Source organism: Megalops cyprinoides, chromosome 1, assembly GCF_013368585.1.
Source record: "Megalops cyprinoides isolate fMegCyp1 chromosome 1, fMegCyp1.pri, whole genome shotgun sequence".
Lineage (NCBI taxonomy): Eukaryota > Metazoa > Chordata > Actinopteri > Elopiformes > Megalopidae > Megalops > Megalops cyprinoides.
The window spans coordinates 45,814,470-45,874,124 of record NC_050583.1 but is presented as its reverse complement, the minus strand read 5'-3'; the positions used below and the strand labels follow the sequence as shown (position 1 = coordinate 45,874,124).

Below are 59,655 nucleotides of genomic sequence, written 5' to 3'. Positions count from 1 at the left end.
TGTGCATTGTTAATTACAGTATCAGCTGTTTTATCAAACTGACATTTGATTGGTGTTCAGGCCAGATCCAATCCAATCATATCCTGGGTGGCATGCTAAGGGCATCTCTTCAGTTTACCCAAAAAGCATTGCAGCTTCATTGGTGGGGACCACACTGTTGTTGATTATGTGTGTTTTCATTTCTCATCTGTTAAAAAGATGTTCATTTAAGCAGCTTCAGTTGTATCTAAAAGTTGTTACTAAAGTTTGTGAAACCAGTGTTTGCCTCAGTCTGTGTTGAAGAAGCATTTGCTGGTATGTGTATGCTGTCTGTGAGGGTTTTATCACATATTCAGACAGGCAGGAAAGAAATGGATATACACCAGGTGGTATCATTATTACAACTATGATTATATTTTAAGATCATCAGAAGCCTTTGGAAACACTATCCCATGCACTTAAGTATTTTTTACATCATGATTGTGTCACTATCAAGGGTAGCCTATCTGATTGTATTAAGGCGAGACACTACAGGTGAATAGGGGAAAATTTTTAACTAAAAGGTATCACCATAAAACTTTGCCAGTTGATTACTTTCATTATTATAATTTTTTTTTGTATTGCAAGTTTTCCAGAAATTCACATTTCAATATGCAAATTAGGCAGTATCTCATTAAATATGCACTAATTTGCATATGTTCAAAAACCAGAAATCTAGATAATGAATAAAGCCAAACTTAAAATATTTATTTCATTTTGACAACATGGTGTAGACCAAAGTTTTTACAGAACAGATTTTGGATACATCCATTTTTCATTTTATAAATTGGAAAATACTATGTACAGATATTAAAAATGCATTTTCGGCACATTTTTAAGAACAAAATGTCTAATCAGAAAATAAATGTATAAACATGCCCTCTGTAATATCCTCAAGAATACTGTTATGAATGAATATGAAAAGTTTGGTTAATATAAGTGCTCTAGAAGTTGAGATTTTTGGTTCAGAGCATGGAAAATTTTTTTTGAGAAAATGGCCATTAAAGATATATATTGTGAATTCATATATTCAATAAGTAGTATTTAATGATTATAGCAACGACAAACCATTCAATGATACCCCCCAACTGCCCATCAAACAACTAAATATATCTAAATTGTATATACACTTATATTATATTAACTACAACTAAAGATCATAGGCACAGGACCTTCAAATTACTTCGCAGCCCTTTTGTGCTGGTCCTGTCTATCACATGTTCTCGTGCTGAACTGCGTTATCTTTGTTCTATCCCCTCAATTTGCCATGCCCGCCCCATATGTAAGACCCTCTTTTAATTCCTGCTGGTGTCTTTTGAGCTTTTTAATTGTATCAGAGGACTTTCTTTCATGCTTGGCACTTGCCGCAGTGACAGCATCGGCTTTTGCAATTCTCTGATCATCCTCGTCTGTAATTTCATCAACTGTGATGGCAGTGCTCTCAAGCCACAACTTCTCCATCACTGCTGCCATGAGGCACCCTCATTGAAAGTGGCAATAGGCATACTGGCTGCAGCCTCAACCCTGCCTTTGCCTACAAACTCAGTTTTTGGACATCTAGACCAGCGTTTCCCAACCCTGCTCCTGAAGGCACACCGTCCTGCATATCTTCTATCTATCCCTGCTCTACCTACCTGACTGAACTTATCAGTGGCACTTTTGATTAGCTGAGCACAACTGATTTTGTCAAGCAGCAAGGATACATAGAAGATATGCAGGACAGTGTGCCTCCAGGAGCAGGGTTGGGAAACACGGATCTAGACCATATAACTGAATTCAGACATTCATTTGCATTTTGGGTGCCCCCATGTTGCATTTTCTGCAACAGGCTATCACTTGACATTCTGTGGTAGATGGGCAAAAGTTTTTTGCCAACCTCACGAGATAAAAAAGGTCCCTGAATGTTCTTTGTGACTACCTGGATTTTCACCATTTTCTACATCTCTCAGGTACCAACACCAGGAGGATTTGCACCTCGTATGGAGTGGATTTTCATCAGTTGAAATTGAGTGGAGGAGACCAGCCCATATCGCTGCTTTCATTTGTTCAAGAAATTAAGTAGTAATAATTATTAATAATATAATATTAATAAAATAATAATTAAGGTAATATAACTATTGGAAACTGTTTACAGTTGATTTCCAGTCACCTGTTACACTGTTACTGTTGATCACTCCGTGTTAATATAAACTACGAGTATGAATAAGGAGTGGCATTGTGTTGAGGCGAAGCAGTTCAAGGGCAGTTTCTCTATGATTACTCGGAGCGTACCCACAGTAACCAGCGTGCGGTGTACTCGCTGTCACACTTGATGCAAAACACTTGAGCGTAAAACCCGGGACATAACAGCGAGGGCTGGTCCCCCTCCGATGGGCCGATCCTGAACGAGGAGAGGAACAAAACCGGAGCGCGCACACGGTCACGCCCGTTCCGTGCGGAAGTGAAAGGCGAGAGGAGTTTCACGCCGCAAACCTGTGAGGCTCTGGGAGGCGCAAGAGAGAGCACTGCGCCCCGGTCCCTGCTGCTGGTGTCTCCGGTCTGAACGCCCAGGAAAGAACGCGCACGGTGGGTAGCGGAACACATCTCCGGTGATCACGGTCAGGTGGCAAATGTTTCATTACACCGATCTGAGTGTTGCACACTGATTGGAAGATTGTTTTCAAGTTACCCAGTAACCGACGCCAAAAGTGATGGGGCAGTGATCGCAGATTGCTCAGGTAGTTTCGGAGTTTCTGTTAAATATTGAAACCGCAAAACAAAACATTTTCCAGTCTCCTAAGGAGATGTGGCACATAAATGCTTACCATAGGAATGTGAAAACGGGAGGCTATAGGCTACTAATTTTTCATTCCTGTAACGTCGCTGTAGGCTACAGCCTATTTGAGGGCACTTTCAGTTTTGTACGTTATTTCCGAAATTTAAATATTTAACACGGATAGTGTAATTCCTGATAGATGGAAATGACATATTAAACTCATGAATTTTAGGGAACTTTGATACTGAGGTATTAGCTTCTGGCAGTCGACATGGTGGCTGAACTGCGAGCAGGTTTAGTAACAATGACTCAAATGCAACTTTGCGCTGGGATTGTGAGTCGAGAATGTTGTTGGTAAAACAGATTGATCCATTCATCGCCTGCGACCGTGCGGCGGCGATGAAAAGGCTTCGCTGTCAGAATCCTTGATGAAATGTTAATCTCCTGCAGTTATGCGATTAATGATTTACTGGTTGGCAAGAGTACAAGTGGAGATATTGTGTGAAACATCTCAGGCGGAATAAAAGATCACGAATCTCGAAAAATTAATCATACAAATGTGTAGTTCAAGTACTGTGGGTACGCTCCAGTCAGTGTTGAGCAGCGAATGCAGCAGACGTTCATTCTTATTCAGTTTTGTTTTGCAAGGTGCAGAGTCCGTTAGAAACTGAGTCTGCAGCGAACCATTATTGCTCCCACACCGGCACGCCTTTAATGGATTTTTCTTAAACCGTGCGCTTGTAGTTATCTTCTGACATGTAAGTAGATAAGTCTTATAAATTAAAATAATTACAGTTAATGTGACACTGACATTGGTACATACAACCCGTGCATTGCTATTCTCATGCGGTGTGTTAGTACTCCTTCATAAATCTGCTTTATCTATAGAAACCATAATTATAAATATTACTGCTTAGATATTTCAATTGCGAGTCGTTGTCAGCGAGTCGCAGAGTTTAACATCATTTCCGCAGGCTCTGTTTACAAACATCCGCATATCCCTGCCAAAAGGGGCGATGTGTTTGAGGTGTCCCCGAGATGCCTGCCGAATGTTGCTAAACAACAGTGAAACGAATGCGCCTCAGTGAAAAAGGAGTTGTTCTGGGGAATATACATATATGAAACTAGTTTTTTTTTATGCTATAGCACTGTGCATATTTGCATATTGGGTTGATTTAGAATACAATTGTCTGTACGTAGCTGGAAAAGAAGTCATGCATATGTATATTGCATGTGTGTCTCCCAGAATACGGTAGAGGTTTGCTGGTAAACAGTGTGCCATGAGAGTTGTGATCTTCCCCTCCATATGACTGTGACCTCACACCTCACCTTGACCCAGCCTTGACCCCTCACATGGGCATCTTTGAGGGACTGCTGCAGCTGATGACTAATTTGAACCACCCTGTGGTCAAACCCCCCAAACAGAAGGAATACATTTGAAAAAAGTCAGCCTTCTGGAAGGTGCTCAAAAAGGTGTTCAGGACAGAGCATGCTTTTTCCTGTTAGGAGAGTGCCCTTAATTTGTGAGCATGTCTTTATGTCATGAAAGCAAAGAGGAAGATGCTCTCATGATCACAGTTATCTTTACTCTTTCAAGGTCAGACTGGTGATATTTCTTCCCAAAACTCAAGCCCGCGGGAAATGGAGTGTGCTCTTAAATTGCATACTTCGCATTGCGTGCATGTGTGCGGCGAGCTTCTGAAAGTACAGGTTTTTGATCACTGTCTGAGAGTGTGTGAAGTGTGTCCAAGGTGTTATTTTTTTGTGAAATGACTGTGGGCTGATGCAGCTTGAGACTCGCGCTTCCCTTCCTTTTCCTGTTTACTGTGGGAGAGATTCTCCCTCTGATGTTCCGCTTCTGGCAGCATTAAGTAAATTGCCGCGCTGAGATTTTGTTTGCACGCTGATCTCTTTCTTATGGTTTCAGCAGGTTTTTCAGGTAGTGTTTCAGTCTGGTTTTTCTCCTCTAGGTGAACTGTGTGTATGCCCGCAGACAACCATGTACATAGGGTGCACCAGCAGAGGCTTGCAGGCTACAGGGGGAACCAGCAGATTGCGTGTATGTGCCATTCACCTGTTTTTTTATCGTTGTACAGAGCCAGTAAGCATGGTAAATTAAAATAAGAATCTCCTGTTAGCAGTGGATTCCTTTCAACTGTATCATTTTTAATGGCAAGTAGCTTTCTTTGTTACTTTACTGGACAGTTGTAGTCCTTGGTTCATTGGTTCAGAGATGACAGGGAATTTGAGGTGGTTCATGAGGTAGGTGTGGATGGGATATTACTGCACATGAAGCCACTCCTGCCTTTGACCTGTATCTGTACTCCACCACTCCTGGAGCATCTTCCTGTAGCCATGGGTCTCCTCTTCCTGTACCCACAGCTGTCTTCTTCAGGTAGATGTGGGTCTCCTCTTCCTTTAAGTTATCATTTGCTCAGGGTCTAGAAATCAATGCTTCCATTTCTCAAATGCACCATGAGAGAGAGAGGGAGGGAGGAAGGGAGAGAGAGAAGGCGACTCTCCTACCCTTAATGAAATCTCTCAGCTGCTAAACGGTTCAGTGGTCAAATAAAGAGGACGGTGTGGTTCACTGATGGTTATCGCAAGGTGATCTGAAGGCGCGTCCATCTGAAAGCTGCGTGAGAGAGAGGGTTGTGTAGCACTGCCCCGGGTCTGGGGTGATTATCAGGGACAAAGGCCTCCCTCTCCTCAGCTCCCTGCTACAGGAGCCCAGCTTCTGTTACCCCAGGTTAGGCTTCTCTCTGGAAAAATACCTGAGATCTATATCGTCTTATCAAATTCATTAAATTCCATCTGTAGCCCTCATTCATAGAGGCTTGGCCTTCCCTGAGGTCCCTCTCCTCTGGAGAAACCTGGACCACCGGAAAGCGTCTCCATCCGGGAGAAACTGAGTCCATAACGAATCGCAGTTCAGCTGTGAGAAACTCAGATTCTGTAATGAATCTCTGTCACATTTCAGCTGTGAGAAACTCTGAGTCACAATCATCTCGGTTAGAATTTCCTTGTTTTGCTGTTGACTTGTGTAAGAATATTCAGTGATGTTTCAGATGAAAACAACATATTCTGAGAATAACACAGGTCTGTAAATGTTAAACTCTGTACTAGAATAGCATATGTTAGTATATAAATATTTGAAATAGAAAATATAAGCAATGCTTTGTTGATTTGGCAAAATATATAGTATTTACCAACTGACATGTTTATGGTGAAATTTTGTGCCTGTTTTACATACATTTGCATACATATTTACAATATACACATGTATTATAACATTAAGTCTTCATCAAAAATAATAAAGCCCATATGCAAATACAACCATTTAAATTGGTGGCTTGTAATTATGTATTAAAAGTGTACTATCCTAAATTCCTAATTAAACTACCAAACCCACCCAACCAAACATGGTATCAAGGTTTTTTTTTAACTGGAAAGGATACCAAAGGTCAATGCCAGTGTGGTGTTAGCATTGTGCAGAATGATGAAGCTTCACAGGGTTGTCTCCAGTGGGTTTGGGTAAATATGCAAACACAGAGACGACCATCAAAGACCATCATTGAAAACTCTTTACGGTTCAGTGTGCCATCTCCACAGTAAGCTCATAAATCCTCCTCAGATAATCGGCCTGACTAGACTCTGTGCAACACCTGGAAAGGCACCAGTCAGAAGTGGCAGCACAGACCAATCACAGGAGCAGAGCTAACACACATGCAGAGATGGGCTAGATGCTATCTTTTGGCATGGGACCAGACCTGTGACAGACTCCACAGGTAATCTCCTTTTGTTAAATGTGGAGACTAAACTAAAGCAGATAAGTGGATACAGCACTTTGAACATGAGCAATACTGGCAGTCTGGGAGGAAATGTCTGTCTTCTTGTCTGTTGTTCCATAAGGAGTGTCTGGTACTAAATATGGGAAAATGTTGGGGATCCTCCTCTTTGCTTTTGATCAAATGTACATAAATCTTTTGCAGGAATTCACAACTCTGTGAAGTCACATGTTTTGGTTAAGCTGTTTGAGCTACAGACTGTTGAAAGTTAAAAGGCTTTTGCAATTTTTTGGGGAAAAAAGAAAACGCACAACATCAATCATTTGCATAAAAAGCTTTTTAATTCAGCTTGGTCTCTTGAGTCTTTTTTTTCCTGTAACACGTCTTGTCCCAGTGGTGGGGTCAGTGCTGTTTTAGCGTGGGAGCGGCAATGGGCGCTAAGATTGAAGCCAGTTGCTCTGGACGGGAAATATTTGTCTAGTGGGATGCATGCAGTATCAACTGTCAGCATGCTCTTAATTTAATTCACAAGTCGGGCCCTTGAAGATGCGACCTCTGACCTCTGGCTGTGAGAATGTGCCACGGGAGAGGGCGGCTCATGCCGAGTGCCTGTTTTTGCCGAGTGGGAGCTTGGGGCCGGGAGGACACGCTTCACAACACGCTTTCTCATCCGGCTGCAGGGGTTACGTGTCTGTCTCCAACCCTCCCTGCCCCCAACACACACACACATATACACACACACATACACACATACATAGACGAGGATCTGTTTTCTTTCCTTTTCTAATTTTCTTATTTGGTCATTGGCTGTCTTGGCTTCCCGCTCACATCTCATCGCAGGGAAAGCTGTCGGAAGCCTGAGTTGGGCTGGTTTAACGTACGGAAGGCAACAAGGGTAACGGAACATAAGGTAGCTCTGGTTTAGCACATTAGCTAAACTGAGTTTTTCCTTCTGCTGGAAGGTGTAGTTTCTAAAATGGCTCTTTAACGTGACTGTGTAAAGTGTCATGTCTGAAAGGGTGCCCAGAGAGGGAATTTCAGCATGGTTCGCTGTAGTTTCTGCTTGTTTCTGCTGTAGATGAGGAATTGAATTGTTAAGTTGAATTTGATTTTGAGACTCCCGCCCCAGACGCAGTTGTTTCTTTTGATGGGTGGAGCCATTCAAACCTTCTCTTCCTGAGCTGAATATGCTGGAGTAATGGAAGCAGTACGGCTGAAATTGGGATGTGATCAGTGTTCTCTTCTCTGGAAGGCAGGTGTTGTACAGTAAAAGGGTTACACATTTACTTTACAGCTAAGGATAAAGCAGTAATAACGGTAAAAAGGTGGCAACACAGCACAGCCCCCCAGAGTGTGTAAAATAAAGCACAACCACAAAATTCCAAAGCTGGACTTTCTCAGTGTAACGGATTGGATTTGGCCAGGCAGGGTTAGAGAAGGATTGGGGGGCGGGTTAGAGTGTTCATGTGTTTGATTTGGGGAGCATTTGTGAAACACCAGTGATTCTCCCTTGCTCCATGTGACATCACCTTCTGTCTCCTGTCCCCTGGCCCCCCGGGGTGCACCCGCTGTACCGCCACTCTGTCGCCTGGCTTTAAAGTGTTTCCCCGGTCTCCATGGCAATGGTGCAGGCCTGCGGTAGGCCAGAAGCCACTGAGCACTCTATGGCCAGCACTCGGGATGTTTTTCAGTTTGAAATGGCCCCTGTCTTTACAGAGGGGGGGTCAGCGTGGTCTGTGCGGTGCTCTCTGTGTGGTCTGTGGCCAGTGTCACTGTGAACCCTGTCTCTCTCTCTCTCCCTTTGGGGTGGGAGGAGGGACTTGACACCATAATAATAATAATTCATTACTATAATGGCCTCCTGTTCATTTATCCTTTCAGATTTCCCATGATGCACCATGGCATCCAGCTCCCCTTCCTCCTGCTGCTTCTCGTTCAGGGTAAGTTGTTTTGGTCTCACATCCATAAATTTAATTTTTTTGTGCGACACCAGGGTTCAGATTTCTGTCTCCCCACTAGTGGAGTTTACTGGTTAGCTGTGTTAGCCAAGGTTACTGTGTGTAGTTGAGTGGGGATTGTTATGGCTACCGGGCTTCCCTCTGTTATGACCTGGACTGACATGCTGGGCACAGGTTGCTGCTGTCTCACTCCAGTTGCAGAAGTTAAATGATTTTCTCAGCGTGCTGAAATAAGAGATTAAGACAGCTGCCGTGTGGTGTTTTTGTGTCTGACCGGGAGTGAGAGTTGACCGCGTAGCATACCACACCAGCAGCAGGTGGTGAACACACAGGAGCTCTGCCTCTATGGCTGCCTCCAATCAAGGTTGCCTCTGTGTCTGCTGCATTCAATCAAGGCTGCCTCTAATTCTGCTGCCTCCAATCAGTGGCCAAGTTTCCTTGTTTTGGGTTGTGCTTCCACCTCATTGGCTGAAGTGAACACAGTAGTGAAGCTGCAGTGAATGAGATGGATGAGGTACAGCATTAGATACTAAGGTTACTGGGGTGTGCTGTAGTGGAGGTTACCAGGGTGCAGAGGGTTACAGGTTTGAGGGGCACTGCCATGGTATTCTTAAGCAAAGCGCTAAACCAGAGCTGCAAATGTGATGGGAGAGGGAGAAGAGGATAGGGGGAGGGAGAGAGAGAGAGAGATCCAGAGAGAGAGGGAAGGAGGGATAGGGATGCTGATTTATTATGTCGTCTGTCACCAAGGACACTGGCAGCTGCTTCCCTCAGAATTTGGGGTCTGTGCTCCTATAACCTTCTTGTCACACTGAGCACTATAAATAACTGAGGCTTTGCCTCAGCTACAAACTGCTGTGTGTGTGTGTGTGTGTGTGTGTGTGTGCACGCGCGCACATGCGTGCATGTGTGTTAAAGGGTGTGCTGTGTTAAAATGGAGAGTATAGGGAGTTTTACCTGAGCAGCAGGAGCAGGGCACCTCTATACTGCTCGCATTTTCACCTGTACCCCTTTATACAGCTGCGTCTTTACTGACACTCCCCGGGTGACACAGCAACATTGCATCTGGGAACCAAACCTAGAACCAGCTGGTTCAACTTCTCAAGCACTGTGCCACTTCCACTTGCTCCAGTGTCACATACGTCTACACACTCTCGCAGGGTGAGGGGTGTGGGACAGTTTTGTTCCCTGGCCTTGATGATAAGTGAAAATTCTGGTGAGCTAAAAACCTAAACCCTTAACTTGAATTTGATCACTTACTGAAACGTTCCCTAACCTGCAAAGCAAGCAAGGAGTCAGTTCAGCAGTGAGCCGGTCTGAATCCCTCCGTAGCGTAGCGGCTCTGATGTTTGTGTTAATTTTAGGGAACTGTGCTGGAGATGCTGTTTTCGGGAGGAGCGTAGGCTCTCTCAGACAGGTATTTGTGCCGTTTTAACGGCTCTGCTGCAATGACACGGTGTTTCCGTGGAGTGTTCAGGCCTCAGGGGGTGGGAGGACACGGCCAAACTAGCGTTTAATGTTTTTTAGAATAACAGCTGTGGAGGCTGTCCCAAAGTATTTACAATGCAGAGGAGGCAGCTTTGAACTGGGAGAGACCGCAGCTCTGTCTTTCATCTTGTATCTCCGCCCGCTCTCTCTCCTGAACGCTGCTGCAGGAATGCCAGCTATTCCAGCACTGGAACATTCTGCAGAACCTGCCGTGCCTCTGTCTGTCAGACACAGACCGCTCCTGTTCCCACATCCTCACCGAGATAGGCCTCTGTGTTTCAAACGTGGTCTCACCGATACCCCAATGCGCACAAGTTAGACACACGCACGCACACACTCACACACGCATTAGACACACACACGCACACTCACACACGCATTAGACACACACACACACACTCACACATGCATTAGACACACACACGCACACTCACACACGCATTAGACACACATGCACACAAACACGTTAGAGACGCACACAGGCCTCTGTGTTTCAAGCATGCGCTCCCCTGTACCCCAATTCACACACTCATTAGAGACACACTCACAGTTGTACCCATGCATTAGGCACACACGCACACATACACACACACACACACACACACACACACACAGGCATTAGGCAGTCATAGTAAATCTTTCTGTGGCAGAGGCAGTTGTTCTCTCTGTAGAATCTGATCTGTGACGGCAGATTTTCGAGAGGCCCCGGGTGCAGGTGATAATTCTGTGCAATTCGTCAGGGGGAAGTGATTTTAAAGCCTGGTTAACCCCCCCCCGTCTGCACACTCCTGCAGCTTTGTGCCTGTTTTACGCCCTGTCTGCCCTCCCTGGGGTGATCAGGCACCCCTGATAGCCCTGTAAAAGAAGGAGATACTGTACATGTACCCTCCATCATCCCCCATAACACAAGTACCCCATCCCTTCACTCCTATAACACAAAACTATTCCTTTTTCCATCACAGGGACATGTATGCATAGCTACCTAATGTCAACTGTATTTAAGCAACACATGGTAGAGCAGGTCTGCAATGCTTTAATATGTGCTGTAGTGTAAACTCAGGGGTGGGGGTTGCTGGGCGTTTGGAGTTGTGATGGGGAGCTTGCACAGAGAGGAACGCTCAGAGAAAGGAAGAGAACGGCTGTTTATGCTGTGCTCCAGTATCTGATGCAGACGTTGCTTTAATGATATGTTACCGGAGGCCTTGATATTCTCCCTCAGTGCCTTGCCGTGTTTGTGGAGAGGGATGGAGGCGTGGCAGAGAGCTGATTACATCACCAGGGTTTTCTTCCCAGACATGGAGGAAATATCTGCAAAGCCATATCTGCCGGCAGCCAGAGGATTACAGAGCATTAGTGTGGAGCAGCAGCATGGAGCAGTGATTAGTGTGGAGCAGCAGCATGGAGCAGTGATTAGTGTGGAGCAGCAGCATGGAGCAGTGATTAGTGTGGAGCAGCGGTCAGGGCAGCAGTGTGGAGCAGCGGTCAGGGCAGCAGTGTGGAGCAGCGGTCAGAGATACTGTGCTGCAAACACATGCCTCTTTCCTGTCTGATCAGATGCGTCTCTCTTTGAGCATTTGAACATTTGAGCTGCACCCTATGGTTGCCATGGTGTGTCTAAGGAAGAGGAAAATATGGTAAAGGATAAGGAGAGAGCTGGAGAGAGGGAGAGAGGGGGAGACAGGGGAAAGGGGGCGGAGGGTAGACAGAGGGAGAGGGTCAGTCAGTTGCTACAGAGACAGTGGGACAGAGAGGTAGGGGCTTTAACTCCATCTGAGTGGGAGGAGTGTGCAGGCACTGAGCTGCTGGCTTTTGGGAAATACACAGACACGGACATGGCTAGTTTATGGAGCAACTTGTAAGGGTGGGCGTTTCTGGAATTCCCCCCCGGCTCATAAATAAGGGGAGTTTAGCACTTGGGGGGGCGAGAATAAAGGTCAGAAGGAAGGAGTCTGAGCTCAGCTGATGCCCCCTCCACCCAGGGTCCTCCATTGCCGTAGTGAAACCGTCATTCGCTCCATGTCTGGTTGTGATGCAGCCGCCCCACGCATCTGTCTGTGCAGCTAGTTCAGGCCCTGGTCCTCTCATGGCTGGACTACTGTAACTCCCTCTTTGCTTGTCTTCCTGCCTGTGACATCAAACCCCTACAGCATGACTTCTGTACAATCTCCCTAAATGTAGTCAAGTTACTCCCCTCCCAACTGACTGTCTCATCCTGACGGGGTTGCACCTCTTAGACACGCTCTCAGTCTGTACTGGTCCCTCAGTTGTGGAATGAACACCTCATGGAGGTTAGGACAGTGGAATCACTGGCCATTTTCTGAAGCAGACTGAAGACTAACCTCTTCAGACTGCATGTCAGTTCCACCTCGATGGCAACCCCCTAACACCTGCTACTTCTAGTACTTGCAGTTTGTTTTATGTGGAGTATTGCAATGTGTTTTGGATTCTGTGATGTAGTGACTGATGTGTGGTAGTATGCTTGGTTTCCATTGTCTAGTCAGGTTGCACAAGTTAACTTGTAGTAGGGTTGAATGGTGTTATGCTCACACTCGCTGCTCTGGGAGTGTTGTTAGCCTGGTGTGACACTGTTCCTCATTCAGCTTGAATGGATACATTTCTGTTCCTTTGTGTTGGAAGTCACTCTTGATAAAAGTGTCTGCTAAATGAATGTAATGTAATGTTGAATGGGATAGAAGATATGATTGTGTTTGAGTTAGATTTGATTGTATGACTGATACGTGATTCTATATGTGAATGAACTGTGTGATTGTATGTATGGGGTATTGACTCTGTGACTCTGTGTGATTGTATGTATGGGGTATGACCCTGTGACTCTGTGTGATTGTATGTATGGGGTATGACCCTGTGACTCTGTGTGATTGTATGTATGGGGTATGACCCTGTGACTCTGTGTGATTGTATGTATGGGGTATTGACTCTGTGACTCTGTGCGATTGTATGTATGGGGTATTGACTCTGTGACTCTGTGTGATTGTATGTATGGGGTATTGACTCTGTGACCTCTCTCCTCAGTGTGGCCCTGTGACTCTGTCCAGGAGATTCAGACCAATCAGGAGACCATCATGAAGATCAATTCTGCAGGGCAGTGTAAGTATACTGGGGGGGGGGGGGGGGGGGGGGGGTGAGTATACTGAAGACGGAGGGGGGGCAAAGATTGAATAGGGTGAGGGGTAGCGTGAGGGAGGGGGACGTGGGGCGGTCTTTTGTAAGGAGGTGAATTTGTATCTTTGGACAGAAGCACTGTCTGTGAGTCGCACTGTTCAGTGCTGTAGCAGACTGCACTGTCTCTTCTAATCCAGCGCTGTATCTGCTGTGCTCTGTCTCCCACACATGAAACACTAAATGATCTATGTGACTGTCTGCGAAAGGGAGGAGAGGAATTTTTGGGTTGTAAAACACCAAATTGTGTTGTTTAAACAGAGATTATGATTACAGTGGCTGAGCCTTTTTTCCCTTTGTCTGCTCACTGGAGTGTATGCAGCTCTGAGAGCCCACACGTGGGTGTGTTTGAAGTTGGGGAGAGGCTTTGAAGTGTTATCTGCGCTCTTCTTACACAGTGGAGGTGCATGAAGGAGCCAAACACCCTTGATCACCTGCGAGAGGTGCACACTGAGAAACACACTCAGACTGCAACCCTTGTGTATGTGTATATGTTTGTGTGTGTGTCTATGCGTGTGTGTGTGAGCGTGTGTGTGTGTGTTTGTGTGTGTGTGTCTATGCGTGTGTGTGTGTGTGTGTGAGCGTGTGTGTGTGTGTGTCTCTTTAAAGAGCAGCAGACGGTATGCTCTCTCCCAGGTGTTGCCGTGGTTTCTCTGTGTAATTGTCGTTTTGTTAGTGTGAAATGGCGGGTTCTGACATGATGGCTACATGGATTATAATTACCCCCCCTGACAGGAGCAGACACACCTGTAAACCCCTCCCCTGCCCCACACCGCCCCCCTCAGTGCACGGCTGGTCATGTGACCAAATTGGGAGGGGTTACAGGCTCCTGCATTAAACATATTAGATTGTTATTATCTACAGATAATGTTATGACCCTGGCAACACAGAGGGTAAACCACCCATTAAGTCATGCAATTTCAGCATTAATTGCCTCTGAGGCAGTAGTATGTCTGATGGTTCTGAGGGTGGTGGAAGGCACTAATGACATCACTGATGACATCACAGACAGGGACATACACTGTCCTCTGGCAGGGGTCTGTCAGACTCAGTGTTTGGCATTACCAGTGGAGTTTATGCCTGATTAGAGCATGGTGATCTGGCATTCCCACAAATGGTGTAGCTCTGAGGTAAGTGGTCTGCTGTATATCATGTGCGGAACCTCGGGTACTTAGGAAGGTGCATAACTTGAATCAGTGAGCATAAAGAGGTGTAATTCAATAATACATTAAAACGTAAATCTGAGATGCTCTGGAAAGTAAGCATTATTGGTATTAATATCAGTATTATTATTACAGACTGGTTGGTATAAACTGTAAGGTGTTGAGTGTAAGGTGGTATTCAGTCAAAGACAGAGTAAGGTGTTAAAGCCCACATGTAGTTATCCATGTGATTAGCCTCTTACACACACTGCAGTGGCCAGTGCTTGCGGTTTGAGGAACGTGCTGGCGTAATCATATTTCAAACATCACAATTCAAACGTGTGTGAACACTGATCCAGGCTCACATTAATGCCACCATCTTATGTTTAAAGTGAAGGTTTGCAAAGGTTTTCTGGAACACAGAGCTATGTTAATCACTGTCTATGAAACAGAACTGCCACACCTAATCCCTGCAGGAGAATTGTACAGACAGCACATGGTGACCGGCCACTTGTGGACAAATTGAGCTTGCCTCAGCACAAACATGTTTCAGTGTCATACAAGCGGCTCTACGTGCCTCCCACACGCTGTTGTATCTTTGAAGAATTTCATTTAGCAGAGTGTTTCTGGAAGAATACTTTACAAGGACTGAGCTTTACTTTGTGTTTAATACCCATTTGCTTATTACACAGGGCCAGTCAAGAAGGGCCACCCACTTAAATATATGCCTTTGTCTGTGTGTCCTTTGTGTCTTTGCGTGTGTGGGTGTGGGTGTGTGTGTGTGTGTGCGTGTGTGGGTGTATGTGCATGTGTTGCGTGTGTGTGTTATGTGTTATGTGTGCGCGCGCATGTGTTGCGTGTGTGTGCGCGTGTGTGCGTGTGCGTGTGTGGGTGGGTGTGTGCGTTTGCAGTGATGCAGTGCTCTGCGGGTGTGGATCTCCTCCTGCTGATGGACAGCTCGTACAGTGTTGGGAAGGGCAGCTTTGAGAGGTCCAAGCACTTTGTGCTGAAGCTGTGTGAAGCCCTGGACGTGCAGCCCAGCAGGGTGAGAGAGCACTCCTCTGGCAGCATTTCCACTGTGGCACTCTGAGTCAGTGAGAGAACGTGCTCGCTCTGTCGCCCCCCGCAGGTGAGGGTCGGCGTGATTCAGTTCAGCTCCGTTGCTCACCTGGAGATCGCCCTCGACTCATACCAGACCAAGGAGGAGCTTAGGAAACGCGTCAAGAAGCTCTCCTTCAAGTACGTGATCCTCCCTGTTTGGAGGTGTGCATGTGTGTGTGTGTGTGTGAGAGAGAGAGAGATTAATCCCACAGTGGAAGAGCCGGGAAGAGAAGCAGAGTGCTGCTGTTTGGAGCCAAAATGCAGATACCCTCCTGACAGCAGTGGGGGCAGCTGGCCTACTCTGTCCTCCGCAGGACATGCCATTTCTCCCAGAATTAAGCGTGAAATATCCGCTCCAAATCGCACCGTAAAAATATCAACACTTGTCAATTCCACTGAACAACCGCGGAGACGGATTGGCTTACACGAGGCGACCCTCTGCACCAGGCCAGGATGGGGGTGGGGGGAGACTTGGGGGTTCACAGACATAACGCCTCCGTTTGTGGGGCTGAAGCGGTTAAACGTGAACAGTTGCTGCATAGTGCTCAGACTTCATGCTCTTGCTGAAACCCCTGTACTCACAATGAGCTGGAACTGGGTTTTGATGTTTGGCTCTACAGGCGTGTATTAACTCTGTGTCCCTATTCTCTCTCTCTTTCTCTCCATTCATAAAATGGTAATCTTTCTTAGTTCTGCAGCAAGTGGCCACTAGAGAGTGAGCAGTGCAAAGTAAATGAAATCAGAGGACTTGGAGTGACTCGCTAACCAAAGCTGACATTCTAACCTTGTTTGTTGCACGGTGTTTGTATGTGTTTGGTTTCATTGTGATTTCTGTTCGGGTTTGGTTTCACTCACCCCCCCCCCCCCCTTTCCCTCTGTCTCTCCCCCTCTCTCTTAAAGGGGCGGCAGCACGCAGACCAGCTCGGCTCTGAAGTATGTGCTGTGGAAAGGCTTTCCCGGGGGTCGAAACGGCACGGTGCCTCGGGTTCTGGTGCTCCTGTCTGATGGGAAGTCTCAGGGCAATGTGCAGCTGCCCGCCGCGGAGCTGAAGAAGGAGGGAGTCACCCTGTTCGCCGTGGGAATCCGATACCCCAGGTAGGAGCTGCCATGCAGGTAAACAAAGCTCTCTAACTATAATAATTCAAACAAGGTGGAAACACGCACATCTGCATCACATAGCTGGGCTCTGAGCCACCATGTTTTGTATATCCGGGTCAGTCTGCTGTGGAAACATCTACAGCTCAGGTATATCCCAAGCTGTTATCCCAGCACCCTGTCAAAGGTGCTGGGATAACAGGAGCTCAGTGGAGACGTGTCTGAGGTGTGTCTCACTGCAAAAGGGGGCTGGGGGGTTATGAGTGGGAGAGCAGCTGTGCAGATGGGCCCTGGCTCATGATGTCTTTGGGGGCCACAGGGGTGCATGATCTGGCAGGTTGGAGGGCGAGTCTGGGGCAGGTGGAATTTGCTTTTCTTTTCAACGGTTAGCAATTAAGGCCAGTGGCGATGGTTGCCTCTGCACGCATTCTTTGGGGAATTTCTGTGTAAAGTGAGTCCCCAGGGGAAACTCTCAATTTAGGAGAAACGCTGCCCGGTGTCTGCAGCCAAAGGTTACAGTGTATCACATACAGAGCTTTCTTTATGAGGACGATTAGCTCAGGGTGTTATCCAAGTTTACTGCTGGTTCCACAGGGGTCTGGATGGAGATGTTTCTGAGGTGTCCCATTGGTCAGGGTGAGGGGGAGGGTGGTTTATGAGTGAAGTAACTGCTGCACACACAGAAGCTTGTAAAGTCTGGGTGTGCTGTCCAGTGCTTGTTTCGCTCAGTGGATTAGCGTTTGAGACTGGGTGTTCTGGACGGGGGGGGGGGCATGTCGCACTGATCTTAGACCTTTATCTTGCTAAAGCTGCACGTTAATTTAAGAGGGAGGAGGCACAGAGGGGCTGCTTGGAGGAGGGGCGGGCTCTGCTCTTCCCCATGGGTAATGAAGCTGAGCTGGTTATTGGCTAATGGTTAATTTGGTACTCCAGGCTCCTGGAGGCCAGCAGGGTCTCAGTGTGATGTGTGTGAGAATGTGAAGTCCAGAGAAAACGCACCACTCATAAGGAGCCCTACAGAGACAGACAGGAGAGAGAGGGCAAGTAAATCTGAAGTCTTAAATATGAAGTCTTTTATTTGTGTTTTTCTCCCCCTCTGCTGTCTTCTTCTCTTCTCTTTATTCCTCTGGCCTCATTTCTTTTCTCTCTGTCCCTCTGCCCCCCCCCCCCCCCCCCCCCTTCATCCACAGGTGGGAGGAGCTACATGCTCTGGCCAGTATTCCCACGGAACGGCATGTTTTCTTCGCTGAGCACTTCTATGACGCGGTCAACGGCCTGTACAGCACACTCACCCACTCCTCTGTCTGCTCCGCTGTGCCCACAGGTGAAAAGGTCAAAGGTCACCTGACCGCTTCCCTAACTGCTGAACTGCCTGCAATGTGATGTTCAGCCTTTCTGAGAGGGAAGTTCACAGGGCAGTACTGTACCCAGGCTTTCCTGTAGCTGTAGTTGCCCCGTATTTTCAGAGTGGCCCTCTATGCTTTCTCAGGTAACTGAGCAGAGGGGTGTTTCAGTGGGTGAGCTAAACCCCGTCCTGGCCTCTGCCTGCCCTTTGACCTCTGGTCTCTTCAGGCTGCAGGATAGAACCTCACCCCTGCGAGCGGAAAACACTGGAAACCGTGAAGGAACTGCAGGGAAATTTCATGTGCTGGAAAGGATCCAAAGGTTACTCTCCCTCAACCTCCCTCTGCCCTTATTACAGGCAAGTGCACACTTACACACTCCCTCTGTGCTTATTACAGGCAAGCGCGCACTTACACACTCCCTCTGTGCTTATTACAGGCAAGCGCACACTTACACACTCCCTCTGCCCTTATTACAGGCAAGTGCACACTTACACACTCCCTCTGTGCTTATTATAGGCAAGCGCACACTTACACACTCCCTCTGTGCTTATTACAGGCAAGCGCGCACTTACACACTCCCTCTGTGCTTATTACAGGCAAGCGCGCACTTACACACTCCCTCTGCCCTTATTACAGGCAAGTGCACACTTACACACTCCCTCTGTGCTTATTACAGGCAAGCGCGCACTTACACACTCCCTCTGTGCTTATTACAGGCAAGCGCACACTTACACACTCCCTCTGTGCTTATTACAGGCAAGTGCACACTTACACACTCCCTCTGCCCTTATTACAGGCAAGTGCACACTTACACACTCCCTCTGCCCTTATTACAGGCAAGCGCACACTTACACACTCCCTCTGCCCTTATTACAGGTAAGCGCACACTTACACACTCCCTCTGTGCTTATTACAGGTAAGCGCACGCTTACACACTCCCTCTGCCCTTATTACAGGCAAGCGCACACTTACACACTCCCTCTGCCCTTATTACAGGCAAGCGCACACTTACACACTCCCTCTGCCCTTATTACAGGTAAGCGCACACTTACACACTCCCTCTGCCCTTATTACAGGCAAGCGCACACTTACACACTCCCTCTGCCCTTATTACAGGCAAGCGCACACTTACACACTCCCTCTGCCCTTATTACAGGCAAGCGCACACTTACACACTCCCTCTGCCCTTATTACTGGCAAGCGCACACTTACACACTCCCTCTGCCCTTATTACAGGCAAGTGCACACTTACACACTCCCTCTGCGCTTATTAGACAAACGCACACTTACACACTCCCTCTGCCCTTATTACAGGCAAGCACACACTTACACACTCCCTCTGCCCTTATTACAGGCAAGCGCACACTTACACACTCCCTCTGCCCTTATTACAGGCAAGCGCACACTTACACACTCCCTCTGCGCTTATTAGACAAACGCACACTTACACACTCCCTCTGCGCTTATTACAGGCAAGTGCGCACTTACACACTCCTTCTGCGCTTATTACAGGCAAGTGCGCACTTACACACTCCCTCTGCGCTTATTACAGGCAAGCGCACACTTACACACTCCCTCTGTGCTTATTACAGGCAAGTGCACACTTACACACTCCCTCTGCCCTTATTACAGGCAAGCGCACACTTACACACTCCCTTTGCCCTTATTACAGGCAAGTGCACACTTACACACTCCCTCTGCCCTTATTACAGGCAAGTGCACACTTACACACTCCCTCTGCGCTTATTAGACAAACGCACACTTACACACTCCCTCTGTCCTTATTACAGGCAAGCGCGCACTTACACACTCCCTCTGCGCTTATTAGACAAACGCACACTTACACACTCCCTCTGCCCTTATTACAGGCAAGCGCACACTTACACACTCCCTCTGTGCTTATTACAGGCAAGCGCACACTTACACACTCCCTTTGCCCTTATTACAGGCAAGTGCACACTTACACACTCCCTCTGCCCTTATTACAGGCAAGCGCGCACTTACACACTCCCTTTGCCCTTATTACAGGCAAGTGCACACTTACACACTCCCTCTGCCCTTATTACAGGCAAGCGCACACTTACACACTCCCTCTGCCCTTATTACAGGCAAGCGCACACTTACACACTCCCTCTGCCCTTATTACAGGCAAGTGCACACTTACACACTCCCTCTGTGCTTATTACACACTCCCTCTGTGCTTATTACACACTCCCTCTGTGCTTATTACACACTCCCTCTGTGCTTATTATAGGCAAGCGCACACTTACACACTCCCTCTTTGCTTATTATAGGCAAACGCACACTTACACACTCCCTCTGTGCTTATTACAGGCAAGCGCGCACTTACACACTCCCTCTGCCCTTATTACAGGCAAGCGCGCACTTACACACTCCCTCTGCGCTTATTACAGGCAAGCGCACACTTACACACTCCCTCTGCGCTTATTACAGGCAAGTGCACACTTACACACTCCCTCTGCCCTTATTACAGGCAAGCGCACACTTACACACTCCCTCTGCCCTTATTACAGGCAAGCGCACACTTACACACTCCCTCTGCGCTTATTACAGGCAAGCGCACACTTACACACTCCCTCTGCCCTTATTACAGGCAAGCGCACACTTACACACTCCCTCTGCGCTTATTAGACAAACGCACACTTACACACTCCCTCTGCCCTTATTATAGGCAAGTGCACACTTACACACTCCCTCTGCCCTTATTACAGGCAAGCGCGCACTTACACACTCCCTCTGCCCTTATTACAGGCAAGCGCACACTTACACACTCCCTCTGCCCTTATTACAGGCAAGCGCGCACTTACACACTCCCTCTGCGCTTATTACAGGCAAGCGCGCACTTACACACTCCCTCTGCGCTTATTACAGGCAAGCGCGCACTTACACACTCCCTCTGCCCTTATTACAGGCAAGCGCGCACTTACACACTCCCTCTGCCCTTATTACAGGCAAGCGCGCACTTACACACTCCCTCTGCCCTTATTACAGGCAAGCGCGCACTTACACACTCCCTCTGTGCTTATTACAGGCAAGCGCGCACTTACACACTCCCTCTGTGCTTATTACAGGCAAGCGCGCACTTACACACTCCCTCTGCCCTTATTACAGGCAAGCGCGCACTTACACACTCCCTCTGTGCTTATTACAGGCAAGCGCGCACTTACACACTCCCTCTGCCCTTATTACAGGCAAGCGCGCACTTACACACTCCCTCTGCGCTTATTACAGGCAAGCGCGCACTTACACACTCCCTCTGCGCTTATTACAGGCAAGCGCGCACTTACACACTCCCTCTGCGCTTATTACAGGCAAGCGCGCACTTACACACTCCCTCTGCGCTTATTACAGGCAAGCGCGCACTTACACACTCCCTCTGCGCTTATTACAGGCAAGCGCGCACTTACACACTCCCTCTGCGCTTATTACAGGCAAGCGCGCACTTACACACTCCCTCTGCCCTTATTACAGGCAAGCGCGCACTTACACACTCCCTCTGCGCTTATTACAGGCAAGCGCGCACTTACACACTCCCTCTGCCCTTATTACAGGCAAGCGCGCACTTACACACTCCCTCTGCGCTTATTACAGGCAAGCGCACACTTACACACTCCCTCTGCGCTTATTACAGGCAAGCGCGCACTTACACACTCCCTCTGCCCTTATTACAGGCAAGCGCGCACTTACACACTCCCTCTGCGCTTATTACAGGCAAGCGCACACTTACACACTCCCTCTGCCCTTATTACAGGCAAGCGCGCACTTACACACTCCCTCTGCCCTTATTACAGGCAAGCGCGCACTTACACACTCCCTCTGCGCTTATTACAGGCAAGCGCACACTTACACACTCCCTCTGCCCTTATTACAGGCAAGCGCGCACTTACACACTCCCTCTGCCCTTATTACAGGCAAGCGCGCACTTACACACTCCCTCTGTTCTTATTACAGGCAAGCGCGCACTTACACACTCCCTCTGTGCTTATTACAGGCAAGCGCACACTTACACACTCCCTCTGCCCTTATTACAGGCAAGCGCACACTTACACACTCCCTCTGCCCTTATTACAGGCAAGCGCACACTTACACACTCCCTCTGCCCTTATTACAGGCAAGGGCACACTTACACACTCCCTCTGTGCTTATTACACACTCCCTCTGTGCTTATTACACACTCCCTCTGTGGTTATTACACACTCCCTCTGTGCTTATTACACACTCCCTCTGTGCTTATTACACACTCCCTCTGTGCTTATTACACACTCCCTCTGCGCTTATTACACACTCCCTCTGTGCTATGTCCATGCTGCTTGAGTGTTGAACAGTATGTCTGATTTTGCCTCTTCCACGCTGTAAGTGCAGTTAAATGAAGGTGACCTTTCAGGCTGCTGTAGGCTCTTTGGCTTCACTCTTTCTCTCTGACTATGCGGGGAAAACAAACCTTTTTTTCAAGGTGGAACAGAATTTATAAGAAGCACCAAACGACCTGCTACAGAACAACATGTCCAGGTAAGCACTCCCTCACCTTACTAAAGTAAAGCCCACTTTCTTGTTCAGACTGAACCCTGTATTCTGTGTGTTGGGTGTGTGTGTGTGTTGATTTGGGGGGGAGGGGTGTATGTGGTGTTTTGGGAGGTGTACATGTGGTGGTTTGGGTGGGTGTGTATGTGGTGATTTGGGGGGGGGTGTATGTGGTGATTTGGGGGTGTATGTGGTGGTTTTGGGGGTGTGCATGTGGTGATTTGGGGGGGGGGGGTGTATGTGGTGATTTGGGTGTGTATGTGGTGGTTTGGGGGGGGTGTATGTGGTGATTTGGGGGTGTATGTAGTGGTTTTGGGGGGGTGTGTATGTGGTGGTTTGGGGGGGGTGTATGTGGTGATTTGGGGGTGTATGTAGTGGTTTTGGGGGGGTGTGTATGTGGTGGTTTGGGGGTGTGTGATGCATGTCTCCTCACTCTCTCCCCCTGCAGAGCCCTGTGACTCCCAGCCGTGTCAGAACGGGGGCACCTGCGTGTCTGAGGGGCTGGACAGCTTCCGCTGTGTGTGCCCGGCGGGGTATGCGGGAGACCCCAACTGTGGTGAGCTCTGGGAGGATATAACTGCTGCTGTCTGACCTGTCTCTTTCTCTCAAATACATAACACATGCATATTCATGCATATCTAATTTTCTGTCTCTGTGCTTATAGGTAAATACATACAATACAATATACATTAGTATATTTAGGGGTAGAGCTGGTTGGTCTTCAATGCCTGATCCACCTTTCTGGCTCTCTCTCCCTCTTGGCCTCCTTCCTTCTCCCTTTCCGCCCTTTCCCCTTGTATCTCTTCCCCCCCATCCCTCCCTCTTTCTCTCCCTCTTTTCTATCCTTCCTTCTCTATCTCTCTCTCTCTATCCTATCTCTCTTTCCTCCTCTCCCCCCCCCCACCTCTCCTCTCTCCTTCCTTATCTCTCTCTATCTCTCCCCTCTCCTTCCGCCTCCCCCCTTCCTCTCTCTCCATATCTCCCTCTGTAGCCCCTAAATTAACTTTAGACTGCACAGTGGATTTGCTCTTCCTGGTGGAGGGCTCCACCACTCTCACTCTGGAGGGGTTTCTGCGCTACAAGTCTTTCCTTAAGCGCTTCCTGCAGGCGGTGCTGGCCGCAGACACGCCCGTGAACGTTGGCGTGGCCCAGTATGGGAGCGAGGTGCGGATGGAGATGCGTATCGGGGAGTACAGCTCGGTGGCGGAGCTGCTGGCGGCAGTGGAGCGCATGCAGCCGAGCGGGGGGGAAGCGCGGACGGGCAAGGCGCTCCGCTACGTCACGCGCAACGGCTTCAAGAGCACGCCGGTGTTCGCCGACGTGCAGGACGACCTGCCGCGCGTGGCGGTGCTGCTGACCGACTCGCCCTCGGCCGACGCAGTCAGCGAGCCGGCCAGGTACGCGCGCGACCGCGAGATCTTCCTCATCGCCGTGGGACCCGAGGCCCTGAAGCCGCAGCTGCACAACATCACTGGCAACATCCAGCGCACCGTCACCTACAGCAGCCAGAGCCACCTCTTCACCAAGATCCCTGAGCTCAGAGCCAAGATCTGCAGCGTGGACAACCAGGGTACTGAGGACGCGCACACACACACACACACACACACACACTACACTCACACTACACACGCACACACGCACACACACATGCGCGCGCACACACACACGCACGCGCACACACACACACACACGCACACACGCACACACGCACACACACACACTATACTCACACTACACGCACACACGCACACACACACACTCACAGTACACACGCACACACGCACACACACACACACACACACACACTACACTCACACTACACACACACACGCACACACACACACACCACACGCGCACACACTCACACTACACACGCACACACACGCGCACACACACACACTCACACTACACTCACACACACGCGCACACACACATGCGCCCGCACACACACGCATGCGCACACACATGCACACACACACATGCACACATGCACACATGCACACACACGCACGCACACGCACACGCACACACGCACACACACACACATACTCATCACAGTCAGGGCTTACAGGTAGATTAAAGTAATCTGTGAATCTCTTACACACATTGTTGCAGTGCTCTGCTGTAGCAGCAGGGGGCAGACTTCCTCCTTTTTTTCCTCCATGAAAAGCTCCTGTACCCTAATGATCTGCAGGAACGAGAGCATTTGAGTGCTGATGCTAAATATGTCATGTAAAAAACATGTAAAAGGGCCCAGAGTGAGGTCCATTTGTCAGGCTCTAAGAGTGAAAATCTCGGTTTAAACATGGTAGATCCAGCAAAGCCAAAGTCCCGGAGCTGGATCAGTGGATCTGGAATGGTAGGTGTCAGTCCCAGGTCCCGGAGTGCGGATGAGAGCGTGGCGTTGCTGTGTGCTGACTGTCTCCTTCCCCTTGCTCCCCGCAGGCTGCCTGGGCCAGGCGGTGGACCTGGTGTTCGTGCTGGACGCCTCGGCGGGGGTGGGCCGGGAGAACTTTGCCCGCCTGCGTGACTTTGTGAGGAGCGCCTCGGTGCAGTTCGACATAAACCGCGACGTGGCACAGATCGCGCTGGTGGCATACGGCCGCCGGCCCGTCACGGCCTTCGACCTGGACGCCCACGACTCGGGCGCCGCCGTCCTGCGTGCCATCGGCGAGGTGGCCTACCTGGGCGGTGGCTCGTCCACCGGCAGCGCCCTGCTGCACGTCCACAGCCAGGTGCTGACCGTCCACAAGGGGGCGCGGCCGGGGGTCAACAAGGCTGTGGTGGTCATCACCGACGGGGCCGGGGGGGAGGACGCCGCCGTCCCCGCCCAGAAGATCCGCGACAACGGCGTGTCCGTCTTCGCCATCGGGATTGGCGACGTCCAGAGAGACAGCCTGCTCCGCATGGCTGGCTCTGAGGATCACATGATCTCCGTCCCCTCCTACGAGGACCTCAAGTACTTTGAGGACGTGCTGGTGCAGATGGTGTGCGCAGGTGAGCTCTGTGGATAAGCCTGTCCGTTTGTGCAGGGGAGATCAGACACACAGGGGAGGTAACAGTATCGACAGGTAAGGAGGTAACTGACAGGTAAGGAGATGGATAAATCAGTCAGTCTAACCTAGTCTGAACAGAGCTTGAATAGTGTTATGCTCACACTCACTGGTCTGGGAGTGTTGTTAACCTGGTCTGACGCTGTTGCTCATTCAACTTGAATGGATACACTTCTGTTCTTTTGTGCTCTGAATAAGATCGTCTGCTAAATGAATGTAATGTAATGTAATGGAATGATCTCCTATCCCAGTGCCAGCAGTCTCATACTCTCAGACGTCTCTCCCCCTCCAGACGCCAAGAGGCCGGTGAACCTGTGCAAGCCCAACCCCTGCATGAACGAGGGGATCTGCATCCTGCTGAACGGGAGCTACCGCTGCGAGTGCAGGGGGTGGGAGGGGCCCCACTGCGAGACACGTGAGCACCTACCTCTCCTCGTCCTCCTCACCTCTAACAGATTTACCCTGCATGCAGCTGGCATTACCTCACCTGTAACAGCTTTACCCTGCCTGTAGCTGGCATTACCTCACCTGTAACAGCTTTACCCTGCCTGTAGCTGGCATTACCTCACCTGTAACAGCTTTACCCTGCCTGTAGCTGGCATTTCCTCACCTCTAACAGCTTTACCCTGCCTGTAGCTGGCATTTCCTCACCTCTAACAGCTTTACCCTGCCTATAGCTGGCATTACCTCACGTGGAACAGCTTCACCCTGCCTCTCGTTGGCATTACATTACCTGTACCAGACAGTATCTCACCTGTATCAGCTGTTTCCTCAGCTGTAGCAGGCTCAGCTATAACATACTGTGTCCCACCTGTATCAGGCATTACATCACCTGTAACAGACAGCATCCCAATGACATTAGGCATCACTGTACCTGTAACAGGAATTAAATCACTTGTAACAGCAGTATATCACTTGTATCAGCCATTACAGTACTTGTAAGGAGCATTACATGTAACAGACATTACATTACCTATAAGTGACATTACTACTCCTGTAAAAGGCATTACTGTTGAGTGTTAATGTGGGTGTGATCTGTACAGGTGCCTCACGCACTTCAAGCCGCGGTGACCTCCCAAAACCTGCATCACTGAGACGGCGTCAGAGGAAGAGCCACAAAGAGCTGCTCCAACGCTATAGAGAACAACGTCGCAAAAAACACACCACCCAGTAACACACACACACACACACACACACACACACACACTCTACCCCAGCCCAGTAACACATGGCCTGTCATTTCAAAAGCAGCTGAGGTCAACTGAGCTGCACCTTGATTTGAAGAAGCCCGTCACTGTGTCAGAGAAGAGGCCACAGAGGGGTCCCGCAGAGGGGTTTCGCGCTGGTCCAAGTTCTGTCTGCTTCGCCTCTACCCCCATCTCCCACCCCACTGAACCCCGTCTGTTTACAATGTGCCTTATCTATAGCCCTACTATATACACGTCACCTTAATTACAGAGCCCATTTCTTTCTGTAAACAAGGCAGACTATTTTTTGTACTGTAAAATATTTATTTTTTTGGCATAGCTACTGTAGTATTGTACAATAAAGCTATTAAAAGTACTTGTTTTCTATACCAAGTGTGTGAAATATGGTATCGTTGAACGCCGGGCCCTAACATTATATCATGTGAATCCAGGGTTGTAGTATCTAACACTGTCTCCCAGGGGAACATCCAAGATTGAATGTCATGGAAATGACCTCTGCCCTTAGGCTTATCCCTGACATTCAGTGATGTGCTGAGTTAGCATTTGTATTACTTAAGCAAATTAATTTGACAATTCTGCAACCAATTCAGTTCTTGTGAAACCTCCAAATTTGGTTAACTTAGTACTTCTTCTTTGAAGAAAGTTAACCAAGTATTAGGGGCTGGAACTGCTGCTCCAAGTTTGTTCAGTCATTGTAATGTTAAGAAACCTTATTTGTGTCTAGCTAAATCTCAGTCACAGGCTCCAAATGGACAATATAACTTGGATTGATAGCTTGCTGTCTTTGGCCACACAGCAGTTTTCTGAAGTACATCTCTGCAGATAAGCAGGCGGCTAGCTCTTCTTTAATTGACATCAGATTATTGAGAAGAATGTCAAATGTTGATACAGCAACATCCAAGTGATAATTCAATATATTTATATTCTGTGTTCTATCAAGACAGATGAGGTAGTTAGCTACCTAGCCGACATCAGACAATCAACTATGTACAGACAAACAGAACACCAAGTTTTGCCTACATCTTTTTTGATATTTTTTGTTGTCAATCTAAGCACCTACATTATATGGACAAAAGTATTTGGCCACACCGGTTAATAATTGAATTCAGGTTTCAATCAGACCCGTTGCCGCAGGTGTATAAAATTAAGCACCTAGCCATGCAGTCTCCATGTGCAAAATTTTGTGATACAAAATGGGTCGTTCTGAAGAGCTCAGTGACTTCAAGCGTGGTACTGTGATAGGATGCCACCTTTGCAATAAGACGATTTGTGAAATTTCATCCCTGCTGGATATTCCACGGTCAGCTGTAAGTGATATTATTAGAAAGTGGAAGCGTTTAGGAACAACAGCAACTCAGCCACGAAGCGGAAGACCACGTAAAATCACAGAGCAGGGTCAACAACTGCTAAGGCGCATGGTGCGTAAAAGTCACCAATGCTCTGCTGATTCCATAGCTGAAGAGTTCAGAATTTCCACTGGCATTAGTGTAAGCACAAAAACTGTGTGGCGGGAGCTTCATGGAATGGGTTCCCATGGCCGAGCAGCTGCATGCAAGCCTCACATCACCAAGTCCAATGCCAAGTGTCGGATGGAGTGGTGTAAAGCACACCGACACTGGACTGCGGAGCAGTGGAAACGTGTTCTGTGGAGTGACGAACCACGCTTCTCTGTTTGGCAGTCAGATGGGCGAGTCTGGGTTTGGCGGATGCTGGGAGAACGTTACCTGCCTGACTGCATTGTGCCAACTGTGAAGTTTGGTGGAGGAGGGATAATGGCGTGGGGCTGTTTTTCAGGGTTTGGGCTAGGCCCCTTATCTCCAGTGAAGGGCAATCTTAATGCTTCAGCATACCAAGACATTTTGGACAATGCTATGCTTCCAATTTTGTGGCAACAGTTTGGGGAAGGCCCTTTTCTATTCCAACATGACTGTGCCCCAGTGCACAAAGCAAGGACTATAAAGATATGGGTTGATGAGTTCGGTGTGGAAGAACCTGACTGGACCGCACAGAGCCCTGACCTCAACCCCATCAAGCACCTTTGGGATGAACTGGAACAGAGATTGCGAGCCAGGCCTTCTCGTCCAACATCAGTGCCTGACCTCATAAATGCTCTACAGAATGAATGGGCACAAATTCCCACAGAAACACTCCAAAATCTTGTGGAAAGCCTTCCAAGAAGAGTGGAAGCTGTTATAGCTGCAAGAGGGGGACCAACTCCATATTAAAGTATATGTATTTTAATACAATGTCATTACAGTCCCTGTTGGTGTAATGGTCAGGCGTCTGAATACTTTTGTCCATATAGTGTATATGTTAACCAGGTAAACACACAGAAACACCACAAAATATGACAATAAATCATTTCATTCACCTTGTTAAGTGCAGGAAGCACGTTGCAGATCTGTAACCAACAGTATCTTATTCACAGGAAAGTGATTTGCAATGATGCATTTACAACAAACTGATGCACCACAAATTTATTCACAGTATAGTAAGCTGAACTGGGAATCAAATGACCCTATCATTCCTCTGTGTTGCATGGCTTCAAGATGCTGAAAAATTATTATTATTATAGTGGTTGTGCTAGTTCACAAACTACAGCTTTATTTTAGCGATAGTGATCTAACAGCATTTGATACTACGCGTTCACCCTCAGTACACAGGTATTCATTGCCTTCAGGAAGGACAAAATAAGCCCTGATATTCCTACTATGAGAGAGCAAGTAAGTGGTGAGTGATGTCTCCCTCTAGTGGTAAGTCTTGGTTCCTGTTATTTAGTGAAACGGGCAGGTGAGTTTAGCTGCTAACATTTGAAGAGCTGTGTTTTTCAGCTACAGACAGAAACTACACTTTGTGGAGTGTGATGGAGGTGAGCTTGTAGGCTAAAGGTGAAGCTAAAGGTGGGGCACCCCTGTTGCACCCTGAATTTCTTCAGTATATGTCCACCTGCGCAAATGGATAGCAGGACGCATGCATGAAACACAGGTCACCCTGATACAGGGAAGGAGATGTTTGTTATAGGACCAACTCCTCATATTCAGAACCTTTCGTGCTGTGGGTGTGTACTGTCTGTGCCTAGTGTAAAACTGTCACAGGTGGTCACTACCTCAGTGCACTGTAGATGTTTGTAAATCACCAAAAAACTTTCCCGATTCGCTGTGATAATCATTTTATTCTGCAGAACACATTAAACTGCTGATCAATGTGTAGAGAGGGGCATCTTCAAAAGATTTTTTTTTTTTTTAAATTATGTTTTATTCTTGATGTAGTTTAGCAGGTGGGCAAGATGTTTTCCACATCCTGTTAAAACAAAACCAACAAAATATTACTTCACAACTAATATTTCAGGTCAATAGTCAAAAACTAGGACACAAAAAATACAGGAATAACAGCACATACTAACAACAGAAATTTAGCTGAATATATTTACTAATGGCACCATCGTCCTGCAGATGAGATCCATGTAGGCTGATTTTGGATGCACGTAAGTATTTTTTGCTTGTTTCTTAATGATGAAAGTGCCAACAGAAAATCCACGGTGAGCCACATATGGCCCCAGGGTCACTAGTGGAATAAGACACAGATGGAATAACCCTGATATAGATGGAATAGCCCTGACACAAAGGCTTCCATGTCTGTGTCTTCTAAATTAAACCAATTACTGTTACAAGCTTGATTTTCTGTAATTCTGTACTGTTCTTGTTGTTCTGTTGGTCCTTTGACAGGCATTTATTGTAATCAGGGTGTGTAACTACAGTATTAAATGAAATGGAAATGAAATGTGCTGGTATTGTACCTGGATAGCTTAGATGATCATGATCATACCATGATTGTGCTCAAAAAGAGATATTAGTATATACCTGTAAACACATCGTCCAAGAACTTAATAGTCTAGGTACAGTATTCTTAACTAGTAATTCAACTCCTGTTTTAAATACAATTAAACTGTCTCCTTTTCTTTGGTTTTTATGAAGTGTTTATTGATCTTATTTGTTTGATCACAAAGTACAGGTGGTGTTTTTATTTGCAGTGTTACAGGCCTGCATTTGAAGTCCTGTTTTTGCTGTCTTATTAGCATATGCTTGTCCCTGGGGAATGGGCAGGGACAGGGGCTACAGGACTGCCTGAGTAACTGCAAAGGAAGCAGTAACATCCAGAACATCCACCCTGTTCTCTGCGTGTGCAGAGGTAGGGAGAAAAATAAGTCAGGAACTGACACGTTTAATGACAGAATGTAAACTGTTCAGATATTCTGCTTAAACAATGTTTCGATTTTACTAAATGATAGTTTAACGTTAACGTGAGATACTTTGCAGCAGGTTGCCTCCAATCTTTGGTACCTAGCTAACTGGCAAGCTCTAGTTCGAGTTAAACTGTCAGACAAGCTAGCACGTATTGAAATCTTTCAGCATTGTCAGGGCAATCGTGGCTTGAGCAGAATAGATCAACTCAAATTACTCCATGGCTAGGTAATGCAGGCTAGTCTGACCATTTCCTAGCTGTAACGTTAATAAATGAAAAGTAAAAAACTTGCGGTCTTTGTCTTGCCTCTCATAGGAACAAGGCTTCGTTTAATTTTAGTTTATTAAGCTTTTTTACACTCCTGTTTTCACGTAGATAATAATGATCTGATGAACTAACTGGTCTTACTGATACTTTTACAGTAAGATGTTGTGCAGAGAATTTTTAGAAAGTCATGGAATTTGTGTGTGTTCTCTGTGATGGAATTAACTGTAATATTAGCCTACCGTTTCCACTGTGTATTGATGTGGAAGTTAAAATCTAGTATTTATAGTTTATCGCTAGATGACGTTGTACGAGCTCTAATGGACTAGCTTTGCAAGTTCAATTCACTGACTTGATTTCCCAGTGAATTGAACTTGCAACATACAAAACGGTTCGCCATTTCTTAGATTCATCCAGAGGGTGGCGCTAATGCACGCAGTTCACAGACTGAGACCTCATGGTCTCACAATAGAGATACTGTAGATCGGTTTTTTAAGCTGTTCCTTAGAATTCGAAGTAGAAAATTAATTTACCAAAACGATGACACAAACCAGCTGATGAGACGTGTTAGTGTGGTCATATAAACAAAAGCCACTGTAACCAGTATTGAAACTGCCTTTCTGGCCTCTCATGTGCTGCTTTGAACACCTTTGGATACCAAGTACATGTGTTGCTGAGTTTAAATAAAAATATCAGACTTCAAGAGCACAGGTCCTCACTCAGGCTTTTGAGGATGTGATGTATTTTTAGAGGAAAATCGAAAAGGGCAGTATAACTCCACTTTCCCTAACTTGACTTGCTACAGGAGGAGGAGAAGGGGAATGAAGGTCAGGACATGACACTTGAACTCAGCTGGGTAACAGCGGGGAAATCTCTCACCAATCAAATTACTTTCATTATTCCTCTGCACCAAATGGCAGTTTGATTTAATGTAAAGCCAAAGAAAAACTAGCTGTCACAGGTGGTCACTATCCCAGTGCATTATAACTGTTTTTAACTCATGAAAAAAAGTTTCCAAGTGCAGTGTGATTATCATCTCACTCTGCAGAATGTATTAAACTTTTAAAGGCCAGGCATTTTCCAAGTCCTTTTGATGGTACATTGTTGAAATGTATAGTACATATGTGGTTCTAAACAGCAATTAAACCAATAAAATAATACTTGAAAACTAATATTTTAAATCAATGCTCAGTGACAACCAGGAGCCCAGATGAGAAACTGTAAAATAATTAAGTGAAATGTTCTGGTCTTGTACAAGAACATTTTTTCACTACCGCAGTGTAATAAGTGGAAAGGAATAGCAGGGCAAATGGGGTATGTCTGCTGTGTGGCCGACACGGTTATCCAGAGCGACTTCCAGCACAACAGTACAATTTCCATCCAATTTAAATGAGCAACACTCCCAGACCAGTGAGCGTGAGCATAACAGTATTCAAGCCCTACCACAAGTTAACTTGTGCAATCTGACGGAAGCCAAGAATACAACAATGCAACAGTCCCTAGAAATAGGCAGGATGCATGGATAAGACAGCATTCGTCCCTTGTCTTGTGAAAGTGATCCAGTCAGATCTCTCATAGGTGCGTGACAGAGTGAGACAAAGCAAACATAGAAGATTTGCATAAATGAGGGAAGAAGTTCTGCAGTCAGTGTTGGTTTCAGTACAGCAATACTGTGGACAGACTGTCATCGCATCAGACGACTTGCACTGATCTTATATGAAATATAAGGTAAGCCACCTCTAATATTTAAAAATGTGTGAAACCGTATGGGTGAAGAGATTAAATAATACATTGAACCAGTGTGGAAAAAGTGTTGCCTGATAATTTTAGCATTATACCAAAAATGAAAAATATACCAAAATTGACTGAGGAAGCTCTCTGAAGACTTGATTATTGCATCTATATAATAACCTACACGAATATGGCATGTAATCACATTGACATCCTCTGACAATTCTCATACAGACACATATTAAATTAAACAGTCATCATTTTAAGTTCCCCAATAAGTATTTTAACTTTAATTTGTTTTACTACCATTACAAGCTATAGCAGCATGATAACTGGAAGGGAATATGTTGGTAGTTTTGGTAATTTTTACATCCTGAAGCTGTAATCTGAGGTTTAAGTGAGCTAGAAAGACAGGCAAAAGGGATATACACACAGCAATAGCTGTACCCCTGAATGGAGATAGTACCAACACACAACACCCTTTGAGATTTTGTATTGCCTTGTATTGTCTTACTGGTAGTATTGTCATGTGGTTGTTCCAGTTCCTACTTAAACCATTTTGATCACATTCACAGCAAACAGGAGAATTCACTGGCTTGGAGACAAAGGCTAGCGTAGGAATGAGAGTAGCAATCCGCCCTCAGCAAACACATATAACCTGCTTGGTCAGAGATCTCCTAGGTGAGTGAGAAAGCAAGTTAATGCAAACATAGAAGATTTGAATAAGTTTCCAGTAGGTTTTGAATAAACCACATAAAACCACCTTCAGTTTCAGTTCACCAAAGTGTTCCCCAAACACAGCTGGACATGCCTTAAAATAAAGACTGCTTTCCCCCTTTTTCTAAGTTAAAGGTTTGGACATAATATTATTATTATTATTATTATTATTATTATTATTATTATTTATTCACAAGAATAACTAACATCATTCAACAAATAAATGCCAAATTTCAAAATGGCACTCACCCTGGAAAAAACTGGTTTACAGTTGTATGTTGCCTTAATAATATTTGGGGGCATGATTCTTTTGTAGAAATTGCCAACCTGTTTTAAGTTCAGTATGATGATGAGTTTTGAGGTTTACAAACAATGTCATTCCCAGCCCTATCTAACAGCAAAGAAAATACCGATTTCTAGGGTGCTGTCTGGGGGTTATGAGATGGTGACCCTGTCAAAGTACACAAATTTTGTCTAAACAATTCATGAAAAGTGATGTAAAGTGTTGAAGTGAACTGGAATGTTGGTTTTTATAGCATAGTGATCTGGGCAGTACATACAGTTTAAAGACAGACTGTAGCTGTGAGGGGGCTGTCCCATTCACTGTCCTGTATGCCAGCGCTAAGGTTTTGAACTTAGTGCGAGTGATAATAGGAAGTGAGTGAATTGAGGTGAAGAGGGGTGTGACTGGACCACATTTAAGGAGGTTGTAGACAAGTCGTACAGCTGCATTCTGGAAGCTGAGGAAAGGTGTTGCTGGAGCTTTCAGAATACAAATAACTCCTTGCTGAGGTGATGTGAGTTTGCTCTCCACAGGACACTAGCCTAGAGGCGTACCCTGAATATGGGAGAGGGTGGGAAAGGGTGTGCTTAAAAAGCAGCGTCTTCTGATTGTTGGGGGCTTTCGATTTCAGTGTGTGAGAAGACCCACTAGTTCCTCTACTGTATTAAAGTCTCAATTTAGAAACACTGAAACAGGCTTCATCTTGCATTCTTCATATCTAATGTATGAAAAAAATCAAGTGAAAGCCATTTACCTGAACTGTAAGTCTATTTGCTTAAAAACACTATATAACAGTGGAGTAAATACAAAGAAACTTTAATACAATACAAAGTAACAAAAATGTGTTTTCTAAAACAAGGTAGTATTTTGTGTGGCATCCTTCGAATGCAAAAAGTAATTTGCTTTCGTACACTGTTGTTGAATTTTTTCAAGCAGTTTTGTGATAAATTTTGCTGTAATCCTTGCTTTGATTTTATTTACTTTTGGTTTTTTCCCTTTCCAAGTGATCCCACATGTCTTCAGTTGAAAACATTGAAAACATACCACTGTGCTTCACAGAAGAAGACAGCCATCTGTGTACTTCTCACCAACTCTTCTCCTGACATGCTAGTGTCTTTGTGAAACAAAAGTTTCTAAATTGGACTCATTGCTCCTAAGACATGAAAGTTGTTGCACCATCCAAGAATCCAAGTGTAGAGATAGCTCAGGACACAAGAGATTCACAAGAGGTTCAAAGAAAATGAACTTTCCTTTACTGGAGACTCAGGAGAACCAAGACAGGCTTAGTACAAGAGTTCTGACACACTCAGCATGGCAGCCCCATCCTAAGCAAATGCATGAACAAAGAGCAGGGCTTAAATAACAGAGAACACAGGTGTAAACAATTACTAATTAACACCGGTGAAAGACTAACTAAATGGGACACAGAACACAGGAAGTTCTGTGGCCATCTGGTGGCCGACCCGGGAAGCAGCAGCCATATCCCTGACGCATGCTTTGTGTTTTGCACACTGCCATCTCTTCTGCTTGTTGATTTTCTGCAAGGATGGTTTCTTAGCTGCCACAAACTCTACAAGACCACTTCTTGTAAGATGACGTCTTTTGGTCGAAGCATGCACTTTTGTGCCCAATGACTCTGCCAGATGCTGAGCAAGCACTTCACTGGATTTCCTTCTGTCCCTCACAGATGTGGCCTTTAACTACTCTTCATCAGATGCAGGGTCTTCCACTACATTTTCTCTTTTGCCCAGTTTCTTCACATTTCTTTTGATCACCGCATATTGAAAATCCCTTCAGAATGGCTATTGCTCACTTGCTTTGTTGATGTACAACTATGATTTTACGTCTGACAAACTGTGTTAGCATAGGTGTTTCCAAACCCCAGCCATTCCATGTATTAGTTAAATTCCACCACTAGCACACCTGGTTCAGCTAATCAATACCTCATTACACTGAGTGAGATGTGCTGGTGGTGGAATTTAACCAATACAGTACATGGAATGAAACTGCACGTGGAATGGCTAGGATGCCTTGAGGAGATGCACACCAACCTGCATTCTTCTAGCCATCCCAAAATGTATCAGTAACTTTCTGGAAAACATAAGAAATTCTTCTTACTTTTTGCTATATTAATGTTTATTTGTATTTATTCTAATGTTAATGGCCAGATAAATAGCTTTAAACATAATTTTCTCAGGTGGCCTAAGACTTTTGAATGGTACTGTATGTATATATATATTTACTAAATTGTTATTTACTATTAAAATAATAATTGTGCACCAGCAACTATATATCAGTTTGGACATGCCTGGTTAAGATAATGGGAAACATGCATTCAAAGACATTTTGATCTAAACACTTCAGCCTAAATGTTTCAGTTGTTTCTTAGACAAATGTATGCCTCTTTATGAATTTCTTTCCAAAAAAAAAAAAAAATCTAAATTAGGTTTTGAGGCACTGCATAATCCCATTTGTGTTATTTCATAGTTCTGATGTCTTTAGTATTATTCTAAAATGTGGAAAATTGTAAAAATAAAGAATAAATGTGTCCAAACTTTTATCTGGCACTAAACAGTAATAGTAGTAATCATAAAAAGAGAGTCACTGGAGAGTCTTTGTTTGGATTCAACAGCTAAGAAAATGGGAGATGAAGAAATCCGGAAGACCTTTGAGAGAGACATCCAGGGAATCAGACTGTCACTGGAGCATGATAGTTTGGATTCAGTTGCTGTGAAAATTCAAGACTACTTCAAATGTCTGGATCAAGTAAAGCTGAACATCGCTGTCACAGGGGCATCAGGCAAGGGGAAGTCCACCTTCATCAACACCATCAGAGGCCTGGGGGATGAAGAGGAGGGTTCAGCCCCCACTGGAGTGGTGCAAACCACCAAGGAACCCACCCCATACCCCTATCGAGGGTTCCCCAATGTCAAGCTGTGGGACCTCCCGGGAATCGGGACAGAAAACTTCAGACCAGATCAGTACCCGGAGAAGGTGGAATTCCAATGCTATGACTTCTTCATCATCATCTCAACTGAGCGCTTCACCTCATATGATCCTGAAGATGGGGAAGCATTTCTACTTTATTCGCACCAAGATTGACCAGAGCTTGGAGGGAGCGAAGAGGAAGAAGAACTACAATGAGACATCTACGCTGGATAAGATTCGACAAGACTGTGTCACAGGTAGGGTCTGTCCCACACCTCGATTAGTAAGTGCTGGCTCTGTTGAATTGTGGGTAATGTGGCTGCCCTAACAGCAGAAAAAGGACTAGCACCATTAGAGAACTTGATGAGAAACATTATCAGGCTCCTGAACATCTCAACGATTTGAGTAAATCAGAGAGATGCGTTCGTCTTGCCTCAGCATTTGTGGGATGAGCCTAATAAGCACCTGGTGATGCAAAATAGGGTTGCAGAGGACAAAAGGCATCAAATATTCTGTTCATCTTGGTGATTATACCTTTTGTATTTACACTGATCATTGGGCCATATCATGGCACTGTTTGGGAAAAATTATTTTGGGTTGCAGTCCAAAGTAATGCGCTACAAACTACTGCTTGATTCCCTGGATGATGCCAAGGGTCCATGTAAATTGGTTGTTTTGCCATCTTTTGCAGTTATTTGCTGCTTGCAAAGGTAAGACTTTCAGGTTCCACTTTTCATTTGGTTTGAAACCAAAACATTGTCAAATTGGTGCAGTAGTATCACATCCAAACACCTGTTCTTCAATACCCTAAACTACTGTCAGAGGTAGACAGGGAAAGGACCCAGGCGCAGACAAAACAGGCAGTAAAAGAGATCCTTTAATTACAGGCCAAAATGCACAGGCAAAGTCTTAATGAAAACCAGTCCAAAATTCAGTGACCAAAAATCCACAAGAAAAACACGGTATCTAAAACGGCAGGCAAAAAGGGAGAATCAGGAACAGGCAGAGTCAAAAACCGAGACAGAGCCTAACAGACGACAAGAACGACACAGGAACAAAGCTGAGACAATCAGGAAAAGAACAAAGGAAACAGCAGGGTATATATACCTGGGCTGGTGATGAGGGAACAGGGAACAGGTACGCAGGATGGGCTTCAGGTGGTGGGCGTAACAGCAGGGCAGATAGGCGGGACAGGAGGTGGGTCGATGGCTGAAAACAAAACAAAAGCACATGCACGGAAAAAACAAACCAAAGACACACCCACACTGACAGACAGGGAGAAACCAGCAGCTCAGGCTGGAGTACTGACACCTACACCTGGAGATGCAGTATGTTAAGTTGCTTTACAGGTTTATTCCATTTAACCTATTAAACTATTTCACTGCAGGCCTTCAGACACTTTGTGTGGAATCTCCCAGAGTGTTCCTGATCTCCAGCTATTATCCAGAGAAGTATGACTTCCCCCTCCTGCAGGAGACGATGGAGAAGGATCTAGAGAAGGAAAAGAGGCATGTCTTCCTACTGGCTCTGCCCAACATCTCCCAGAGCATCAACCAGAAGAAGAAAGAAGCTCTGCGGGCTAATATATGGAAGGTGGCTTTACTCTCTGGTGCAGCATCTGCAGTCCCTGTTCCAGGCCTAGGCTTCGCAGCAGATGTGAACATCTTAATGAATGAGCTGTCCAAGTACTACAAAGCTTTTGGCCTGGATGAGGCCTCTCTTAACAAACTTGCTCATCAGGTAAATATGCCAGTGGAGGAGCTGAAAAAAGTGAGAAAGTCTGATTTTACTGAAGAAGTAAACACTAACATGGTCATTAAGCCACTGACCAAAGTGGCTGGGGGAGGGCTTATGTTAGCAGGTTACTTCCTCAGCCTTATCCCAGTCTTGGGCTCCCTGCCGGCTGGAGGGATAGCATTCTCCACTACCTACCGAATGCTGCAGTCAAGCTTGGATGCACTGGCTGATGACGCTCGCCTTGTTTTATTGAAAGCCTTTCCAAATGAGGGCTCAAATGTGATGGACTGAAGCAAGCAAGTACAATTGAAATGCCTTGCTATTTTACCAGGATTGTCTTTTCAGCTGTTCATACTCAAATTTCTATAGTAATATTAGGCAGCAAATACATTAACCAACATTTAAGGGGTTGAGGTACTTCTTTTCATTATGTATGCTGGGGTAAAAGCTTTATGTACTAATGTAAAACATTCTCAGAAAATGCCTTGAGACTAGACAGAGCAGCACCAAATAGACAAACATAGTAGGTTTAACAATTAAGTTTTAGACTGAGTGCAGGAAACATGGTGGGAATATAAACCAATCTCTGTGATTATCAACTCTCAGCTCCACTACAAACTCTCCTGTATTTTAAGTGTATTTTTACGCATTGATGTAACCTTAGATGTCAAACAATAAAGTGTATATTAAAAAAAAAACATGTTTTTGGGTTTTAGTTAACAAATGAATAAATGTGAAATGGAAGCAATTTTTGAACAATAGATGTGGACAAGTTTTAAAGTTTTGAAGAAACCAGGCTTGATTTACAATAAGCCACCTAAGTACTGCAGTTCAGTGTTTGTTCAGTTTCAGTTTTGTTCCACATAATTAGACAGATGCAATCATGGCATGGATCTGATACGAAGATTAAGTAAGTTACAAGTGACTAACCATAATCTTTGTGTCAGATCCATGCCAGTCATCTGATCACAAAATGCAAACATTGAATCACAATTAAGTCACAAACTAGTGCAAACAAACTTGATAAATTAAATCAGAATTCACACAAGTAGAATAAACAAGTAACTCGGTGAAAACAAAACATTCAAAATAAATAGGAATCAAAATTCTTTGTAAACGTTTAGTGCAAATAGGAATTTAAATTCCAATATAAAATAATATAGCAGCTGAGACTGAGAAATCACAAAGTTAAATCACAGTTGACAAGTAGTATAAACAATGAACTTGGTAAAAACAAAACATTCGAAATAAACAGGAATCAAACATTTTGGAGAAACTCACAAAAGCTTAAATTCTAAATAATTTACACTTGATGGAGGTCGGATCCTGTATGTCCCAGAGGAAGTTGTGGCTATTCAGAATGTTAATGTTTCGGCATAGAACTGATTAGATTCGCCCCCCCCCCCCCCCCCCGTAACTGAATTTAAGTACAATAAGTAACCAGTTTCATGTTCAATTTCTCACATTTATAACAAACCAAATTTCATGAAAATCGGTTCAGAATTAAACGAGTTACAGTCGATTTTGTAGAGAAGTCTGCATCTCTCAATACACATTGTAGTTGTTTACTAGCGGATCTTCACCGCTCCAATATTGCGGACGCGCAGACGCATAGTGGTGACAATGAGGTATCTATATGGCGTCGCCATATATCTACGTTTCTATGGTCTGGAGGAGGAGTGACGCGGTTTATGAGCATTGCAAGCTGAAAAGACACATTGGACGCGTTTTATTTCAAGTTGGCAGCTGAGGACTTTGCCATAATGAAAAAAGGAGAAAATAAAATGTTACCTGGTAGCCCATAGGCTACAATTGATGTCATGGAGTCCTAGCCTTTTAAACAGGCTACAGATGTGACAGGTTACAGATGTTTCGTAATAGTGGCTAATGTTGAGGTTTTGCTTAATCGTTACTGTTCATTAAATAGTCAAACTGATTTGAGCTTGTTGCCATTCTTTTGTCAGCCTAGGCATACATTATATCTGCGTTTGTAACATAGACTGTTATTGAAACGTGACCGGTAAGTTTCAAATTTGTCCAGTAAAATAAATTCTTTCCAGACACCGGATTGGGAAAAAAATCCTAGCGGAAACCCTGGCACACATAGACGTAAACCAGAGGAGGCTCGTCCATTGAGGAAAGGGAGGACCATCCTCCCTAAAATTTCAGGGAAAAATAAACTTCCAAAAGAAAAATAAATACACGTAAATTTAACAGATTAATCTGTTGAAATACTGAAAATATAACTATTTTACACTTCGAAGCCACAAAAAATCGTCTCCCCGTGTCAAAATACCGACAGCACCCCCTACCGCAATTGAAAATTACTGTACGGAACTCCGACCTCCCCAAGCCTCTTATTGATATCCATTATAAACGGTTGTTACCCCAGCGGCTCGTGAGTCCTGGCTTTTAACATGAGGGTGAACGGCAGTAAGGGAGGACGAACCTCCCCTTGGGCGGGTCTAGCCAGAGGCTCTGGATTTAGCGCCTAACATCAGTGAACCAATCAGCGGACCTGACTGCGCTGGTGAATACCCAATCAGAGTTTTGAGGGAGGGCGTTATCAATGATGTAGTGCAAGAATCTTGTCTTGTGTCATTAGTCATACAGCAAGCATAACAACTATTGTGTTTAGTCGAGAAGTGTTGTTTTCTGTTGGAAGCTAGCTTTGTTGATTCTTAATAAAGCCCCAATGGAAACAGCGTACGTTGTCCATGTTTTATTAAATACACGATTTCACTCGTTGGACTACAGTGAGAAGGCTAGGGTCAAAGCAGCAGAGAGACCAGTTCCAAAAATGGAGATTACCAAACCAAATGGTAAAGTAAAGATTTAGCGATAGAAAGAATTTGGATAGGGCAACAAAACGCCACGATAGATGTAAAGACCACGTTGGTGCTGCAGTTAGATTGAAACTGCTGGGCAGGATGCCAATCAGTCAAGTTGTGGATGAGGGTGTACGGTTGCAAACGGCGCAGCACAATGCAAATGTGCGTCGTAACAGAGATACTGTGAAGCGTCTGGTTAATGCCACTGCTTATCTGGGCATGCAAGAATTAGCATTCAGGGGGCATATCGAAGGGGCCAGTTCAGACAAGGAAAACTACAGAGAGCTAACAGAGGTGATTGCACGGTATGACGATTTACTTGCAGAGCATTTGCAGTCTTCGTCGGTGTTTACCGGCATGTCTAAAACCATCCAAAACGATTTGATTTCAGCAATAGTCACCTCAATTAAAGGTGAAATCAAGCAGGAATTAGACGCGGCTCCATTCTTCTTTTGGCAGATTGATGAAACCGCAGACATAAGCTGTCACTCACAGCTTTCAGTCATTGTCAGATATGTAGACCATCAGGGAACAATTCAGGAACGTTTTCTCGGTTTTTTCGATGTTCCGAAGGGGCAAGATGCGCAGTCGTCGTTCAAGGTTGTCGACTTCTTTTTCAAATGAATGCCCGTGAACCCCCCCTAATTAGCTGAAACCTGGCACGTCCCGTTCACTCTACAATTTACAATAAAATTTATCAGTTTCAATCAGTATAACAATCTGTTTTTAAATTCTAGCAATTTGGCTTTAAAACAACAGAACGCAGCAATTTACCACTTTTTAGGTATATTTTTATTGGCAACTAGTTTTGGTGTCATCTTCAAATTCATTTTTATTATATATGGTCATGTGAAGGACAGAACACAACTGTCATTCCCACTAGCCTCCCAGGCTATGCAGTATGTAGTTCTGTGGTCGACCACCCTTTGAAAATGTAAGAACTGCTTTCACAGCACAACATTGCCAACTATATCCCAAAAAGATACCAATCAGAATGCTAGCAAGCTTTTGTCAGCGCTTACTGTGCTGTTGTTGTATTTTGTGTCTTTTAGGTAGTTAGCTCACCAGTTGTAGACCAAAACTCCTTACTGCTGCTTTCAATGTGTCTGGGTTTTACATGCCTGCATATGCCCTCACCAACCCCACCACCAGCACCACCAAACTTCACCAAGCGCACCTTCCTTCCTCCCCTACTTTTACAACCACCAGCCGCCACTGACGTAAACATAGAATACCATAGAATTGAACTGAATACATCGTCTCCATAGATCGACGCCATTGTCACTGATACGCGATCCAACTATTTGAGTCAGTATTGGACCCATATCCAATATCAGTATCGGATCGGTGTATTTATTTTATTAATTTATCTGGGCAAGTATTCAATAAGATTTTGCTACAAACACCAGGAGTGCTTATCCATCCCCAAAGGCTCAGCTACCATTGCTAAATACAGCAGTAAGCAGAAAGTAATAGGTTGGGTGTGCTGGTAAAAGACTTTTTATGACATAAAGTGGTGTTCATTGTGCTCTGTACTTCTAAGATAGAAAGAAAACAGCAAACTTAGATATCTTCACAGGAATAACTCATTTCTATGTGGAGGTAGACTCCCTCCCACACTTTGTATTGTATGGAGGTGAGAGTTTACCGAATAGGATGGGGAGGATGGTGGCTTATGCTGATCAGAAGATCCTGAAAAGTGCAGCATCTGTTCTGGAGGCTGTTTGCCCACAAATTGTGCAGGGACCGTCAACTTTAAGTGAAACTGTAAGGTAAAGGGAGTTGAGATCATATATTGGCATTTAGTGTCAATGGAAAAGTATGGCCCGTTTAGGAAAGTGAAAAGTGCAGCACATTTATATGGGTAACCAGTCTCTTGGCTTTGAATAATCTATGGTGAATTTTGCATAAACAAAATAGGCTGACATTTATGGAGTAAATTTCCACAGTGGAGTTGTCTGGCAGAATAAGTACATAGATTGTAAGGCTTCTTTAATGATTACTTGTTGACTCCTTATATGGCTTGAGCCAGTGAATACAAACAGAAGATGAGGACCAGTTTCCAGTAATGTATGATTTAGAATAAACCACTTTAAATAAGTCTTAGTTTCAGTTTTGCTTCAACAATATTTTCCCCAAACATCACTTTCTCAGACTGGCATTCCGTCAGAAGACTTGTTCTGATCTCCTGCAACTATTACAACTTTTCAAATATCTGAAACTGTACAAGTGGATATATTAAGAAGATATATTAGACATTTGGAAACAAAGTAGTACACGGGAATGTTAGTTTTTTGGGTTGGCTTTTATGACGAATTGATAATTACATTAGGTGTCATCATGAGCTAAATATATATCAATATATATATAGTTTGTATTGCAAGTTTGTGGTTAAATATCCTTACATGTTTGTGAGACAAACTGTGTAATTCTTTTTATTACAAACAGATTAATTATTAAACCACAGAAGCAGGTAATTCGTTTTTTTTTTTTTAGATGATTACAGGTTAAGTCAACCTCTTCCAGATTTTCCCCGATTTTCTGAAAATGTGGAGCACACAATGCATCTGTTGAAGAAGCCAAATGCAATATTTGTCTTTATGAAAATGAATGTATCCTCAGATGATACACTTTCCCGAGTTTTTACACAGATGTTTTGTCATCACATTAAAAATCAGTGAATGCTCCAATAAAGTATTTAACTGTAATTAAAGTTGCTTTTTGGAATGTGCAAAAATGAATTGAAATGTACATGGAGTGGATGGATGAGAAGGCATTTTGGCCCTCGGTAAAGACCCGGGAAAGTAAATTATCTGATCAGGCATCCCATGGGTGCGTGAGAGAGAGGGTGAAAGCAAACAATAGAAGATATTGTCATATGAAAGTAATCCAGTCAGAGCTCTCACAGGTGTGTGACAGAGTGAGACAAAGCAAACATAGAAGAAGGGCGGGTTTGATTAAACTTTCCATAAATTGAGGAAGAAGCTGAGTTCTGCAGTCAGTGATGGTTTCAGTACAGCAATACTGTGGACAGACTGTCATCGCATCAGACGACTTATACCGATCTTGCAGACATTTTATGGTGAGTCACCTCAAATATTTCATAATGTGTGAAACTATACAGGTGAAGACATTAAATAGTACATTGAACCAGTGTGGAAAAAGTGTTGCCTAAAAATTTTAGCATTATACCAAAAATGTAGCAAATCACTGAGGAAGCTTTCTGAAGACTAGAATATTCCATCACCATAAATATGGCATGTAATCACAGTTATCTATCAATATACATTTTAGTTATTTCTTGAAATGTTTGCACATTACTCCTGGCAATCAACTGTCAATGTTTATATCTTTTTAAATATGCAAATGAATGTATCCTCTGACAGTTCTCATACAGACACAAGTTGGTCATCATATTAAATTCCCAATAAGTATTTTAACTTTAATTAGTTTTACTGTCACTACAAGCTACATGATATATCATGCTATAAGCAGCACAATAAGTGGAAAGGAATAGCTGGACATGTTGGTAACTTTGGGAGTCTTTACGTCCTGAAGTTGTAAACTGAGGTGTAAGCGAGCCAGCAAGGTATAGGGATATACACACAGCAATAGCAACACCCCCAACTTGAGATAGTGCCATCACACAACACCCTCTGAGAATTTGTATCGAGATGAGAGGTAGCTGATAGAAATGGGAGGGTAGCGGCTTGTACTGATATGGTAAGACTGATGATGCACTCATGATGACTATGAGCAGTATCTGTTTTGCCCAGACATGGAACTGTAGGTGAAACAGTTGAGTTGAGGTCATATACCAGCATTTAATGTGTGAAAAAAATGCTTTTGCAAACTATGGTCATTACAAAAGAAAAGATGTAATATATTTCTACTGGAAATCAATCAATTGGCTTTGATTTCTCTATGATCTACTGTTTGAAAATTAAAGGTATTTCTGGAGTTCCCCCTGTGGAATTACCTGGCTACAGAATAAACAGTAAAATGTTTTAATAGCTTTCTTCTCTTGTGTAAAGGCAGCTGTCTACCTGTTACAGAGTAGGGATAAATACACATTCTTGCCTGATGTTATACAGTATATAATGTAATGTAATGATTACTGTGGGATTTTCACACTCAGAACAAAAGTGGTTTTGCTGGTAGTGTTGCCACCTGGTTGAGGCAGGTTCAGTTCCTACTTAAACCATATTCAAATTCACAGCAAACTGAGGATAATTCAGTAGCTTGGAGACAAGTGCTAGAGCAGGAATTAGAGTGGCAATGCACTCTTGGCAAAGTCATACAACCTGTTTGGTCAGATCTCTTCTAGGTGAGTGAGGGAGCTAGTGGATAGAAACAGTGTGAACAGGTTTGAGTTCAATAAAGTTGTTTGTTTATTCTAAATAAAAGTTTTTATTTAGAATAAACAACCTAAAACAAGTTTCAGTTCTCCAAAACCTTCCCCAAACACAGTTGGATGGATTGGCACTACTGCCTAAAACATTCTCAGGCAGAATTTCATTTTTGTCTTTCTGAGATATGAAGATTAATACAATGCCCTAAAATAAAGGCTGTGCTTTCCCCCTTTGTCTCAATTAAAACAGTCTGGATATTTGGTTAAAACAGAATATAACAGATGAAATACTATTTATAATGGAATGCTGCGACTTCCCAAGCCAAAAGATAATGTAATATATGATATGTACTTTCCACACACCATTTGCTCTAACATACAAAATGATGATGATGATACTGCTGCTGCTGATGATGATGATTATTATTATTATTATTTTCTTTCTTGCACCTTGTAATACATCTACAGAACCGGGTCCAAACAATGGCGCTATAGGATAGATTGTCTCATGTAATGGAGAGCACCCTCTGCAAAATGTGCACTGTTCCTAGGAGGGTTATCCTCTGTACTTCTTGGATGTTGATGTTACTTGGAATCCTGTTGGTAAATTTTTCCAGGCCCTTTTACAAGTCCTAGAGCTCCTATAACCACTGGTATAATCTCACCTTTGGACGTTGCAAGTTAAGCTCCGCTCTGTTACACAGTCTGTCTATTGCTTTGCTATAAACACCTCCTTTTTTAGGGCGAAAATATTCAGGGCTAGTCTTAACACACGCACACACACACTGTTAAGCCAGTAATCGGGACACACACGCGGACCACAGGATATTCCGGTTCCAGGCGTTTTATTGAAATGGACAGGCAGTTCGTAATTCCAGAGACAGGCAGGGTTCGAAACACAGAGAAGCAGTCCGGGGACAAATCCAGAATCGGGAGTCGGGACGGACAGGGTCAGGAACCAGGCAGGTGAGTGGTAGCGATCAGATCCAAATGGCAGGCAGAAATCGTGGTCGGGAAACAGGCAGGATCGGCAATGCAGCAAACAATCAGGAAAACTAACGCGGGGACGAAACAGGTGAAAAACACTGAAACGAACAAGAAACAAGACAGAGACACGCAGGGAAGATGTAGGGCTGGGGTGACGAGGAGATGGGAAGCAGGTGGGCAGGCAGGCAGGTGAAGGCAATGAGGAAATCAGGTGGGCGGGGACCAGGCGAGGAGCGGGGCGGGGCTGGAACACAAGGAAAACAAGAGCACATGGACAGGGGAAAACAAAACACCACAGCTAAGGGGGCGGAGCCCTGACAGTACCCCCCCCCCTCCCCCCCACGCTTGGGCTCCATCAATCAGGCGGGGGGGCGGAGTCCGGGGAGCTGGACAGAGAGGGCTGTGGAGGACGGGCTTGATCCTGGAGACGTGGAAGGTCGGGTGGATGCGGCGAAGAGAGAGCGGGAGCTTAAGCCGGACGGCTGCGGGGCTAATCACCTTAGCGATGGGAAAGGGACCAATGAAGCGGGGAGCCAGCTTGAGGGAGTCCACCTTGAGAGGAATGTCCTGGGTGGAGAGCCACACTCGCTGGCCCTGGCGGTAGCGGGGGGCTTTGGAGCGGTGGCAGTCGGCAAACCGCTTAGCCTGAGCCGAGGAGCGGAGCAGCGTGAGTCGGGCCCGTTTCCAGGTGTGGTGGCAGCGTCGGACAAACGCCGCTGCAGAGGGGACCCCGACTTCCTCCTCTTGGGCCGGGAACAGGGGAGGTTGGTAACCGAGACTGCAGTGGAAGGACGATAGCCCCGTGGAAGCAGAGGGAAGGGAGTTGACGGCATATTCGACACAGGGGAGGTGCTGGCTCCACGCCGACGGCTCCCGAGACATCAGGCATTGTAGCACCGTCTCCAGCTGTTGGTTGGCCCGCTCGGTCTGGCCGTTGGACTGGGGGTGAAAACCAGAGGACAGACTGACGGTGGCGCCCAGTAACCTGCAAAAAGCTTTCCAAAAGTTAGCCGTGAATTGGGGCCCTCGGTCGGACACCACATCGGAGGGTAGACCGTGCAGCCGGAACACCTGGTTAACGAGCAGCTGAGCGGTCTCCCTGGCGGAGGGCAGTTTGGGTATGGGGATGAAGTGCACCGCTTTGGAAAACCGGTCCACGATGGTGAGGATGGCGGTGTTACCGTCAGATGGGGGCAGGCTGGTAACGAAGTCCAGGGTGATGTGGGACCAGGGCCGTCTGGGAACAGGCAGGGGTTGCAGCAGACCTGTGGGAGGTCGGGTGGAGGTTTTGTTCTGGGCGCAGACCGAGCAGGCGGCGGTGAAGCACCGGATGTCCTCTGTCATGTTGGGCCACCAAAACCGCCGGCCAATGAACGCCGCCGTGCACCGGGCTCCAGGGTGGCCAGCGAGCCTAGGCGAATGCCCCCACTGCAGGACCTGGTAACGAATGGACTGGGGGACAAAGAGGCGGTTAGGGGGACAAGAGCTGGGACCTGGTTCATTCTGGAAGGCGGTGCGGACGGCGGTCTCGATGTCCCAAAGTGCCGCTGCGACAACGCATTGTGCTGGCAGGATGGTGCTGGGCTCCTGGATGTCTTTGGCCGGAGCGTGCTGGCATGAGAGGGCGTCAGGCTTACCATTTTTAGAGCCCGGACGGTAGGACAGGGTGAAATTGAAACGGGAGAAAAACAGGGACCAGCGGGCTTGTCGGGGATTCAGGCGCTTAGCCGATCTGACGTACTCAAGGTTTTTGTGGTCAGTCCATACCAGGAACGGAACGCTCGCCCCCTCCAGCCAGGGCCAGTTTGATGGCCAGTAGCTCCCGGTCGCTGATGTCGTAGTTACGTTCGGTGGGCGTGAAGCGGTGGGAGAAATAGGCGCAGGGGTGGAGCTTGTTGTCGGCAGGCAAGCGCTAGGACAGGACAGCCCCCACTCCCACATCCGAGGCGTCCACCATGTACTGACGAGCAGGGTCGGGCTGGGTCAGGACAGGCGCCGAGGTGAACCGAGCTTTCAGGTCGCGGAACGCCTCCTCGGCTGCAGGAGACCAGGTGAACACTCGGTTGATGGATGTAAGAGCGGTGAGGGGAGCTGCTACCGTACTGTAATTTCGGATGAAGCGCGGTAGAAATTGGCTGCAGCTCCCTGCGGGAGGTGGGGCGAGGCCACTCCTCGACTGCACCTTCTGCCGATCGATCCATACGGATACTTCCTGCCGTAATGACGAAGCCCAGGAAGGAAGTGGTGCTCTGGTGGAAGGCGCACTTCTCCGCTTCCACGTACAGGTGGTTTTCGAGCAGACGCTGGAGGACGCGGTGGACGTGCTGTACGTGCTCAGACAGGAAGCGGGAGTAAATCAAGATGTCGTCCAGGTAGATGAACACAAACTGGTTCAGCATGTCCCGAAGGACATCATTGACCAGGGACTGAAACACGGCTGGTGAATTCGTCAACCCGAACGGCATGACCAGGTATTCGTAGTGACCGGATGGGGTGTTGAATGCCGTCTTCCATTCGTCCCCCTCCCGAATCCTGACCAGGTGGTAGGTGTTGCAGAGATAGAGTCTCGTGAAGATAGTGGCGCCCTGTAGTGACTCAAAGGTGGAAGACAGAAGTGGCAGGGGGTAGCGGTTCTTTACCGTGATGGCGTTGAGGCCCCGATAATCTATGCAGGGACAGAGGGAGCCGTCCTTCTTCCCCATGAAGAAGAATTCGGCTCCTGCAGGCGAGGAGGAAGGGCAAATGCGGCCGGCCACGAGGGACTCCTGGATGTATTTATTCATGGCCTCCGTCTCCGGTGGAGACAAAGAAAACAGGCGCCCCCTAGGCGGGGACGAGCTGGGCAGCAGGTCAATGGCTCAGTCATAAGGGCGATGAGGAGGCAACGAGGTGGCACGGGACTTGCTAAAAACCAGCTTCAGGTCCATGTACTCAGGTGGCAGTGCCGACAGGTCCAGGAAATCTTTGGGAGCAGAAGCAACTGGTGATACAGGGGCCACGGCGTCCCGAAGGCAGTGGGAGTGGCAAAAAGGGCTCCAGCCCAGAATCCGGTTACCCTCCCAATCAATGTGAGGGTTGTGCTGAGCTAACCAGGGGTGACCCAAGACCACGGCGGCTTGCGGGGAACTCTGAAGCGCCCGGGGGTGGAGGTGCAGGACTCCTGGCCACCGTCATGGGGGGCTGGTCATGGACAGGGCTGGGCAGACTACTGGATGCTCTCTCCCGGCGTCACTGCGACAGGCGCTGGTCCACGCGGATGACCAGGTCCACCAAGGTGTCAAAGCTGGCAGGCAGCTCCCGAGTGGCCAGCTCGTCTTTGATGGGCTCCGCGAGGCCGTGGAGGAAGGTGTCGTACTGCGCCTCCGCATTCCACCCGCTAGTGGCGGCCAGGGTGCGGAAGTCAATGGCGTAATCCGACACCGACCGGCCCCCCTGACGGATCAGCAGCATCTTCCTCGCTGCCTCGCGGCCCTGCCGGGAGCGGTCGAACACGGGGCTGGAACACAAGGAAAACAAGAGCACATGGACAGGGGAAAACAAAACACCACAGCTAAGTGGGCGGAGCCCTGACACACACACACAGTTTCCAAGTACAGTGTGATTATCATCTCATTCTGCAGAATATAATATATACATACTTTTAAAGGCCAAGCATTTTCCAAGTCCTGTTGATGGTACATTGTTGAAATGTATAGTACATATGTGGTTCTAAACAGCAACTGTGACAACCAGGAGCCCAGATGAGAAACTATAAAATAATTAAGTGAAATGTTCTGGTTTTGTACAAGAACATTTTTTCACTACTGCAGTGTGATAAGTGGAAAGGAATAGCAGGGCAAATGGGGTGTCTTGGAGATAGTACCAACACACAACACCCTTTGAGATTTTGTATTGCCTTGTATTGTCTTACTGGTATTGCCATGTGGTTGTTCCAGTTCCTACTTAAACCATTTTATCACAACCACAGCTAACAGGAGAATTCACTGGCTTGGAGACAAAGCCTAGTGTAGGAATGAGAGTAGCTATCCGCCCCCCGGCAAACTCATATAACCTGTTTGGTCAGAGATCTCCTAGGTGAGTGAGAGAACAAGATAATGCAAACAAGCACAATGGGCAAGTTTCTAGTAAGTTTTGATTTAGAATAAACTACATAAAACAACCTTCAGTTTCAGTTCACCAAAATGTTCCCCAAACACAGCTGGACATAAAATGCCTTTCCCCCTTTTCCCCCAAAAATTCTTTCCCCCTTTTTCTCAGTTAAAACAGTTTGGACTTAATACTACTACTAATAATAATATTAATAATATTAATAATAATCAAAGACATTCTTATGAAAACTTCAGTATGGACCTCCACATCACTTCATAGATGTGTTCAAGGTGGTGCAAAAATGTTTTTGGGGGGATGCCACAGAGCTCTTTATGGATTAGGGCCCTAAGAATTCCTAAGCATAATCAATCTCATTCAACAAATCAATGTGCCAAATTTCAAAATGGCACTGACTCTGGAAAAAAAAATTAGTTAATAGCCCATGCTCAAAGTATGTTGTCTTAAAGTAATAATATTCATGGGCATTTTTTTTTAGAAATTACCAACCTGTAATTTCATTAAAATGACAATGCACTGTGAAATTAAACATGAGTTTTGAGGTTTACAAACAATTTAAACCTCAGGCTTGTCTAACAGCAAAGAAAATACTGATTTCTAGGGTGCTGTCTGGGGTTTAGGAGATGGTGATCCTGTCAAGGTACACAAATTTTCTCTAAACAGTTCATGAATGCAAAGTGCTGAAGAAGTAAACTGGAATGGTGAATTTTATAGCATAGTGATCTGAGCAGTACATACGGTTTGAAGACAGACTGTAGCTGTGAGGGGGCTGTCCCATTCACTGTCCTGTATTCCAGTGCCAAAGTTTTGAACTTGGTGCGAGTGATAATAGGAAGTGAGTGAATTGAGGTGAGGAGGGGTGTGACTGGACCACATTTAAGGAGGCAAGTCATGCCTTATCTTAGTCACCCCTGGATTAGTTACAGGGGTGATTAAGATAACAGAAAAGACAGTAAAAGTTGAGTGTCACCAGCACAGAAGTGGTATGAAAAGCTATAGGAGGAGATGACAGAGCTGAGAGATTCCATGCAAAGAAAGAAGATGGGCCTAGTACAGAGCATTGTGGGCTAGACAACCCACCATTACAGGACACTCTGAAGAGCATTCAGAGAGGCAGGATTCAACCCAAAGGAGAGCCGTGTCAGCAATACCCAACATAGCTAGGGTAGATAGAAGACAAATGTGGTCCACTGTGTCAAAGGCTGCAGGAAAGTCTAGAAGAATCAAGATAGAGGAATGGGAGGAAGCTCTGGCTGATTGAAGAGCTTCAGTGATGGAGAAGAAAGCAGTCTCTTTGGAATGACCAGCCCTGAAGCCAGACTGAAAGGGGCCAAGAAGCATGTTCTGGGTTAGAGAGGAGGATAGCTGGTTAGCAATTGCATATCCAAGTGTTTTATAGAGAAAGGGAAGGAGAGACACCAATCCATAATAATAGACTGCAGAAGACTCCTTGAAGGCTGCAGGCACACAGCCTGTGGAGACAGACAAATTCATAAGAGCGGAGATGAACGGTAGAAGGCTGGGAACAATGGTCTGCAGGAGAGGTGAGGGAATGGGATCCAGGGCATGTCCATTAGTTGGACATTCTGTCAGTGAAACTCAACTGCTTCTTCATCTGCTCCAACTTGTGGGCTTCCTCATGGGTCCTCTTAATCAACTGTGAATAACAAAAAAATTCAAAAGGGGGAAGTCAATTCAACATGCTTTCTTTACCAGTTGACGTAGCTGATTTAGTAGAGTTTTCCATATTCTTTTCCATATTTGTTTGCTAACAGCCTGCACACTGTATATTGAGCAGCATCGCCTCTTTTTGACCTGGGTTATACACCTAATACAGGTCAGATTGGTAGCTCATGGGATGTCAGATTAAGTAAGTATTTACATGTATTACTTAAATACACGCAATGCATACATGTCATGTAATTTAAAGTACTGAATATGCTAGGGAAGCTTGAAAGGAAAAAGTACTGGCTACTGAGATTGGAGGAAGCAGTAAGCAACAGCCCATGTCTTGACATCATGAGGGAGAAAAAACTAACATTTGGATGGCTAGACTCCCACTGACATACACTGAGAAAGGGCTTGCATTGACATTACGACAGAGGGATTTGTGAATGACTGTAACATGAAAGGAGAATTGCGACTCATTTTGAGTCATCATATGAAATGGAATGTCGCCCTAATTTAACTAGCTACAGAGCTGGTTAGCATGTTAGTGTCAATTAAAGCCCAGTGACAACCACCAAATGTTTTTCATAGCTTCCACTGGATAGCAAGCTAGCTAGTCTACCATTTACATTCAAGATGATCAGCGTTTCCATAATTAACTCACATACCAGCTAGATGGCTTGCTACCAACCTGCCCAGGAAAGCTACCTGGGTTGCTTCAGCAAGAGAGATGAAACCCCTCAGGACAGCCTTGCTCCCAGTTGTCACAATAAAACAGCAATATTAGTAAGCTAGCTGTGCTACCTATATAGGTTAATCATTATTTTTTATTTTTTAAACAATGTCATCTATAGAATTTTGTACAATAGTAGAACAGTATAGACAGTGGTTGGGAATTGGGACTGTAACTTCTTGCAGAGTAGATTAGCCATCCAGCTAGCTAGCAGATGTCTTTCGTTGCCAATAAACTAATAATAATAACATATCAGAATCTGACTAGTATCATGATTTCTGCTTGTATATAGTTTTGATGGCTGTAATCATGGACTTCCATGGCAGGGCTGTTACTCAGTTTTGTACAGTAAAAGTGGATGGCTACTGTACATATCAGCGGCAGAAAAACTGCTCTCCAAGGCCAGTGCTGGGGAGCTCTGATGTAATTTAATAATTTTTAGCATTGTTATGGTTTTACAATGTCCTTGCAACTTTGTTTCAATTTCAGAGAATTTCACTGCACTGTTATTTTCAATGGGAGACATGAAAAACGTGCAGTCAGATATGACTGCTAAAGATGAGCTGGCAACAGGAGAGTCACAGCAGACAGAAAGTCCGGATTCAACATCTGAGGAAATGAAAGTGGAGAATTGGGAAGTAATTACTGATTCTGAAGTGCAGAGCATCAAGCAGGCACTGGAGTATAGCAGTTTGGACAGAGCTGCTGTGAAGATCCAGGAATATTTCGATCAGCTAGATAAAACAAAGCTGAACATCGCTGTCACTGGGGCGTCAGGCAAGGGGAAGTCCACCTTCATCAACACCATCAGAGGCCTGGGGGATGAAGAGGAGGGCTCAGCCCCTACTGGAGTGGTGGAGACCACCATGGAGCCCACTGAATACCCCTACCCAAAGTATCCCAATGTCAAGCTCTGGGACCTCCCGGGAATTGGGACAGAAAACTTCAGAGCGGATAAATACCTGGAGCAGGTGGGATTCCAGCGCTACGACTTCTTCATCATCATCTCAACTGAGCGCTTCACCTCTTATGATGTACAGCTGGCCAGAGAGATACAGAAGATGGGGAAGCATTTCTACTTCGCTCGCTCCAAGATTGATGAGAGTTTGAGGGCAGAGGAGAGGAAGAAGAAGGGAAACTACAGTGAGACAGCTACGCTGGATCTGATCCGAAAAGACTGTGTCACAGGTAGGGTCTGTCCCGCACCGACGATCAGTAAGTACTACCTCTGTTGCATTGTGGGTAACCTGACTTCCAAAGACATAACAAAGATGTTAAAATGGCAGCCACTTCCTCCTTGGCCCTCATAATTACAATGTATGTTGTGATGTGTCAGCCATGGATCAGTCCCAGAATTTCACTCACACAGCAGTAAGGCAACAGATGCTGTGATAAAGTTCTAACCCTCACCCTATTTCAACCGTCATTTCACTACAGGCCTGCAGAATCTCAAAGTAGAGTCTCCCAGAGTGTTCCTGATCTCCAACTTCGATCCAGAGAAGTACGACTTCCCCCTCCTGCAGGAGGAGATGGAGAAGGATCTGCCCCAAGAAAAGAGGCACGCCTTCCTGCTGGCTCTGCCAGGCATCTCCCACAGTGTGAACCAGAGGAAGAAAGAGGCCCTGCAGGCTGAGATATGGAAGGTGGCCTTACTGTCTGCCTCTGTAGCTGCAGTTCCTCTTCCAGGTCTGGGCATTGCAGTAGATGTGGCCATCTTGGTGAAAGAGCTAACCAAATACTACAGAGCTTTCAGTTTGGATGAGGTCTCTCTAAACAGACTTGCTGATCAAGTAAATATGCCAGTGGAGGATCTGAAAAAAGTGAGGAAGTCTGTTTTTAATAAAGAGATAACAGCTGACGTGGCCCTTAAGATGCTGACCAAAGCAGCTGGCGGAGGGCTTATGGTGGCAGGGCACTTCCTTAGTGGTATCCCAGTCCTGGGCTCCATACCAGCAGGGGGCGCTGCATACTGGTCTACTTCCCGTATGCTGCGGTCCTGCTTGGATGAACTGGCTGAGGATGCTCGCCTCGTTTTGGTGACGGCCTTTCCTGCTAAGGTAACGGAGGTGTGACTGTCAAACATACCTGAGAGCTGAGATGTGCAGGTATTGTAAATATATGTTTTGTCACCTGTTGATGCTCAAAAGCACATAGTAACTTATGGTGGTAGTTGCATATTTGTCATTGCATGAATGCATCAATGAAAATACGATAAGCGTAGCTGGAATGTGTGAACTGTGTGTAACTGACTACCTAACTGTCTTTGAAAATATTAAGTCCATTGATATCTACTGACTTCTGCAATTAGCTGTAAATAAAATCTTCAAATACAGCTGGTTCCCAGTTAGATTTATAACCTCCATGAATCAATTTTTCTTGACCACATGTCCCATGATCATCCACTTGTATTTTTGGGTAATTGGGATGCTTTAAAAAATAATAATTTGGCTTATGGGGAGGAGGAAAGGAAAGGAGCCAAATAAGGCCAAGAATGTACACAACAAAGAGCAGCGAGTGAAACACAATCCACTGAGTTCTGTACACAGCTTTATTTAGCATAGCTCCCAATTTACAAATAAGTCACATGCAAAAAGGCAACAATAAATGGCCATTTAAAATCACACAGACACAAAACTGAGATCTGGAATCAACGCAGAATGATTTGACTGATGTGTTCATAAAAGCAAATATTCCTCCTTAAAAAATGGACCATCAGATACTACATGCAGTACTCTTAAATCATCTGTGCATCCAGTAAAACCGGAGATCGCCATGTGGACCATGGATTCACTACATCACCCAGGGGCTGCAACTAACTGCAATGCCAGACGTGGTCTTTTCTGTTTCTGTTGCCCAATAATTTTAGTATTATACCAAATATGCAGCAAATTACTGTGAAATATATAGACAGAAGAAACTGTCTGAAGACTTAATTATTGTCATACAGAAGCTGGTCATACTAAATTCCCCAATAAGTATTTTAACTTTAATTAGTTTTACTACGACTACAAGCTATAGCAGCACGATAAGTGGAAAGGAATGGCTGTTGGTATCTTTGGTAATTTAGTAATTTGGTAATTTAGGTTTTAATAGTTAATCTTTGTTTCAGATCCTTGCTAATCATCTGATGCAATGATAATCTGTAACCTGTAAATATACAATGCATTTGATAAGTAAAATCATTAATTAGAAATTACTACAACTTGATTGTTGAACCACAGAACTATGTGATTGGTGCTTTACTGTTAAAATCAACTTTTTCATATGTTTGTAAATTTTCTTGAACATTGGTGTTTTTACTGGTCTGTGTGGTTACAAGAACAGTAAACAGATCTATCTTTTTTAGGGATGCTGATTTAACGCATCTTCTGACATTGTGCTTACTCAGGCTCAAGCAGTATCACACAGTAAAATGTATTTTAAATATCACTGTATGCCTCAGATTCTTTTACTTTTTCTGCTGTATTTGTCACACAGTATTCAACATTCTCCCCAACCACCTTGTCTGGCTACTACACCGTATTCACTCACAATATATGTACCATGTACAGGTTGAATGCAGAGAACCAACACAGTGCTGTACCAGTTAGCAAAGCAGTGTGTGCTGGAATATAATGCACAAACATACAGTAACATACAACAATAAGATGTTAGTTTAGTACTAATGTGAGCAGAAACCATATATAGTCCAGTCACAGGAGTTGAAAACACTGTCTGCCTTTCCTCTTTCAGCCAATGATATTGTGAAAAATGATTAGTTTACTTGAAAAAAAATGAGATGGTCAGAGGAAATTAGATAATGCATTTCAGATAGCAGATTGCTGTGGGAGTATGTCAAAATAATTTGAGCAAATAGAAAAGTTTCAGCAATGGGGTGCTGTCACAGCCCTGCCTTCTTGTAGGATTACCAGTGCTTGTTAACCTGTGCTCTCTTTCAGTGTGGACTTCTAGTGGCTGCTTATTGGAGCCACCTGGGAGCAGATCTTATAAACCTCTGGCCTCTAGGCGCAATCTCTCTCTCCCTTTACCTGCCTGCCCTTTTGGTTTACCAGCTTCTGTTTATGGACTATCCACATACAACACTGTGCCGAATGCTTCTTTTTAATCTTTAATGCTTTGATAAATTTGGATTGTTGCTAACAGGTTGGAGAGGTGATCCACTTTTTGCCATGACTTTGAGCCAGGTCATGACAGTGTGCATCATTTAAATGCAGAGTTTTGAGTGAGCTCATATTATTTTTATTCATTCAAATTTTGGCACTAAAATAATATGGGAATACAGGAAAGCCTGGTCAGAACCCACAACAGTGCAAGTGAGACCTGTTGGTTGAATATCAGAATTTAATGCTACAAATTCATTTTTTTCTCTCTTACTCTTACTCTCAGATATAGGTCTTAAATAAGCATTCATCTGTCTGTTAAAGATGTTGGTGTCCGTTATAAATAAACTTCATATGTGAAGGTATTTTTACTCTCAATTTCTTGGTTTAAACAGATATTTCTCCAGGTTTCTTGATCATTGCAATACACACTAAAAAATGTTTTAAAACGGATCTTGGTATGCCTACTCTGCTGTTCAAATAAGGCAAGACCTCAGTGTTAATTTTGTTGGCGAAAACTGTGACGAAAACTGTTCGTCAACGAACCTTTTTCCACGAAAACGAGACGATAACGAAATAAAAATGCACCTTTGGAAATAAAAACTGTGACAAAATGTAGTACAATTTTCGTTGACGAGTAATAACGAAACGATAATGTCAGAGACAGATGAATGGACGAGGAATTTAGCTACCAGGCACTCACTTTACAAAATATTCATAACCGTGTACTGCATCATTGGTTGATATACAGGTCGAGGTCGTGCTGCCCCACCAACGGAACACTTGGAAGAAAAAAATAGCCGATTTATGGAGAAATTGTATCTATATCACTAGTGCTATTGACAATAAAACACAGTGCAGACCTTGCGGATAAAAAACAGGTGGGAAAAACGGTACATACATCGAGGCATTTGAAGGCGCACCAACCATGATAGGGTAAGGTCTATAGCTACCAACATCAACTTAAAGGCTGTTGTTTACTCCACTTGTTAACGTTGATTGTGCATATCGGTAGGTAAGTTATTTGAGTGCAGGATGAATGTTAACATTACATGAACAACCTACTAAGTCAATGTTCCTTGTATTATCCAGAGCCATGCAGATGTCTTTACATGGCTCTGGTATTATCTAGCTAGCTGGACTGCTCCTTAATTCAGACTGCCTCTTACTTCCCCCACTCTACAGCATAGATACAAACAGCGCTCACTCTCGCTCTTGCCATTCGGCAAGTTAGCAAGCTTACAACTAGGATATCCAGCAATGCCATCGTTGCTCCGAGCTAGGTCCTACACTGTAAGACAAAGTCAGTGGAAATATTGTCTTTTTTCACTTTGTCGTTAGGAACAGTATTGCAAATGAAGCGGTGGCCAATATGTGTTACTAGTTTGTGTTTAGGTTAGCTTGCCACCGCAATAGCAATCGTTGGTGCTGTTTGTTTACAGGTCAGCTAGTGTACAGTGTCTTATTATGCTTGTGTTGTAGAGATATTGAATATATTTATTATAATCTTAGATTATTTTCATGCACCATGTAAATATTATGGTAGTTAGGTTTTATTACTGTGCCCACTTCCACTTATGCTAATCCTAGTGTGAATGTGGTATCCGTAAGTGAGAAGCACTGCTCTGATAATAGCCTGCCTATTAATAATAGTTTTGCTCAACTTAGTTCTGGGTTGAGACAACTACTAATGCTATGTTCCAGATGCACAGTGACAATGCCCTTATCATTAAGTCTCATGTCCCTTATTCGTCCAGCACTATAGTATGTCCTTGATCGTCATTTGCACTACTATTCCAAACATATAAGTGACTTAATTATACTATATACTGACTTTGTCTTAAGTTGTGGGTAGGTTATATGCCTTGAGTATACTGTACTTCTTTGTATTTTTTTTTTGTCATTTGCACTGCAATGATAAACAACCGAGTGCAAAAGAATATTTTTAAATTAATGTCAGATTTGACAAACAGCCAAAGAATAAGTCATATTCCTTCCACAGTGCAAAAGACACATAGTACATCTTTATACAGCATACAGTGCATGACACAATCTTTCTGGATGTTACTGTATTATTAAATGCATCACGTTTAGTCTACAGCTGGGGGTCCCTGGCCCTGAGAAGAAAACCTAAGGTGTCACGGGGGTGACTGGGACACAAACGCAGACCACGCGATTTTCAGGTTCCGGGCGTTTATTGAAAACGGCAGGCAGTTCGTAAGACCAAAGACAGGCAGGGTTCAAAACACAGAGAAGCAGTCCGGGGGCAAATCCAAAGTCGGAGCAGACAGGGTCAGGAACC

General features: G+C 45.3%; 2 protein-coding genes and 1 pseudogene across 2 annotated transcripts; all 3 read left to right on the top strand.

The window, feature by feature from the left end:
- The first annotated feature begins 8,452 nt into the window (after positions 1–8,452).
- On the top strand, positions 8,453–26,893 carry vwa2 (von Willebrand factor A domain containing 2). Its single transcript, XM_036543993.1, has 13 exons — positions 8,453–8,501; positions 13,041–13,115; positions 15,241–15,374; positions 15,459–15,568; positions 16,331–16,525; positions 17,716–17,849; positions 18,098–18,227; positions 22,346–22,401; positions 22,862–22,969; positions 23,405–23,983; positions 24,859–25,410; positions 25,759–25,881; positions 26,510–26,893. Exons 1-13 carry the CDS (start codon positions 8,453–8,455, stop codon positions 26,638–26,640), a joined length of 2,376 nt encoding a protein of 791 aa, XP_036399886.1. The 3' UTR covers positions 26,641–26,893.
- A 9,658-nt stretch (positions 26,894–36,551) lies between these two features.
- LOC118788010 lies at positions 36,552–38,867 on the top strand (annotated as a pseudogene).
- Positions 38,868–53,870: 15,003 nt separating this feature from the next.
- LOC118787927 (interferon-inducible GTPase 5-like) lies at positions 53,871–55,325 on the top strand. The gene is made up of 2 exons (XM_036543740.1): positions 53,871–54,441; positions 54,691–55,325. Exons 1-2 carry the CDS (start codon positions 53,871–53,873, stop codon positions 55,323–55,325), a joined length of 1,206 nt encoding a protein of 401 aa, XP_036399633.1.
- Positions 55,326–59,655: the final 4,330 nt, after the last annotated feature.

Coding starts and splice junctions, on each gene's coding strand:
- vwa2 (XM_036543993.1), top strand. CDS start 8,453: ATGCACCATGGCATCCAGCTCCCCTTCCTCCTGCTGCTTCTCGTTCAG. Junction 15,569..16,330: donor GTCAAGAAGCTCTCCTTCAA/GTACGTGATCCT, acceptor TCTCTCTTAAAG/GGGCGGCAGCACGCAGACCA. Junction 23,984..24,858: donor CTGCAGCGTGGACAACCAGG/GTACTGAGGACG, acceptor TGCTCCCCGCAG/GCTGCCTGGGCCAGGCGGTG.
- LOC118787927 (XM_036543740.1), top strand. CDS start 53,871: ATGAAAGTGGAGAATTGGGAAGTAATTACTGATTCTGAAGTGCAGAGC. Junction 54,442..54,690: donor CCGAAAAGACTGTGTCACAG/GTAGGGTCTGTC, acceptor ATTTCACTACAG/GCCTGCAGAATCTCAAAGTA.